Source organism: Loxodonta africana, chromosome 7 (assembly GCF_030014295.1).
Source record: "Loxodonta africana isolate mLoxAfr1 chromosome 7, mLoxAfr1.hap2, whole genome shotgun sequence".
In the NCBI taxonomy this organism is placed as follows: domain Eukaryota; kingdom Metazoa; phylum Chordata; class Mammalia; order Proboscidea; family Elephantidae; genus Loxodonta; species Loxodonta africana.
In genome coordinates, this window is record NC_087348.1 from 23,710,897 (window position 1) to 23,782,985 (window position 72,089).

Sequence of the window (72,089 nt, forward strand, 5' to 3'; positions counted from 1 at the left end):
ACAGCCTTCAGTATGGATTACATCTCAACATAAAGAAAACAAAAATCCTCACAACTGGACCAATAATCAACATCATGATTAACAGAGAAAAGATTGAAGTTTTGAAAGATTTCATTTTACTTGGATCCACAGTCAACATCCATGGAAGTAGCAGTCAAGAAAACAAATGACATATTGGACTGGGAAAATCTGCTGCAAAAGTCCTCTTTAAAGTCTTAAAAAAAAAAAAAAAGTCACCTTGAGGACTAAGGTGTGCCTGACCCAAATCATGGTATTTTCAATCTCCTAATATGCACGTGAAAGCTGGACAATGAGTAAGGAAGACCAGAGAAGAATTGATGCCTTTGAATTATGGTGTTGGCAGAGAATATTGAGTATAGCATGGACTGCCAGAAGAACTAATAAATCTGTTTTGGGAGAAGTACAGCCAGAATGCTCCTTAGAAGCAGGGATGGCAAGACTTCATCTCGCATACTTTGGACATGTTATCAGGAGGGACCAGTCCCTGAAGGAGGACATTGTCTTAGTTAGCTAGTGCTGCTATAACAGAAATACCACAAGTGGATGTCTTTAACAAAGAGAAATTTATTCTCTCACAGTCTAGTATGCTAGGAGTCCAAATTCAGGGCACTAGCTACAAGGGAAAGATTTTTCTCTCTGTGGGCTCTGGAGGAAGGTCCTTGTCATCAATCTTCTGCTGGTCTAAGAGGTTCACAGGAGAGGGGTCACTGGGTCAAAAAGACGTGATCTGAAAAATTTCTGATTGGGCACCCTGGTGATGCAGCAGCCATGCATCCGGCTGACAATCAAAAGGCCAGCATATGCACCCACCAACTTCTTCATTAGGGAAAGATGCAGAATTTCACCTCTACAAAGACTCATGGCCCTGGAAACACCCTGGAGTAGCTCCAGTCCACGGCAAAGATCCTCTGTGAGTCAGAATCCATCCAACAGCAGTGAACTTGGTGTCTTCCCCTGACAGCCACTAGAGGACACTCTTATCCTGAGGGTTTTTTTTTTTTTTTTTTTTTCCAGTGCTTATTCAGGAGTTCTGGATGTTTGATTTTGGGGATTCATTATGCATGTATGGGAGTGGGATGGTTTAGCTGCTCCCAGACACTGACTTAAGTGGTGGGGCTAGACTTTCCTGAGGCAAGGTTGGGAGGCTTTCTCTGTATTTTTCTCATGGGTGCTCCTGCATGGACTCTCCCATGGTGTCCTGCTGCGGGCAGGGAACAAGCCATTTCCCTCTGTGTCACCTGTCAGTCTGAAGTGTCCCCGTCGCCCTCCTGCCCCTGCAGTTCCCCTGGTCCTACCCCCCATCTGTCTCAGACCTCAACAAGATTCAACAGCACTTTCTAGCAGTGCTACAGTCTCATTTTGCACCCTCCCAATGGCATGGCCCATGAACTCCTAGGGACAATTTGTGCCACTTTAAAAATTTGGGCTACAGCTTCCTAAGATTAGCTCCCTTTCTGTGTTCTCTGTTTGGAGTGTAGATCAGCCCTGTCCACAAATGGCTGCAATGATCAAGTGGTCCCAATGACAGTGGGTAGGTTCTCCCAGCTTCTGTGCTGTCCCTGCTCACCTCTCCTGCTCCTGGACTCACTCTGACATTCCAACACATCAGCTGCTGTCCAGAGTTCTGATATCTCAGCTTGTGACTGTTCATATTCATTATTCAGTGGGTTAATTGCTGGAGGAGTAAATGGGACCATCCAACCACTTCACCATCTTGCTCCACCACCTCCTGTAATATATTTTACTGCAAAAAGATGAAGCCAGACAATTCCGCATTTTCTAAATTTTGTAAAGACTTAGATTTTTGTCCTGATTGCAATATAAAACTATTGGACATTTGTAAATATAGAAGTGAAATAAGTTATTTCTCTAGCTTTTTAAAATTCCATTAAATAATCTGGGATTAATGGCTTCTTGTTGTTGTTAGGTGCCATCAAGTGGGTTCCCACTCATAGCAACCCTATGCACAACACAATGAAACACTGACTGGTCGTGCACCATCCTCACAATTGTTGCCGTGTTTGAGCTCATTGTTGCATCCACTATGTCAATCCATCTCCTTGAGGGTCTTCCTCTTTTTCGCTGATCCTCTACTTTACCAAGCATGCTGTCCTTCTCCGGGGACTGATCTCTCCTGATAACATGTCCAAAGTACATGAGACGTAGTCTGCCCATCCTTGCTTCTAAGGAGCATTCTAGTTTTACATCTTCCAAGACCCATTTGTTTGTTCTTTTGGCAGTCCATGTTATATTCAATATTCTGGGCCAACACCACTGTTCAAAGATGTCAATTCTTCTTCAGTCTTCCTTATTCATTATCCAGCTTTCATACGCATATGATGAGATTGAAAATACCAATGGCTTGGGTCAGGCACACCCTAGTCGTCAAGGTGACATCTCTGCTTTTCAACATTTTAAAGAGGTCTTTTGCAAAAAATTTTCCCAGTGCAATGCCTCTTTTGATTTCTTGACTGCCTCTTCCATGGGTGTTGGTTGTTGACACAAGTTAAATGAAATCCTTGACAACTTCAATTATTTCTCCATTTATCATGATGTTGCTTATTGGTCCAGTTGTGGGGATTTTTCTTTTCTTTATGTTAAGGTGTAATCCATACTGAAGGCTGTGGTCGTTGATCTTCATCAGTTAGTGCTTCAAGTCTTCTTCACTTTCAGCAAGCAAGGTTATGTCATCTGCATAATGCAGGTTGTTAATGAGTCTTCTTCCAATCCTGATGCCCCATTCTTCTTCATATAGCCCAACTTCTTGGATTATTTCCTCAGCATAGGGATTGAATAGGTGTAGTGAAAGGATACAACCCTGATACACACCTTTCCTGACTTTAAACCATGCAGTATCCCCTTGTTCTGTTCAAATGACTGCCTCTTCGTCCATGTATAGATCCCTCATGAGCACAATTACTTGTTCCAGAATTCTCATTCTCCACAATGTTATCTATAATTTGGTATGATCCACATAGTTGAATGTGTTTGCATAGTCAATAAAACAGAGGTATACATCTTTCTGGTATTCTGTGCTTTCAGCCTGGATTGATCTGATATCAGCAATGATATCCCTTGTTCCATATCCTCTTTTGAATCCAGCTCGTATTTCTGGTAGTTCCTTGTCAATGTACTGATGCAAATTCTTTTGACTGGTCTTCAGCAAAACTTTACATGAGTGTGATATTAATGATATTGTTAGATAATTTCCATATTGGGTTGAATCACCTTTCTTGGCAATGAGCATAAACATGGACCTCTTCTAGTCAGTTGGTCAGGTAGCTATCTTCCAAATTTCTTGACACAAAAGACTGAGCACTTTCAGTGTTGCATCCATTTGTTGAAACAAATCAATTGGTATTCCGTCAAAGCCTGGAGTCTTGTTTTTCACCAATGCCTAATACCTTCAGTGCATCTTGGACTTCTTCCTTCAGTACCATAGACACCTGACTATATGCCTCTTCCTGAAATGGTCGAAGGTTGACCAATTATCTTTGGTATAATGACTCTCTGTATTCCTTCCATCTTCTTTTGATGCTTCCTACATCATTTCATATTTTCCCTGTAGAATCCTGGTTCGTAGGCTAGCTCTATTTCTAGTTTTTTGAGCAAACATCATACCATTTTCTATAGTGAGTGTACCATTTTGCAGACCCACTAGCAATGGGTTCCATTTTCCCCACAAGGTCGCTAACATTTGTTGCCATTTGTTTTGGTGTTGTTTTAATTTTATTTTTTTATCAATGCCATTTTAGCTGGCTAAGATAGTACCTCATTTCAGTTTTGAGTTGTTTGTCACTAATGTCTAATGATTGTGAATATATTCTCATATGTTTGTTGCCTGTTTGGATGAATTCTTTGATGAACTTTCTGCTCATTTCCTTTGCCTATTTCTTGAACGGGTTGTTTGTCTTTTTCTTGCTGATTTGTCAAAACTTTCTACAGATTTTGGAGATTAGACCCTTATCAGGTAAGTCATTTCCAAAGATTTTTTTTTTTGTCATCTATTGGCTGTCTATATACTCTTTTAATAAAGTCTTTTGGTGACCATAAATTTCTTATTTTTATGAGGTCTCATTTATCTATTTTGTCTTCTCTGCTCATGTATTTGTTGTTATGTTTGTTATTCTATTTTTACAAAAGCTTAGGTACCACATTTATGTCCCTATGTGCACTTCTTTGAAATTTCATGGTCTTAGGCTTATCTTTTTTTTTTTTAGGCTTATCATTTAAGTGTTTGACCCATTTTGAGTTACTTTTTGTGTGTGGTGTGAAGTACGGATCCTATTTCATTTTCTGCAGTTTTATACAGTTTAGCCAATACCATTTATTAAAGAGACTGTTTCTGCCCTACTGAATGAAGTTTGACCCCTTGTTGAAAATCGTTTGCCCATAGACCGCTGGGTTTAATTCTAAGTTCTCAATTCTATTCCACTGTTCTGTGTATCCATCATTGAACATACGCTAGGTTTTCTTTTTTTAATCACAGTGGCTGCACAGTATGTTTTAATATTGAGAAGTGTGAGACCTCTTGCTTTGTTCTTTTTCTTCAGTATTGCTTGTCTATCAGGGGTTTCTTTCTTTCCTTTCCATATGATGTTGATCATTAGTTTTTCCATTTCAGTAAAGAATGTTGTTGGGATTTTTATTGGGTTTGCATTGTATCTGAAGATCACTTTAATAGAACCGACATCTTCACTATATTAAGTCTAACAATCAATGAACACTGGATGTATTTCCATTTATGTAATTTTCTTTTAGTCTCTCGTAGCACTGTTTTATAATTTCCATTTTATAAGATTTTTTTTTTTTTGTCTCTAGTTAGGTTAATTCCTAGGTCTTTTGTCAATTTGGGTGCTATTGTAAATGGCATTGTTTGCTTGATCTTCTATCCTGCAAAGTTGCTAGATTTTTCTATTAGTTCCAATAGTTCTTTTATTTATTTATCTTTTGTGTGTGTGTGTGTGTGTGTGTGTGTGTGGCATACTTAGGACTTTTCTATGTATAGAATCATGTCATCCACAAATACAGTTTTACATCTTTCCAGTTGGGATACCTTTTATTGCTCTTTCTCTTCTTGTTGCTATGGCTAGGACTTCCAGTACAATGTTGAATAAGAGTGGTGATAATGGGCATCCTTGTCTTGTTCCTGTTCTCAAAACGAAGGCTCTCAGCTTTTTTCTGTTGAGTATAATGTTGGCTGTTGGTTTTGCATAAATGTTGTTAATTATATTGAGAAAATGCATCAATTGCTAGGATCATATGGTTCTTTATTTATGTTGTGTATTAAGTTGATTTTTTAAGTTTGAATCACCCAAGTAATCCTGGTATGGATTCACTTGATTACTGTGTATGACTTCTTTGATATGTGGTTGAAGTCGGTTGGCTAGAATTTAGCTGAAAATTTTTTCACTAATGTTCCTAAGTGATATTGGTCCGTATTTTCGTTTTTCATGATGTCTTTGCCTGGTTTAGGTATTGTGGTTATGCTGGATTCATAGAAAAGGTTTGGTAGTGCTCCTTTCTCTTCTATGTTTTTGAACAGATTGAATAGGATTGGTGTCAAGCCTTCTCTGAAAGCATGATGGAATTATCCAGTGTAGCCATCTGGTCCTGGGGTTTTTTCTGTTGGAAGTTTTTTGATGACATCTTCAACATCTTCTTTTGTAGTGGATCTGTGTAAATTTTTTACCTCTGTTTGTGTTAGCTTGGGTAGGCTGTGTGTTTGTAGGAATTTGTCCATTTGATCCAGGTTTTCAAATTTGTAGGAATACCATTTTTCATAGTAATCAGTTATGACCTTCTTTACCTCTGTTGGATAGGATTCATGTGATCAGTTTCATTTCTTAATTTGGTTATTTGCACTCCATATTTTTTTTTTCCTTTATCAATCTAGCCAGTCATTTGTCTATTTTATTGATCCTTTCAAAGGACCAACTTCTGGTTTTGTTGATTCTTTCTATTCTCTTTCCATTTTCTCTTCAGTTTATTTCTGCCCTGATCTTTATTATTCCTTTTTTTTTTTGGTAACTTACAGCTTCTTTTCCTCTTCCTTTTCTATTTGTTCCAGTTGTCCATTTACATTAATGATTTTGGATCTTTCTCTCTTTTTTTTTTTTGTTTGTAATACATGTGCTTATTGCTGTGAATTTCCCTCTGAGTACTGCTTTTGCTATTTAACAAATGTTGATAAGTTGTGATTTCATTTTCACTTGATTCTAGGAGTTTTGTAAATTCACTTAGGATTTCTTCTATGACTCAATAATTTTTAGTAATGTATTATATTTTCTGTGTTTTTTTTCTTTTTGTTGCTTTTTCTGTTGTTGATGTCTAGCTTTTTTTTTTTTTTACCATTATAATCAGAGAAGATGCTTTGTATGATTTCAATCTTTTTAAATTTGTTGAGATTTATTTTGTCCTAGCATAAGGTCTGTTCTGGAAAATGATCCCTGTGTGATGGAGAAAAACATGTATTCTTCTGATTCTGGGTACAGAGTTCTATATATATATCTGTTAAGTCCAATTGATTTATGGCTTTATATAAGTTCTCAGTGTCCTTAGTGATCTTTTTAGATGTTTTATCTATAACTGAAAGTGGTATGTTGAAGTCTCCTAACATTGTCAAGTTGTCTATTTCTCCTTAACTATTAGTTACTATTTGTTTCATGTACTTTGGTGCACTGTTAGGTACATGTATATTTATAATTGTTATGACTATTTGCTAAATTGGCCCTTTTGTTATTATGTAGTGTCCTTCTTTATTCCTTGAAGTAAATTTTGATTTAAAGTCTACTTTGTCTGATATTCGTATGGCCAATCCTGCACTTAATTTTTTATGTGTTGCATGGAATATTTTTTCCATCCTTTTATTTTCAGTCTGTTTGTGTTCTTGTGTCTAAGGTATGTTTCAAGTAGATAGCAGAAGGATAGATTTTTTTTTTCTTTTAAATCTATTTTGCCACTGTTTTCCTTTTGCATGGGATGTTTAAACCATTTACATTTAAGTTTATTACTGAAAAAAATATGTCTACCTCATTCAGTTTGCTCTTTGTTTTTTGTGTTTCATGTTTTCTTTGCTTCTTTATTCTGATTTTTCTGTTTTTGTTTGTATATGGTAGCTTTATTGTGATGAACTTTTTTGCCTTCTTCATTTCTTATGAAGGTTTTTCCTTGATGATTTCTTAGTGGTTACCACATATATTACATTACACAACTTACAATTGTGACAATGTTTAACATATGAACAACTGTTACCATATGAACTTAACAAAACAAATCTATTTCTGATATGCTCCTCCCCCCATTTCTGTTGGTGTGTCTCCATTAGCATCAATATTCAACCTATATTTGATGAGTTTACTTTGTGCTTATTTCTTATAAACTGGATGTTGTATTGTTTGTGGTATTTAATTATGGAATTTATGCCTTGAAAATACCATATACTTTTCCTTAGAGTTGTTCCATTTTTGGTAAAACTTTGTCTTATTTTTTATTAATTTATTTATTCCATGTATAAATACAAATATTTATTTAATGCTCTTGCCCTTCCATTTGGAGTATTCCTTTGATTAAAACTTGCAAAGCTTCTCTGTTGTTGTTGTTAGCTGATGTCCAGTCAATTCTGACTCATAGCAACTCTATGTACAACAGAACGAAACACTGCCCAGTCCTGTGCCCTCCTCACAATTCTTACTATGCTTGAGCACATTTTCATAGCAGCTAAGTCAATTCGTCTCACTGATGGTCTTCCTCTCATTCATTGACCCTCTACCCTACCAAGTACGATGTCCTTGTCTAGGGACTAATCCCTCCTGATAAAATATCCGAAGTACATGAGACGCAGTCTCACTATCTTTGCCTCTAAGGAGCATCCTGGTTGTACTTCTTCCAAGGCAGATTTGTTCGTTCTTTTGGCAGTCCATTGTAGATTCAATATTCATCACCAACACCACAATTCAAAGGTGTCTATTCTTCTTCCCTCTTCCTTATTCATTGTCCAGCTTTCACATGCATATGAGGTGATTGAAAACACCACGGCTTGCCTCAGTTTCACCTTAGCCTTCGAGGTTACGTCTTTGCTTTTCAACACTTTAAAAAGGTCTTTTGCAACAGCTTTACCCAATGCAATGCGTCTTTTGATTTCTTGACTGCTGCTTCCATGGCTGTTGATTGTGGATCCAAGCAAAATGAAATTCTTGACAGCTTTAATCTTTTCTCCATTTATCATGATTTTGCTTATGGGTCCAGTTGTGAAGATTTTTGTTTTCTTTATGTTGGGGTATAATCAATACTGAAGGCTGTGATCTTTCATCTTAATCAGTAAATGCTTCAAGTCTTCTTCACTTTCAGCAAACAAGGTTGTGTCATCTGCATAACACAAGTTATTAATGAGTCTTTCTCCGATCTTGATACCCTATTCTTCATATAGTCCAGTTTCTTGGATTATTTGCTCAGCATACAAATTGAGTAGGTATGATGAAAGGACTCAACCCTAACACACACCTTTCCTGACTTAAACCACACAGTATACACTTGTTCTGTTTGAATAACTGCCTCTCAATCTAGGTACAGGTACTATGTACAGGTTCCTCACGAGTACAGTTAATTTTCCTGTAATTCCCATTCTTCACAATGTTATCCGTAATTTGCTATGGTAGTGGCAAATTCTCAGAGCTTCCGTTTGTTTGGTAACGTCTTGATCTGCCTAATTTTTGAATGAAAACTTTGTTAGGTAAAGATTTCTTGGTTGGCAATTGTTTTCTTTCAGTATTTTATATATGTCACTCCATCTTCTTCTGGCTCTAGTGTTTTTGACTAGAAATCTCATTGATTCTTGTGAAAGACGCTTGGTATGTGTCTTACTTATCTAGTACTGCTATAACAGAAGCACTACAAGTGGATTGCTTAACAAACATAAGTTTATTCTGTCACTGTCTAGGAGGATGAAAGTTTGAATTCAGGGTGTCAGCTCCAGGGGAAGTCTCTCTCTGTTGGCTCAGGGTGGAAGTCCTTTCCTTCAATCTCCCCCTGGCCTAGGAGCTTCTCAGCACAGGAACCCCAGGTCCAAAGGATACACACACCCCTGGCTCTTCATTCTTGGTGGCATGAGTTCCTATAAAGTGGCCGTAGCACTGTGGCTGTCCACTTTTCAGTGGTGCCTGCATATCACACAGAACCATCTGTAAGCCAGGCATGAGATTATTCTTCCTCAGTCAAATGATCATAAGGAAGTCTCCATGAGGCCATAGGTGAAGACCAGGAGATGGAAGGTAATGTGACAGGAGTGGAGACCATGGGTATTTGGGCCACTTCTTATGCAACTTACTTGTGTCCTCAGGTCCTGCTCAGACCTGATCCCGTATATACCACTTCTGTTTAATTCATCTCCAGCTTTATGACTCTGTGGGTCAGACAATACCCAGTTCATGGTGGGCAGCTCAGGCTGCATGGTGACTTAGTATCCCATTTAAGTGTTCAGTCTCTACTAAAGCCCAGTAACAAGACAAAAGTTTTTTTTTTTTTTTTTTTTTTTTTTTTTCTCAAAGGACAGTAGTTATCTGCAGAGGATGGCTTTACTTCAAAATCTTAAGCATCTGTGTTATGATTCATCAATAGGCACCTGTCAAAGACTGCAAATAGTATGTCTATCTGCCACGGACACTTAGAGCACCATTGAGTCAGCTGAATCATATGTCCCAAGTGGCAGGGAAGCTTGCACAGCAGCCTGAATCTATTGCAGAGTTGTCCTTGTTCTGGGTCCCATTCAAAAACTGGGAGCTTTTTGAGTTACTTGATAAATAGGGTGGAGTAGCACACCAAAATGAGGAGTATGTTGCTTTCACAATCCAAAGAGGCATTGTGCCTCTTTTTTAGGTGTGGGAGGGGCCTGATGCAATAACTTATCCTTCACTCTAAAAGGAACATCTCAATATGCCCCACATCACTGGACCCCTAGAAATTTCCCTGAGGTGGAAGGCACTTAAACTTTTGTGAGATTAATTTCTCACCCTCTAGCACACAAATGACTTACCAGTAAGTCCAGAGTCATTGACACTTCTTTTTCATTTGTCTGATCAACATAGTGTCATCAATGTAATGGATCATTGTAATGTCTTATGGAAGGGAAAGTCAGTCAAAGTCCTTGTGAACTAAATTATGACATAGGGCTGGAGACTTGGTGTAGCTCTGGGGTAGGCAACTGAAGGTGTATTGCTGGCCTTGCCAGCTGAAGGCAAACTGTTTGTGGTGGTTCTTTGAAACGGGTATGGAAAAAGAGTAATCCTCAAAAAAAAAAAAAAAAAAGGCATTAGCTGAGATCAATAACTGCATACCAGGTTCCAGGAGATGTACTAATTTGCTTAAGCAATGAAACCACATCTGTAATAGCAGCTACAATTGTAGTCACTACCTGGTTAAATTTTCTATAATCCACTGTCATTGTCAAAGATCCGTCTCTTTTTTTCACAGGCCAAATAGATGAGTTGAACGAGGATGTGGTGGGAATAACCCTTTCTTGGATTGAATTATGTCCCCCCGCCCAAAAAAAAGGTATGCATCAATTTGGCTTGGCCATGATTTCCAGTATTGTGTGGCTGTCCTCCATATTGAGATTGTAATTTTATGTTAAAGAGAATTAAGATGGGATTGTAACACCCTTATTAAGGTCACATCCCCGATCCAATGTAAAGGGAGTTTCCCTGGTGTGTGGCCTGCACCACATTTTATCTTACAAGAGATAAAAGTAAAGGGAAGTAAGCAGAGAGTGTGAGACCTCATAACACCAAGAAAGAAGCACTGGGAGCAGAGTGAATCTTTTGGACCTGGGGTTCCTATGAGGAGAAGCTCCTAGTCCAGGGGAAGATTGATGACAAAGAGCTTCTACCAGAGCTGAAAGAGAAAGCCTTCCCTTGGAACTGACACCCTGAATTTGGACTTTTAGCCTACTAGACTGTGAGAGAATAAATTCCCCTTTGTTAAAGCCACTCACTGGTGGTATTTCTGTGATAGCAGCACTAGATGACTAAGGGAAAATCCTTGCATCCTTCAAGTCTTGATGGTGGCGGTAATCTCTTCAGTCTCTCCTGGAAAGCACTATTGCTTTTGGTTTACTATTTTCCTATGTACGGGCAGTTCTAATGTCTTCCACTTGGCTTTTCCTATCATAATAGCTCTTATTCCATTTGTCAGGGATCCAATGTGGTGTTTCTTCCAGTTGCTGAGTGTATCTATTCCAAATATACATTCCTGAACTGGGGAAATCACTAAAGGATGGGTTCAGGGACCCACTGGACATACTGTAAGATGGACACGAGTTAAGACTCCATTAATAATGACTTCCATATACCCTACACTGACTGGTGGGCCACAGTGACATTTTGGGTCTCCTGGAATTAGCGTCAGTTCAGAGCCAGAATCCAAATTGCTGAACAGTCACTCTTGTAAAAAGCTATAGATCCCTTTGGGAAAAGATGGGAGAATGATCAACCGTATAAATTTTTGGCAGTCTATTGGTGTCCTTCCTCAAGAGGACCTGCCTCCCCTTGATTCAAGGAGTCGTAGGTCTTTAAAGTCACTCAAATCTGGGAATTTATTGAGGGACCATGATTCTCTATTCTGGCAATTCAGGTTAGACTGCTGTTTACTTGATCTAGCATTCATTGGCTTGTACAGATAAAGTAAATATTTACTAGGTTTCCTATCTACTTCACTCCTAAGGACTCCATGGCTAAGTAGCCAATGCTGTAAATCCATATCAGTCAGACAAATCTGATTACTGCTTTGACTCTGCTGTCCATTACAGTAAGAACAGCCACCTTGTCTTTGTAGGTTGAGTGCTGACTGTTGGCCTTGACCACCACAAGGTCCAATTATTTTTTTTTTAGTTAGGCATCTTAATTCAGTTAGAGCAATTTCCACTGAAAAGGCTGTATATAAGGGAAGATGTTAAGTAAATTCCTTAATTACAAATGTGATCATAATTACAGACTGTAACAATGTCATTGATAAACTAAGTCAATGTTAGGTGTGCTCTTAACATGTTAATTCTCATAAAAAGTCTGCAAGGTTCTTTTTTTTTGTCAAATATAAAAAGTGACAATTAAGGATTAAATAATTTTTCAAGTCAAACAAAAACTTAAGTGATGAAGGCCTAACTCAAACCCAGGTCTGGACATAGATCATAGGTAAGAACAAAAAAACCAAACCCATTGCTGTTAAGTCAGTCAGACTCATAGGGACCCTACAGGACAAAGTAGAACTGTCCATAACTTATCGAAGGGGTAGCTGGTGGATTTGATCTGCCCTATTTTGGTTAGCAGCCATAGAACCTAACCACTGCTCTAGCAGAGATTCAGAACATGGGTAGTGAGTTAAAATACTTGTATGTATGTGAAGTAGGAAAGATTATGCAAACTCTTTGTGTCTCTCTGTTTTGTTCATCTATGAAATAACGTGAGAGCATTAACATTTTAAGTCCCAGCAAGCCCCAGAAGGTGAAGTACGAAGTGTGACCCAGGAGGAGATAAGCTACACTTCAAAAGAACTGTGTGAATTTTTTAATACGTACAAACAAAAATCTGGGGAATATATGTGGGAATGGCTGGTGAACCCAAACTGCCAAAGTGTTCTCCATAGAAAATCTTAAGCACTTTCATGGATTTCCATTGTACTTGGAATAATTCAAATTTCTTCCCAGGAATTAAAAACTGTTGTATAACTTGTTCCCTACCTTTATTTCCATGCTCATCTGCTAACACATTTTTTCCCCAGGCAATTGGCTCTTGAGGCTTCTAAGAATGTAAAACTTAATGGTCTTCTTTTGCTTTTTCATCTACCTAAAATAATCTTTAAATAGTTATGCCTTCTAGCTATTTAGGACTCAGTTCAAATGTTACTTCTTCAGAGAGGATTTTCCAGGTTTACCATGTCTTTGTTGTTAGGTGCTATCTAGTTGGTTCAGACTCATGGGAACCTATGTGCCACAGAACAAAACACTGCCTGGTCCTGCACCTTCCTTACAATCCTAATTATGCTTGAGCCATTGTTGCAGCCACTGTGTCAATCATCTCATTGAGGGTCTTCCTCTTTTTCACTAATCCTCTACTTTACCAAGTATGATGTCCTTCTCCAGGGACTCATCTCTCCTGACAACATGTCTAAAGTATGTAAAACACCGTCTCGCCATCCTTGCTTCTAAGGAGAATTCTGGTTGTACTTCTTCCAAGTAGATTTGTTCATTCTTTGGTGGTCCATGGTTTATTCAATATTCTTTGCCAACGCCAAAATTCAAAGGTGTCAATTCTTCTTCGGCCTTCCTTATTCATTGTATAGCTTTCATATGCACATGATGCAATTGAAAATACCATGGCTTGGGTCAGACAAACCTTTGTCTTCAAGGTGACATCTTTGCTTTTCAACACTTTAAAGAGGTCTTTTGCAGATTTGTCCAATGCAATGTGTCTTTTGAATTCTTGACTGCTGCTTCCATGGATGTTGATTGTGGATCCAAGTAAAATGATATCTTTGACAACTTCAATCTTTTCTCTGTTTATCATGATGTGGCTTATTGGTCCCGTTGTGAGGATTTTTGTTTTCATTATGTTGAGGTGTAATCCACACTGAAGGCTGTGGTGTTTGATGTTCATCAGTAGGTGCTTCAAGTCCTCTTCACCTTCAGCAAGTAAGGTTGTGTCATCTGCATAATGCAGGTTGTTAATGAGTCTTCTTCCAATCCTGATACCCCATTCTTCTTCATATAGTCCAGCTTCTTGTATTATTTGCTCAGCATACAGGTTGAATAGGTATGGTGAAAGGACATAACCTTGACCTAAAACTTTCCTGATTTTAAACCACTCAGTATCCCCTTATTCTGTCCAAACAACTACCTCTTATTCTGTGTACAGGTTCCTCATGGGCACAATGAAGTGTTCTGGAATTCCCAGTCTTCTCAATGTTATCCATAATTTGTTATGATCCACACAGTAGGATGCCTTTGCATAGTCAACAAAACACAGGAAAATATCCTTCTGGTATTCTCTCATTTCAGCCAGGATCTATCTGACATCAGCAATGATATCCCTGGTTCCACCTCCTCTTCTGCATTTGGCCTGAATTTCTGGCAGTTCCTTGTCGATATACTGCCACAGCTGCTTTTGAATGATCTTCAGCAAAATTTTGCTTGTGGGTGATATTAAAAATATTGTTTGATAATTTCTGCATTTGGTTGGGTCACCTTTCTTGGGAACAGGCATAAATATGGACCTTTTCCTGTTGGTTGGCCAGGAAGCTCTCTTCCAAATTACTTGGCATTTCCAGGGCAGCATCTGTTTCTTGAAAGATCTCAATTGATATTCCGTCAATTCCTGGAGCCTTGTTTTTCGCCAACGCCTTCCATGCAGCTTGGACTTCTTCCTTCAGTGCCATCGGTTCCTGATCATATGCTACCCCTTGAAATGGTTGAGCATTGACTAATTCTTTCTGGTATAATGACTCTGTGTATACCTTCCAGCTTCTTTTGATGCTTCCTGCATCGTCTAATATTTTCCCCGTAGAATCTTTCGCTATTTTAACTCAAGGCTTGAATTTTATTTTTTGGTTATTTCAGTGTGAGAAAGGACGAGCATGTTCTTCCCTTTTGGTTTTCTATCTCCAGCTCCTTGCATATGTCATTATAATACTTTATTTTGTCTTCTCATGCCACCCTTTGAAATCTTCTGTTCTGTTCTTGTACTTCATCATTTCTTCCTTTTGCTTTAGCTGCTTGACTTTGAAGAGGAAGTTTCAGATTATCCTCTGACATCCATCTTGGTCTTTTCTTCCTTTCCTATCTTTTCAATGACCTCTTACTTTCTTCATGTATGGTGTCCTTAAAGTCATTCCACAACTCACCTGGTCTTCGGTCATTAGCGTTCAACGCTTCAAATCTGTTCTTGAGATGATCTCTAAATTCAGGTGGGATATACTCAAGGTCGTATTTTGGCTCTCATGGACTTGCTGTGATTTTTTTCAACTTCAGCTTGAACTTGCATATAAGCAATTCGTGGTCTGTTCGACAGTCAGTCCCTGACCTTGTTCTGACTGATGATATTGAGCTTTTCCGTTGTCTCTTTCCACAGATGTAGTCAATTTGATTCTTGTGTATTCCATCTGGTGAAGTTCATGTGTATAGTCACCATTTACACTGGCAAAAAAAAAGTATTCAAGTCATTGAACTTGCAAGAGTTATTCATGCTATCTGCATCATCGTTTGTATCACCAAGGCCATATTTTTCAACTACCAATCCTTCTTCTTTGTTTCCAACTTTCACATTCTAATCACAAGTAACTATCCATGCATCCAGATTGCATGTTTGATTAATTTCAGACTGCAGAAGCTGGTAAAAATCTTCAATTTCTTTATCTTTGGCCTTAATGGTTGGTGCATAAATTTGAATAATAGTCGTGTTAACTGGTCTTCCTTGTAGGTATATGAATATTATCCTATCACTGACTGTGTTATATTTCAGGGTAGGTCTTGAAATGTTCTTTTTGATGATGAATGCAACACCATTCCTCCTCAAGCTGTCATTCCCGGCACAGTTTTTAGTAGACTATATGATTGCCCCATTCAAAATGGCCAGGACCAGTCCATTTCTGCTCCCTTTTTTTTTTTTTAATGCCTAGAATATTGATCTTTATGTGATCCATTTCATTTTTGATGATTTCCAATTTTCCTAGATTCATACTTGGTACATTCCAGGTTCTGATTATTAATGGATGTTAGCAGCTACTTCTCATTTTGCGTTGTGTAACATCAGCAAATGTACACCCCAAAAGCTTTAGTCCATCCACGTCATTAAGGTCGACTCCACTTTGAAGAGGCAGCTCTTCCCCAGTCATCTTTTGAGTGACTTCCAGCACGGGGGAGCTCATTGTCTGGGGCTATCTCAGACAATGTTCTACTGCTTTCATAAGCTTTTCACTAGCTAACTCTTCCCAGAAGTAGACTACCCGGTCCTTCTTCTTAGTCTGTCTTAGTCTGGATGTCCCTACGTGTCTGTCAATTTGTTGTACTGTGGGGGCTTGCATGTTGCTGTGATGCTGGAAGCTATGCCATTGGCCTTCAGACACCAGCAGGGTCACCCATGGAGGACAGATTTCAGCCGAGCTTCCAGACTAAGGTTTATCATAGAGACTATATTATTATTTTTATTCCACCAAGCACTACACTGAATCTATGCAAATGAAATGATGCGTAGCCTCCCACCATTTCACAGATCCTCACTCTCTCTCTTCAGAACTCATTGTTTGAGCATTGTTTGCCTTCTGTCTTGTCACTATTCCCTGAACAACACTGTATAAAAAATATTTACAAAACATTTGCATTGTATTAGATGTTATAAGTAATCTATATTTAATTTAAAGTATATGGATGTTTGTGCATAGGTTATATGCAAATATAGTGTCATTTTATATAAGGGACTTGAGCTTCCACAGATTTTGGTATTCCTGGGGGGTCCTGTACCAAATCTCCCCTGGATAACTAAGGAACATAGCATGGTATTAATTAATGGTTATTGCAAACCTGGTTTTTAAAATAGGTATCACAACCGTATGTACACTCATGGCAGTGAAATGTTTAGGCTAAGTAATATAACAGATTATACGTTACAACTGACTAAACTAAATTAGCCCAAGCAAAAATTCCTATTGAAGGAGGACATTACGTTACAACTGACTAAACTAAATTAGCCCAAGCAAAAATTCCTATTGAAGGAGGACATTGCACAATAAAATTACAGAATTACTAACACAGGGATTTGCTATATGCCAATATATATATATTTTTAATATATATGTATCGGAAATCCTCGTGGTGTAGTGGTCAAGAGCTACAGCTGCTAACCAGGTGCTCCTTGCACACTATGAGGCAGTTGTACTCTGTCCTATAGGATCACTATGAGTTGGAATCAACTCAATGACAATAGGTTCAGGTTTTTATTATATATATTACTTGTACAATTTGTGCAGAAAGTTCTGACAACATTACAAGAGATTTTTAACTTGGAAATGATTGTACTGTTTGGAAAGACAAGGTGTCTTAATAATCTAGTGCTGTTATACCAGATATACCAAAATTGTATAGTTTAACAAAGAGAAATTTATTTTTTCACAGTCTAGGAATCTAGAAATCCAAATTCAGAGAGATAGTTTCAGAGGAAGCTTTCTCTCTCTGCTGGCTCTGCAGTAAAGTCCTTGTCATCAATCTTGCCCTGGTCTAGGAGCTTCTCAGTGCAGGGATCAAAGGACATGCTTCCATTCTGGTTCATCATTCTTCGTGGTAGGAGGTCCCCCTATCTCTATCCTAGCTTCTCTCTTTTATCACAAAATACATTGGCTCAAGGTACAACTTAATGTTGTAGAGTGAGTCCTGCCTCTCTAATCCTGCCTCATTTATATCATAGAGTTAGGGTTTACAACACATAGGAAAATCACCAAACCAGTTGTCTTCTAGAAGGTTTCGACTCAAATCACAAAATGGCAGACTATCAAGCAGTATTTAGAATCATAGCCTAGCCAAGCTGATGCACATTTTGGAGGGACACAACTAAACCATAACACAAGTTATGGTTAAAAGTATACATCTGTTGAAATTTAATTAAAAATATGGAAGAAAGGAATTTTCATACATTACCTGATTCTTTAGTGAATTATTTACATAGCAATTTTCTCAGTGCTATTTTGACATCCTTATTTCTTAGACTATATATCATGGGATTAAACACAGGAGTTAGGATAGTGTAGAAAAGAGATAGCACTTTGTCATTTCCCTCTGAGTGTCTAGTATTGGGTCTTAAGTAGGCAATAATACCTGATCCAAAGAATAACATCACAACCATAAGATGAGATGAGCAGGTGGAGAAGGCTTTGGCTTGACTTGTGGCCGATGGTAACTTCAGGATGATGGAGATGATTTTACTGTAGGAGCCCAGTATCAACAGAAAGGGAACCATGACAAATAACACAGAAAGTATGTAGACCAACATCTCATTTACAAAGGTGTCCCCACAAGCCAGCTTGAGTATTTGGGGAATATCACAGAAGAAGTGGTTAATTTGTTTAGATCCACAAAAAGGCAGAGAGAAAATCTGATACGTCTGCCCTATCTGAACTGGGATTCCAGTGGCCCAGGAGCCAGTCACCAACTGGATACAGACCCTGTGGTTCATGACTAGAGGATAGTGCAGAGGGTTACAAATGGCCACAAAGCGGTCATAGGCCATCACTGCCAGGAGCAAACACTCTGTGCTTCCGAACGTGAAGAAAAAGTACATCTGTGTAGCACAGGCAACTAAGGAAATTCTTCTTCTCTGGGTTCCTAGATTCATCAGCATTCTGGGGAAAGTAGTTGATACATAGCAGATTTCCAAGAAGGAAAAATTTGCCAGGAAAAAATACATAGGGCTCTGGAGAGCAGGATCCATTTTTGTTATGAGAAATATGGTGCCATTACTCATCAGGATAATGATATAGATGATTAAAAACAATCCAAAAAGAAACCACTGGAGATGGGGCATGTCAGCAAAGCCCAAGAGAACAAATTCCATCACTTTGGTTAGATTATCTTGTGGTGGTTTTACCTGATGATTCATCTGTGGAAAAGGTAAATTTACATGAGCATTTCCTTTTACCCTTCCTTATCTCTAAATCATATGGAGGTGTCTGGATTGGATTTTATGACCAATGCAATTGTTTGCACTTTAAGAATGATGCTACTTAAGTACATCCCACATCCTCCTGTTATATCACAGTAAACAGCCCCCTTAAATTTATTTTAAGATCATTTCATTATACTTTCAGAGCACAGCCCAGGATAGAACAAGCTATACCTAACTCAACAAGGCACTGGAGCAATTGGTAACTGCTGGAGATGGACCCTCAGCTTTGCCATCTAATCTCACTTTAAATTCATTACACATCTTGACAATCCTACTGTACTTCCCTATGCATTTTCTCAGTGATGCTTCTGAAAAACTATATCATAAAGTGTCTTCTAGCATACATTTTCAACTGCTTGTTTCAAAGTTCCCTTCTCCCATCTGTTCATGATTTTAAGCATATACCCAAACCATTGCCACTGAGTCGATTCCAACTCACAGCGGCCCTATAGGGACAAGTAGGATTACCACATAAGATTTCCAAGGAGTGGTTGGTAGACTTGAACTACCAACATTTTGGTTAGAAGCCAAGCACTTAACTACAGTGCCACCAGGTCACCTATAAGCATATAATATAGTTCATATTAGAGATTTAGAAAGAAAAGTGTGAGAATATTTCATTTTGCAGAGGAAAATACTACAAATGTCTCTTGGTAGGATGTTAAGTATACAGGATAAGATGATATTATTCAGGGAAATTGTTCTGAGAACATTGATTCAGATACTAATAATAAATGTGGTCACCCTGGAAAAACAGGGGTAGCATGGAGGGTATTTGTTTCCCGTGTTTATATGTGGGACAGAAGGAGGAATGATATTGGGTGTTATACCCACGGTGGTCTGCACACCCAACATTATTTTTGTTGTTTCTAAAAAAACAATTTAGATAACTGTTTCTAAACTCACTTTTCTTTAGATATAAAGATATTGAGATTCACTAAGTGTGGATAATTCAACCAATTGCATGTAGATTTTGATTGCAAATCAGTATCTTTTAATGGTCTTGAGTTTGACTCCTTTCTCCACAATTTATTGTCATTGTGATATTAAGCTATTACTTAAAGTTTCTAGGCTTTACTTCTTTGTGAGAATTAAATGAGATAATGTTGGTAAAATGTATCCCCTACTTACCAATTTTAAACTGATTATTTTTTAGTTATGGTTCTATAATTATGATTAAGATAATATATCCTTTAATCCTGTAGCCCTAGAATTTAACAGATTGCCTATTTCAGTATTTGATAAAGTGGTTTTGAATTCCTGTTTTTGGTGATGGTTTTTCCCACTGTTTCCTTTCATCACCCTCAAGACAAGAACTAGTTAGTGAAACTCCTAAGGTGCAACATTTAAGGAGGCTCAGGGCCCTCCTTGCACTTGCACAATTCTGAAAATGAGTGCCTTCTTAAATTTTGCAAAAGGCAAGGTGCCTTTTGTCTCACCCTGCTTTTCATCTCTCCTTCCTAATACGTTTGCACTTTGTCCACTAAGTAGAGAAGAAGTGTGATGCCATGGTTTAAAAAAAAAAAAAAAAAACATTGCTAAGGAGTCAATTTCAACTCATAGCTACACTGTAGGTCAGAGTAGAATTGACCCACAGGATTTCCAAGGCTGTAAATCTTTAGGGAAGCCAACTGCCATGCCTTTATTCTGTGGAGCAGCTGGAGAGTTTGAACTGTTGACCTTTTGATTAGGAGACAATCACTTAACCACTGTGCCACCAAAGCTCTGTGCCATGGTTATAGAACAATATTTCCCAGATAGACGGAAATTGAATTATAGCTCCGACACCTAGCTGTGTGATGACTTCCTGTAAGTTAACTAATCTTTCCATGTCACATTTTGCTCAGCTGTAAAATGACTAGCAACTATATCAACATTTAGTGGTGTTGAGTGAATCAAATCATTTAATATAATTAAAAAACCTTGAAGAAGCCCTGACATTTAACAAACCCTCTTATTATTGTTATCCATTGTTGTCATAGGAAACCCTGTTGGTGTATTGATTAAGGACTACGGCTGCTAACCAAAAGGTCCACAGTTCAAATCCACCAGGCACTCCTTGGAAACTCTATGGGGCAGTTCTGCTCTGACCAATAGGGTACCTATGAGTTGAAATTGACTCGACTGCAACAGGTTTTTATTGTCATCTATTATTGTTACTGTTATTAGCAGTTACTTATTATTAACATCCATTTATCGTAATTATTATTGAAACTAATGTTAATTTACTGTTCCGAACTTTACTCAGTATGCTATGCAACATGAACGATACTCTCTAGCTAATTTATTTTCTTTTCGTATAACAGGACTGTTGTGGGAATGAAGTGAGATCTTAAAAGCAATTATCAAAATGTTACAAACTCCAAGAACGTTCAACTCAAAAGCTGTGATTTCCCCATGAGTTCTCTGCCAATATTTGGGTTTATATCATTATCTCTGCTTTGTGGACGTGTAGAACCTGTAGTGCTCACCACTGCTCAGCACTTAGAATTGCAATTAGGTTAATAGCCTTTGTATACATTTTCTTTTCTTGATACTAAGCGATCTGAATGGTAAAGGCTGTGATTATTCTCCTACTTGAAATCAATGTAGATCCCAGAAAATGGGTGTACACCTAATGTGGTACTCAGGGTTTGTTTTTGAACTAAAATAAAGGAATAGACATTATTAAAATGAAAGCATCACCCTTAAGTGGGAGAGAATTAAGATTCAAAAGAGGACAAAAGAACCAAATCTTTATGTATTATGAACGATGACATTTAATAAAAAAAAAATTTAATTCTTGTTAATTAAATAAATTGTGAGTGCTAAAAGAAACGTTTTTAATTATACAAACTCAACTTTTTGGTGATGAAATTATCCAGGTATAACATTAAATATGTAAGATTTGTCTGTTTTCCTCAAGAGAAGAGGGTAGAAAGAGCAGAAATTTACCCTGTGTGTTCTCCCAAAACTATATTACTCTTCTTTCTTGAAAATGTTTAAGTTGTTATTACATAAAGGGAAATAAAACTTAATGGTGTCATGTTTTTATTTGAAATCTAAGCATCCATTCCCTAGAAAAAAATCCAAATGACTCGGGAATGCATAACAAAACTGAAGGAGTGCTCGTTGTGCAGTGGTTAAGTGCCCAGCTGCTAATCAAGACGTCAATGGTTCAAACCCACCAGCCAGTCTGTGGGAGGAAGATGTGACAGTCTGCTTCTGTAAAGATTTACAGCCTTGGGAACCCTGTGAGGCAGTTCTACTCTATCCTATAGGTGGTTATGAGTCAGAATCCACTTGAAGGCAATGAGTTTGGCTTTGGTTAACAAGATTCTGTTTCGGTTAAATATTAGTCATTGTCAATGCCCCCAATTTACCTAAACCTCAGCTGTGTTTGTATTTTCAATATAAATTAGAAGTATGCATCCTAAAATTAACTTGAAAGACAATATGAACTTAAAACTTTATATTATTTTATGAATTCTTTAATGTAAAAATAGTAATTTCTTTAAAATAAATGTTTCTTGGATTTCTCAATGGTTGTAAATTTATTTCATGGGTTGTTTTACTTTAAATGTCTTATGAAAATATCAGAACTAAAATACATAAATATAATGCTTATTTGCTACAAAATCTTTGCTGGAAATGAAGTTTTCCCATAATATTATTTAGTATTCTTACAAAAACAGCAATGTTTCAAATTTTCAGTGTTTTAAAGTTATTAATATCACTATTTAAAATCATTGTTTAAGGTAAATTACATTCAGTAGAGTCAGAAATATAAATGAGCTGCCTGAATAAAACGGTACCTTCCCTACTCCATATTAAACATTAACTTTAATAATATCATGAACTAAAGTTGAATATTAATATAAAATATTTCATATTTACCTTTCTTATTTTGGATAGTAGGAGGCTTGGTGGTTAAAGTGCTCAGCTGCTTTCCAAAAGATCAGCAGTTGGAACCCACCATCTGCTCTGTGTGAGGAAGCTGTGGTGGTCAGCTTCCTTAAAGATTTAAAGCTTTGGACACCCAATAAGGCAATTCTAGTCTGTGCTGAAGGTTCACTGTGGGTAGTAATCTACTTGCCTGCAGCGGGTTTGGGTTTGGTTTGTTTGTAATAAATTTATTTCTTCCTCACTGAAGAATGTTTATGTATTTGTGTATTTAAATTACTTTGGCTGAAACAACTTCTTTCATCAATGGTATTTAATCTACCTTCAAAACATTCTGTTCATTTTGAACATGGATTGCGCTTTAAAAAAACAAAAAGTTATCTCCATCCCCTGGGATCTCTCCCACTGGACACAGTTAAATTTCTCATTAAACAAATCTCTTTGGCACTTTCTGAGTTGGTTTAATTATTTATTTTCCTAGGTAGCTCTTACCGTGCAGAATACCCTTCCTTTCAATAGAATAAAGCATGCAGAAAGTCGTATTTCATGGACTTGAATAGGGTCCTGATTGCCCTTAACTGAGCAATACCATTGGAGGCCATCCAAAATTCTCACAAACCAATTCTCCCCTTATCTATTATGACTGCTTCATATGGGCCCTGTTTCTATTAAACTGAGCTCCTGTCACATTTACCTGAAGTTATTTGGTTATTCTCTCCTCTGAAATTTGTGTCTTCATCCAAATTCTGGGGCTTGCTTCTATAAAAGTTGTAATAAATGTTCTGACAACAAAGAATATTTTTAGCTACAAATCATATAATAATTTATTTCTTCAAGACTACCCGGACAAACTGAGAACTAAGAACTGGCTGTTTAATATATTAAATCTAGTTCAAAAGTTTTGTTTTTTGGCCCTGAGAATAATCCCCATGGGGGACATTTATTTTATTTGCAGTGCTACACCACCCTTCCCCAATTTCATTTCCCTCTGTGAACCCGTATTTAAGATGTGAATCCTATTAAATTTCATTTAGGAGAAATGAGAATCTGGTAAAATTCCAGCTGATATTAGGGGCAAGACGCCAGGTCACTAGTCTGTCTATTGTTATAAAATACTTCCCCTTCAAGACTTCATATCTGAGTGAGAGATAGTTTAAGAATATTGACTTGAAGCCAAGTTTCCCCTTGTGGAAATATGATTTTACTCCTATTATTCAGTAAATAGTGATTCCTAAGGGTTTATAATTACCTCCATCTTTGAGGTTGGTAGTGGATTTTATATATTTCCACTACTAACGTAAAGGCTGTATGAAGTATCCATCCACCTATCTATCTATCTATCTGTCTGTCTGTCTGTCTGTCTGTCTATCATCTACCTGTCTATCTATCTATCATCTATCTATCCATCATCTGTCTGTCTGTGTGTCTATCTATCTAATCTGTCTATCACCTATCTATCTGTCATCTATCTATCAAATGACATCTGAAAGCACTTTACAAAAGAGAATATCCATAAAAATATTGAAATGAGCCCTACCTCAATAATAATAATACCTCATATACATGTGAAAGCTGGAAAATGAATAAGGAAGACTGAAAAAGAATTGACACCTTTGAATTGTGGTGTTGGCAAAGAATATTGAGTATACCATGGATTGCCAAAGGAATGGACAAATCTGTCTTGGGAAAAGTACAGCCAAAATGCTCCTAAGAAGCGAGGATGGCTGAGACTACGTCTCACATACTTTGGACATGTTATCAGAGAGTATCAGTCCCTGGAAAAAACATCATGCTTGGTAAAGTAGACGGTCACTGAAAAAGAAGACCGTCAATGAGGTGGATTGACACAGTGGCTACACAATGGGCTCAAGCATAACAAAGATCATGAGGGTGGCACAAGACCAGGCACTGTTCCATTCTATTGTATATCGGGTCACTATGAGTTAGAACTGACTCAACGGCACCTAACAAAAATAACACCACCTCAATAATCAGAAATAGTCAAATTGAAATTACAATAATATATTCTACATCAGGAAACCCTGGTAGCATAGTGGTTAAGAGCTATGGCTGCTAACCAAAAAGGTCGTCTGTTTGAATCTACCAGGTGCTCCTTGGAAGCCATATGAGGCAGTTCTACTCTGTTGTGTAGGGTCACTATGAGTTGTAATCAACTCGATGGCAAGGGTTTGGTTTTTTATTGTTTTTTTTTTTTTTTTTAATTCTACGTCAAGCTAATAGATAAAAATGCTTAAGTAAGATAATACTGAGTGGTGATCAGGAAGTGGAACATCACATTGGCACTTCCAAACACTGCTATTACAAGTATTACAAGTATAAATTGATGCATCCACTTTGAAAAATTATTTAAGAGCTAAATAAATGCCTGATAATTTCAAAAATAATCCCCACTCTAATGAAAAAAGAGGAAGACCCTCAGTGAGATGGACTGACACAGTTGCTGCAAAAATGGGCACAAGCATGACATGAGGGTGATGAAGAACTGGACTGTTTTTGTTCTGTTTTGTAAATGCTCACTCTGAGTCAGGCCTGTCTTGAAAACACCTAACAATAACAACTAAGAATTCCTATGTGCACTGCAACAGTATGCATTAATCGAAGTGCAATTTCCCAAATGCCCACCATTGTAGACCGTATTTTTTTAATAATTTTTATTGTGCTGTAAGTGAAAGTTTACAAATCAAGTCAGTCTGTCACATATAAACTTATATACACCTTACTACATAGTCCCATTTACTCTCCCGCTAAAGAGTCAGCCCACTCCCTCCTTCCAGTCTCTCCTTTCCTGACCGTTTTGCCAGTTTCTAACCCTCTCTACATTCCCATCACCCTTCCAGACAGGAGATGCCAACACAGTCTCAAGTGTCCAACTGATACAAGTAGCTCACTCTTCATCAGCATCTCTCTCCAACCCATTGTCCAGTCCCTTCCATGTCTGATGAGTTGTCTTCAGGAATGGTTCCTGTCCTGGGCCAACAGAGGGTTTGGGAACCATGACTGCCGGGATTCTTCTAGTCTCATGTAGACTGTATTTTTTAATGCTCTGAATATTTATACCATTGAATAAAAAATGTAAATAAAATTGAACAAACTGCAAATATATGCAACATGAATGATTTATAAAATACAATATTCACTGATGAAATTAAAACACATGAAATACACACTGCATGACTTCATTTACATGAAGTTTGCAAAGAGGGAATATTGATTTGTACTTTTGGATAGACATATTTACAGTGAAGCTATATAGAAAAGCAAGTGCATAAATACAATAAAAGTCTCACTTGTGATTATTGCTGGCCTGGGAGGAAGATATGATCAGGAAAAGGTTAGCAATTGGCTTCTACAGTGCTGGTAGAATTCTGTGTATCAATCTACTTGGAAGTTACATGGGTGTTGGCTTAAAATTTTTAAAAATTAATTAGCAATACATTTTTTAATTAATATTTTATTTATTGGTGAAAGTTTACACAGTAAGGTGGGTTTCCATTTCACAATTTCTGTACAAATTGTTCAGTGACATTTGTCACAATGTGTCAACATTCTCTTTACTTGTGTTCTGTTTGTTCCATTTTCAGTACTCTCTTCCATTCCCCCTTATCTTCTTTGCTTTTGAGTAATTGTTGACCTTTTGGTCCCATACTGATGGTTTTTACATAGATTGCTGATCTTATGAGTAATATATATTTTGTGTGCTACTTTGCTTTTTTGCTAAAAGGTGATCTCAGGGGATAACCTCTGTTCTAGTTTTAAAGGGTGTCCTGGGGCAATAATCTCAGAGAAAACTCTGTCTTTTCTTCCACATTGTCTGGCCTTTTTTTTTTTTTTTAATAAGAATTTGAGTTCTGCTTCCCATTTTTCTCCCATTCCATCTGGACCATCTATTGCAACACCAGTCAGAACAGTCAGTGGTTATAGCTGGGCATCATCTATTTTTTCTGGTCTCAGGGTAGATGATGTTGTGGCTCGTGAAGACTTCTTTCTTCTCTAAGCTTTTCGTTACCTTCTTACTGTTTTGCTCCTGGTGAGTAGGCACTGGTAGTTGTGCCTACATGGCAGCTCTCAGGCTTTAACACCCCAGATGATACTCACTTCACTAGGCTGCAGATCATGGTTTTTCTGTATTATATTATGCCAATTGACTGAGTTAACTCATGAGACTATGGTCCTAAGCTTTCAAACCCGGAAAACCAATATTGGAAGATACTTGGTTACATCTGTGGAGTATCTGTTTTCAGTGAATATATGTGCCTGCGCCCACGTATTTGTACTTACGTGTACCAATAGATCTATCTGTTCTCACCTATATGAACACCTATACCTATCCATATACCAATAAACCTATATTCATCCATATTTGCTTAAACACTTGTTTTTCCTTTGGTTGTGCTGTGCTCCCTACATCCACATTCAGTGCCCACTTTTCCCATTGCTAAACTAAATAAATAAAATACCAGTCTCAATGATATGCAGTGGACTTTCCCCTCCCCAACATCTCTTCCTGGTAACTACCAATGAACATTGGTCTCTGTATGTATATCTGTTTTTGTCTTCTTAGCATACCGTTTTCCTTACATTCTTGACTTATTTTCTCTTAGCATTATGCCCTTCAGTTTCATTTGTGTTATAACACGTTTCACAGACTCATCATCGTTCTTTATGGCTGCATAGTACTCCATTGTACGTATGTATCACAATCTGATCATCCATTCATCTGTTGATGGGCATTTCACTTCTTTCCATTTATTTGCTATGCAGTTTCCTGTAGTGCTTGTACCATTTTACAGCCCCACCAGCAATGGATAACTATTACAGTCTCCCCACATCCTCTTCACCATTTGTTGTTATCTGTTATTATTGTTTTTTTTATCAGTGCCATTTTATCTGGAGTAATATGGTATCTCATTTTAGTTTTGATTTGCATCTCTTTATTATTTTTTTGCATTATGTTTATTATAACTTATTCTTTTTTTAAATTGTGCTTTTAAGTGAAACTTTACAATTCAAGTCAGTTTCTCATACAAAAAGTTATACACACATTGTTATGTGACCCTAGTTGCTCCCCCTAAAATGTTAACAGCACACTCCTTTTCTCTACCCTGTATTTCCTGTGTCCACTCAACCAGCTCACTAATGCCTATGATACCAATGTTTATGCATCACATTTCATTTTTGACAATGTCCAATTTTCCTATATTCATAATCTGTACCTTCTGCTTTCTGATTATTAATGGATATTTGCAGCTGTTTCTTCTCATTTTAAGTCAGGCCACATGTGCAAATGAAGGTCCCAAAAGTTTTACTCCATTAAAAGACCAACTGTACTTTGAAGAGGCAACTCTTTCCCAGTCATATTTTGTGTGCCTTCCAACGTGAAGGGCTCATCTTCTGGCACTGTATCAGACAATATTCTGCAGCTATTTACAAGGCTTTTCACTGGACTTTTTTTTTTTCCCATAGGTAGATCGTCAGGACCTTCTTCCTAGTCTTAGTTTGGAAGTCTGCTGAAACCTATCCACCACGGGTGACCCTGCTGGAATTTGAAAAATCTGTGACATAACTTTCAGCATCACAGCAACATGCAAGGCACCACAGAAGGCCAGTGGAAATAGCAATAGGAGTATCAATGTAAGCTATTATTCTAGCCTAGACAGTTCCGAGAATTTAATTGGATTTCATTATATTATTATAGTTTCAAAAACGTAATAGCATGCTAAGAAATAAAAATAACATATATCTGTACAACACTTAGAAAAATTTAAACATGAAAATTTTCATAAATGAAATAATTATTCTTAGTACATATTAAAGTATTTTAATAGATGTCTTAGATATATTTGTTTCTGATACCATGTTATCGTCATATTTCAGAATGACCTTATTCTAATTTTAGAAGCTTTTTTAAGGAATAATTTACATAAGATAAAATACATCCTTTACAATCCATTTGATGAGGATTGTAGATGTACTCCCTTGTAAAACTATTTTCACAGTTGAGATACAGAACATTTATATGATTCCCAGAAGTCTCCTTGCACTTTTGCAATCTATTCCATTCATACACTCTTCACTGCAGAAAATCACGGATCATGTTTCTGTAAGAGCTCATTTACAATCAGAATGTACTTAGTCTGGAATCCTTTACTCAGTATGATTTTTAAAATTCATCTATGCCGTTTTGTATATAAATGTAGTTAATTCCACTTTATTGCAGAATGGAATTCCATTGGATACATACACCATGCTTTGTTTATTCATTCATCTGTTGATAGACTTTTGTGTTGTTTTAAAGTTTCTGCTATTATGAATATAGTTGTTACGTATAATCACATAAAATTTTTAATGTGAAATATGTTTTTATGTCTTTTTGGAAAAAAAATTTAGGAGTAGAATGGCTGGGTCATATTGTAGGTATGTTTAGCCTTTTGAGACAGAGTTAAACTGTTTTCCAGAGTGATTATACCATTTTACACTCCAATTGTCCAGATGTGTGAGACTATCAGTAGCCCAACCCCTTTGTCACTACTTGGCATTGTTAGAATTTTTAATAGTTTTTCCTATTCTAACGGATGTGTTGTGGTATCTCGCTCTGATTTTAATTTGCATTCCTCTAATAACTAAATGTGTTGACCATATTTATCTGTGATTATTGGATATTCATGTGTCTTTTTTAATAAAGTGCTTGTCTTAGCCTTCTAATGCTGCTGTAACAGAAATACCACAAGTGGATGGCTTTAACAAACAGAAGTTTATTTTCTCACAGCTAGTCGTCTAGAAGTCAAAATTCAGGTCATCAGCTACAGGGGAAGGCATTCTCTGTCGGCTCTGGAGGAAGGTTTTTGTCATCAATCTTCTCCTGGACTAGGCTTCTCAGTGTAGGAACCCTGGGTCCAAAGGACGCACTCTGCTCCTGGAGCTGCTTTCCTGGTTGTACGAGGGCCTCTCTCCTCTATGTTCAATTCTTTTTTTTATATTTCACAAGATACTGACTTATACTACAACTTAATCTTGTAGATTGAGTCCTACTTCATTAACATAACTGCCAACTATCCCATCTTGTTAACATCATAGAGGTAGGACTTATAACACATAGGAAAATCACATCAAATGACAAAATAGTGGACAATCCCACAATACTGGGAATCATGGCCCAGCCAAATTGATACATATATTTTTGGGGGACACAATTCAATCCATGACAGTGTTTATTCAAATGATTTGCCCACTGTTTTTTGAGTTGCTGGTTTTATTCTTGGATTGTAAAAGTTCTGTTAGTTCAAGTGTGTCGTAACGCCAGTGATTTGGGAAGAAATTTTCTCAATGCTTCTGTAACATCTTTGTTCCACAGGCTGTATATCATGGCGTTAAACATTGGGGTCAAAATGGTGTAGAAAAGAGAGAGAAGTTTGTCTGTTTCTTCATATTGGTTGGATTTGGGTTTTAAATAGGTAATAATAGCTGATCCATAGAATAAAACTATAACTATGAGGTGGGAAGAACAGGTGGAAAAGGCTTTGGTCCGTCCTGTGTTTGATGGCAACCTGAGGATGGTTGAGATAATTCTGGTATAGGACCCAAGTACCAACATAAAAGGAACAGTGACAAATACCACAGCAAATATATAGACTACCATCTCATTGACAAAGATGTCTCCGCAGGCAAGCTTGAGGATTGGGGGATTGTCACAGAAGAAGTGGTTAATTTGGTTAGAACCACAAAAAGACAGAGAGAAAATCTGTCCTGTTTGCCCTACCTCAATGGTAATGGCACTGATCCAGGAGCCAGCCACTAGCTGGATGCAAGTTTTGTGGTTCATGACTATAGGATAGTGCAGAGGGTGACAGATGGCCACATAACGGTCATAGGCCATCACCGCCAGGAGAAGGCATTTTGTGGCTCCAAGCATAAGGGCAAAGCACATTTGTGTAGCACAAGCAAACAAAGAAATATTTCCTTTCTGGGTCCAAAGATCCATGAGCATTCTAGGAAGAGTGACAGACACATAACAGATTTCCAGGAAGGAAAAGTTACTGAGAAAAAAATACATGGGGGTCTGAAGTGCAGGGTCTACTCTTGTTATTAGAATTATGATGCCATTGCCCATCAGAATAATCATATAAACAGCTAAGAATGCTCCAGAAAGAAACCAATGGAATTTGGGAATATCAGAAAATCCTAAAAGAACAAATTCCATCATTGTATTGATATTGGTTTCCATTACTTTTAATTTACTTTCTACCTATGGCTTTGTTCTCCTTGGCTGCATTTTCCTTTTTGATAATTGAATTGTGACATGGGCATTGGCCTTTATAATTTCTCAGTTTCTTTCTGACACTTGCATTCTCTGATCCTGGGTGATCTGTTGTGAAACCAGGAGCAATTAAGTCACCTGCAGAGAAAATCAATTCAATCAACAAAATGTGCATGCAATTGATTTATAATTCTAGATTTGCATTCTAATCATTCCAATAAGATCCACAGCAGTACATTTTTATTAATCTTTCCATACAAGAGGGGAGAATGCAACTGAGACCTTTAATTCAGTTAAATATAGAATCATAATCTGACCTGCCCTTCTTTTAACTGAGAACTTCCTCAAACCAATTCCCTTCTTTCAAAGTTTTCCCTCTTTCCAAAATTGGCCTGTCTTTAAATTTCACATATATCTTTGAAACCTTTCTGTTTGTTTGTTTTTGATCTTCATTTACACATAATACCCAACCCTGCACACCATGTACTCAAACAGGACTCTGCTTTTTTTTTGTTTGTAACTCAGGGAATAAGGTTCCATGTTTGTTTTCCATTTTTATGTGCCTGTTTCATCTCTTTTAATGAATATGTAAATGATTGAGCCCAAGTATTGTATTTCACAACTTTCTCTGTCACTACCTCCTATATATCAATAAACCATAGAGTTTCCAAGGAACAGGTAGCTGATGGATTCAAACTACCCCACCAGGGCTCCAACTGTATTTAATATTTATTAATATATAACCTTAAGACACATAATTCATTTAATCCGACACATTTTATCTTTTGTTCTCTGGTATTCACGTTTCTCTTATTAGGGTTACAACTGAGGCATCACTATCTCAATAAGTCCCTACAACCATGTCTAACCCTCTTCCGATGCATTCCCTCCAGCTATTTCTTTTTCTGATCAAGCCCTAGAGCATTGCCCTAATCATGATTTCTGGTCGCTGGCAATCCTGCTCCGTGGAGGGGAGAGATCAGATCAGTTGAGAGGGAAGTGGTTTATTTGCTGAATTCAGGAACTAATTTTCACACTCTCAGGAGCAGACATACTAGCAGCTGTATGCACATCACTCACAACACTTAAACTTTCAAAATATGCTGATTTTCCTCACCTCTATTTAGTTCAAACTATCCTCTCATTTTTGGAATGAATATAATATCCTTGTTCCACTACAATACCTTGTGTACAGGAATATCAGTGTGGACATTGAAAAGGTGTAAATTCCCTCATTTTACTACCATGCTAAAAGCACTTTCATGGATTCCCATTGTACTTGGAAAAATCCAAATTTATTTCCAGGAATTGAAAACTGCAATATAACTTGGCCTCTGCCTTTATTTCCAACCTCATTGACTAAAACACCCCCCATCCCCCACCCTGGGCAATCAGTTCTTTAGGTTTCTAAGAATGTAAACCTTAAGGGTCTTCTTCCGCTCTTTCATCTGCCCAGGATGTTCCTTACTGAGTTACTTCTTCTAATTAGGACTCAGCTCAAATGTCATTTCTTCAGAGAGGTCTTCTCAGGATTATCCTAGAGATTGTATTGTTGTGTTAGGTGTCTCATAGTAATCCCATGTGACAGAGTGTAAATGCCCCATTAGTTTTTCCTGGCTGTAATGTTTATGGAACAAATGGTCAAGTCCTTTCTCCAGTAGAGCTGCTGAGTGAATTTGAACTGCCAAACTTTCAGTTAGCAATGAAGGACTTAACTGTTGTGCCACCATGGCTCCTTAAGGATTATATCGTTGTTGTTAGGTGCTGCCAAGTCAGTTCTGACCCATAGCAATCCTATGTACAACAGAAAGAAACACTGCCCTGTCCTGCACAAATCCTCATAACTGTAGTTATACTTGAGATCATTGCCCAGCCACTGTGTCAGTCCATCTCATTGAAGGTTTTCCTCTTTCATTGACCCTCTGTTTTACTGAGCATCATGTCCTTCTCCTGGGACTGGTCCCTTCTGATAACATGCCCAAAGTATGTAAGATGAAGTCTCGCCATCCTTGCTTCTAAGGAGCATTCTGGCTGTACTTCTTCCAAGTCAGATTTTTCCTTCTTTTGTCAGCCCATGGTATATCCAATATTCTTCCTCAGCACCAAATTTCAAAGGTGTCAATTTTTCTTCAGTCTTCTTTATTCATTGTCGAGCTTTCACATGCATACTATGTGATTAAAAGCACCATCGCTTGGGTCAGGTGCATCTTAGCCCTTAAAGTGACATCTTTGCTTTTTAACACTTGGAAGGTGTCTTTTGCAGCAGATTTTCCCAATGCAAAGCATCATTTGATTTCTTGACTGCTGCTTCCATGGGTGTTGATTGCAAAGCCAAGATTATAGTACCATTGAATTACATTAGTGCCAGAGTGAATTATTGCTTTATCATATTCTTATTGTTTTATTTTAAAATAAGGTGTTTATATCTCCACTTTTCATTAGAAGCTAAAAATTTGAGACTTGAAGATTTCACATAAATTTTCCAGGTTTTCACAAGCTCTGGATTTCAACTCTACTACCAAGCTATTTCCAGATTCCTAGCTGTGATATGGAAAAATAATGAATTTTCCCAAGCTTGTTAACATTTATTCAGTTAATTATATGCAATGTACTGCAATCTGATTATATCTTCTTTTAAGATTCTTGTTTTATAACCTTGAAAACAGAGTAGTGTCTAATGGAAAGGTTTATAATTTTTAATTAATACATTATTGATTATTTTTCAACTTTTTTGAAACCTAGAATATTTTCTTCTTTCTGTCTGCTGTTCACATGATATCCTAAACCACTCCATCTTAGTACTTTATTTAATGTATTTTATCCAAGACTTTTGTATTTACTTAGTAAACCAATGGAATGAAATGGAGTCACATCTCGAAATAAACACTGGGATTGGAAAAAATGTCCATGAGCTTTAAGCTGGTATAAACCATTTTACAAACCTAAGATATACCGTTTTTACTTACAACAATGCACATCATGTGGAATGATGTACAATGGCTAAGTACATAAGAATGTGAGTAAAACACACAGGTACTTTATAGATTACCGTGAGGACAAAATGCATCTATAGCAGTTAGAGCCAGCAGAAAACCTCAATTAACTATTAGGTTGATCAATGTCTATGAATATTTTTCCAATCAATCTAGCCCATAACACAATGAAACCTGTGAGAGGTGGTATTCAACAGGCCTGCCTTGTTTTCCAGGTCTCGCAAGTTTTCTGCCTTTGGCAGGATACAGTCTTACCATTTTTCTATTGCTCTCTATTAAGAACCCCTACCTCCTAAACACCCTGTGAGTTTTCCTTCTCTGACGGGTTCTGCTTTACCTAGGTTCTGATTTTCAAAGGTTTTACTGTATAATTTCTGGCCTATGAATTCCAACACTATTTCCATGATGAGCCCTCAAATATGCTATTTGACTATATGCATGTCTTTTATTCCCTTGACATTACATCCTATGATTTAGCAAGAATATTTCACAAGGTTATGCCCCTAACATGGTATGCTCCATATGACTGTAAATTATATTAAAAGAAATTTATATTAGAAAATATATTGACCAGGAAGAAGAAGAAGGTGATTAAAGGTGGTAATTGTGGTGAGAATGCAAAAAGCAAACTCTGTAAGTTTCCATTAAGATTCTAGTAGTTCTCAATCTTATTTGTTGATTAAAAATGGATCTTATTTTTAAAAAACACAACCTTCTTACATTTATATATTTTAATCATAATAATATTTGGGCATAGTTCCCTATATTAAGGTAAAATAAAACATTTTTAGGGGAAATAAAAAAAAAGTATAAAATACTTAGTAAAAGTAGTTATCAGATATGTCTGAGTCCTTCCAGATATACAGTATGATTTTACTGGGGTAATGTATGACATAATAGAAAATATTTGAACTAAATATTTTTTTCATGAACTTACAATTTAGAAGAAATAAATGTTTCATATTTTCCCTAATGGAAGGAGTGTCCATCTTACATAAATGATTTCATTAATAAGGGCAATATTTCCTTTGTTATCAGAATAGCAAAATAGATTTAATTTTTTTGCATCTAGTTTCCTTAAGAGGTGATTTTTTGCGTCTAGTTTCCTTAAGAGGTTATTTCTTAAAATGAGTAACTTTTAAAATTAGTTATCATCATCACCAGCAGTAGATGAATTAGGGAGAATTATATGTATTTAAAACACTTGAAACACATTTAATTTAACATTTTAATTCAGAAAGAAATCTACAGCTGCAGTCTCAAGCAGTGAACACATCTTCAGATGAAGATATACTCATTATTTCAGGAGTTTGATATTCTTTACTAAATATCGATCTTCAAATTAAGTAATAGTCCTGAATTGAAACACAATATCAACATATTAATAGTTTATATTTACCCTTTTTGTCTTTGTTGTACTCCTTTCTCTTCAATGGTGTTTGATTTTTTTTTAATATTTAAATTGTTTAAAATGTATTCTATTTTTTAAACAGGAATTCGACTTGCTTTTGAAATAGCAAGTTCTCTTTATGTAGGAAATAGTCACTTATCCCCTGTGGAGGTATCTCTTCTCCTGAGTCATACCTAATTTGCTAACTAATTGCTCCTCTTTGCAATTAAATTTGGTGTGTTTTTCCAAACAGCTTTTTCATGATAGACCAGACTTTCTCTGTAGTCTCTGCATAGAATATTATTTCACACATTCTTTATTTTCAAAATACAGTCAGAGCTCATGGATGTCCTGGGAAAAGAAATATTCCTAACCACCCTATATTACCTGCAAGACAATATTCACATTCCGTATCTATTGCCTACTTAACTTTCTTGCTTTATTTCCAATGATTCCTTTGAATAGACTTTTTAGTAAATCATGTCTCATTAACATCATCTGAACATGTTCTGCTCATTTTCTTATCATTAGTGTGTACTGGTTTTGCTTCGCAGGGGTAGATATTTATGATCTTGGAGTAACTTTATGAAGATGCTGGTGGTGTAGCAGTTAAGAGCTATGGCTGCTAACCAAAAGGTTGGCAGTTCAAATCCACCAGACGCTCCTTGCAAGCTCTATGGGGCAGTTCTACCTGTCCTATGGGGTTGCTATGACTCAGAATCTACTTGATGGCAACAGGTTTGGATTTTTTTTTTTTTTTTTTTTTGAGTAACTTTTAGGAAGGCAAAGTCAATTCTGGTTTGCCTAAAGTAAGATTACTATATTTATATTATGATGCACTCTAGACAAATCGGAGCCCACGAATAGAAAAACTTAGGTTACAAACAGTCATTATAAACAAGGGGATGAGACTAAATATTCTATATAAATATAGGAAAATACAAAACTTCTCCTTCATCGCAACATTTAAGAATTTAACATTTCCCAAATTTCACTCCACTCCGTGGTTTTTTGGGGGGAGAAATACGTTAAGCCTAAATCTTGAATTTTTAGCCCCATATGATCGCTTTGTGGGAGCCCTGGTGGTGCAGTGGCTAAGTCCTACGGCTATGAGTCGGAATTGACTCCACAGAAACGGGCTTGTGTTTTTACGAATCCTTGGTGGTGTAGTGGTTACGTGCTCTGGCTGCTAACCAAAAAGTCAGTAGTTGGAATCCACCAGGTGCTCCGTGGGCAGCTCTGCTCTGTCCTGTGGGGTCACTGTGAGTCAGAATCAGCTTGAAGGCAATAGGTTATGATGACTTTGCTTTTGATTGTTTTGCCTCCATATCAATGTGCTCTTGTTTTTGTACCAGTTTGCTGTTGTTTTTATGTCTGAGACACTGCTTGTCTTCACTGTGTCAGGAGGATCCTTCTGCAGCTTTGGTCTGCAGGATTTTTCCTTAGCCGTGAGGTGGTACTCCCTCTCAATTCTTTCACTAGAATTATATTTGGAGGAGATAGGCATTCCCAACTTGTCTGACTTCCAATCACTGGGACAAAGTATGCCCTCACCCGTACTCCACTTCCAGATATTAAACACTAATTGACAGAACCAGGACTTGTGTTATTTTACTTCAAATAATGTGTTCTTATGTTCACCACGGAAACCCTGGTAGCATAGTGCTTAAGTGCTACAGCTGCTAACCAAAGAGTTGGCAGTTCAAATCCACCAGGCACTCCTTGGAAACTCTATGGGGCAGTTCTACTCTGTCCTATAGGGTAGCTATAAGTCGGAATTGACGCGACGGCATTGGGTTTATGTTCACCACGGGCTTTACGGCTAACAGCCCTGGTGGAACAATAGTTAAGCTCTTGGTTGCTAACTGAAAGGCTGGTAGTTCTAACTAACCTAGTGTCTCTGTAGGAGAAAAACCTGGCAATATGCTTCCGTAAAGATTCCTGCTTAGAAAACCCTATGAGTCAGTTCTTCTCTGTCACATGGGGTCACTGTGTCTTCTTCAACGGCACTTAACAACAACAGTTATTGGATAGCAGGTGCCAATGGGAACCTTGGAACTGACTAAACTATTATGTAATACACCAAGTGTTGGTCAGTAAGACTGTGACTACCAGCCAACACTGATTCCTCTAGAGTCCCATGTTTTTACAGGAAAAGGATACCTAAATGCATCCTTTACAAAGTGAAATCCCATGTTTTTACAGGAAAAGGATACCTAAATGCATCCTTTACAAATTTGAAGAGAATGAGTAGACTATGACACAATCCTGTAGTGAGGAAATAGAAGGCGTACATTTTCTTTTCCCTTTTCCACACCTAATACCACTCCATCAATGGGAGAGATTTTGACAAAGAACTCCTTGCTGAAGCTGGAAAATATTGTTATTATCAACTGAAGCTTTGCTCATTTATAGAAGAAGAAGGTAAACAAGATATATTGCATGTAGTACCTGCAACTGCCTCATATTCCTTTCTGACTTTACTGCTACTTCATATATTGATTCCTGCTTTCAACCTTTGTTGTCAAGTGCTATCAAGTCGGTTCCGACACATAGTGACCCTATGTACAACAGAACGAAACACTGCCCAGTCCTGAGCCATCCTTACAATCATTATGCTTGAGCTCATTGTTGCAGCCACTGTGTCAATCCATCTCATTTAGGGTCTTCCTCTTTTTGCTGGCCCTGTACTTTGGCAAGCATGATGTCCTTCTCCAGGGACTGATCCCTCCTGACAATATGTCCAAAGTATGTAAGATGCAGTTTTGCCATCCTTGCTTCTAAGGAGCCTTCTGGTTGTACTTCTTCCAAGACAGATTTGTTCGTTCTTTTGACAGTCAGCCTTTACTATGATTAAAAATCTATTTTGTATGCTTGCCAAATTAACGGAGAAAAGATGGCGAGACTCACTTATTTTTTAATCTGCACTATTGCCATTCCTGGAAACCCTGGTGGAGTAGTGGTTAAGAGCTATAGCTACTAACCAAAAGGTCGGTAGTTCAAATCCATGGGGTGCTCCTTGGACACCCTGTGGAGGCAGTTCTACTCTGTCCCCTAGAGTCACCATGAGTCGGCATTGACTCAACGGCAACAAGTTTGGTTTTTGAGTTTATTACCATTCCTAATGAGGACAGACTTTGTGAATGATGCTCATTGTCTGTTCATCAACTTTCTCCCACAAGGGAAGTGTATGCACGAGTGTTAAGAGTGTGGAATCTGGAGCCAAGTAAATAGATTTCAACTATATTTCACCACCGACTAGCTGGGTTCTAATGCAAATGACTTAAAATCTCCAAATCAGTTTTTTATTTAAATTGTGGTTAATAAAACGGCACCAATTCCATGAGAATTGAATGGGTTATTCACTAAGGAAGCACTTGAGAGTAGTACCTGACAAGCAATAATCATTTTATAAGTATATTTGTTAGTGTTCCTTACTTTGTTGTTTATACTTTTATTGAATTTAGTGGTCCTATTCATCAACTTGTGTTCATTAAATGCTTAAACTCCTTGTTTTGTGTGTATGATAAAAATATATACAGTCCAGCTGCACTTCTCCCTCGTGTCAGTCAGTTTGTGGTACTCAGGGGGCTTGTGTGTTGTTCTGATCCTGGAAGCTATGCCACCGATATTCAGATACCAGCAGGTTCACCCATGGTGGACAGGTTTCAGCTAAGCTTCCAGACTAAGACAGACTAGGAAGAAGGACCTGCCAGTCTATTTCTGAAAATAGTTAGCCATTGAAAACATGAATAGCAGGAGAACATTGATATAGTGCTGGAAGATGAGCTCCCTAGGTTGGAAGACACTCAAAATAAGACTGGGGAAGAACAGCCTCTGCAAAGTGGAATTGATCTTAATGCCATGGATGGAGTCAAGCTTTCAGCACCTTCATTTGCTGATGTGGCACAACTCAAAATGAGAAGAAACAGCTGCAAATACACATTAATAATCACAACATGCAAGGTACGAAGTATGAATTTAGGAAAACTGGAAATTGTCAAAAATGACATGGAACACATAAACATCAATATCTTAGGCATTAGTGAGCCGAAATGGACTGGTATTGGCCATTTTGAATCAGGCAATCATATGGTCTACTATGCTGAAAATGACAAATTGAAGAGGAATGGCATTGCATTCATTGTCAAAAAGAATATTTCAAGATCTATCCTGAAGTACAACCTTGTCAGTGATAGGATAATATCCCTACACCTACAAGGAAGACCAGTTAATACGACTATTACTCAAATTTATGCACCACCCACTAAGGACAAAGATGAAGACATTGAAGATTTTTACAAACTTCTGCAGTCTGAAATTGACCGAACACACAATCAGGATGCATTGATAATTACTGGTTATTGGAATGAGAAAGTTGGAAACAAAGAAGAAGGGTCAGTAGTTGGAAAATATGGCCTCGGTGATAGAAATGATACCAGAGATCACATAACTGAATTTGGCAAGACCAAAGACTTCTTCATGGCAAATACATTTTTTCGCCAACATAAACGATGACTATACACATTTTTTTTTTTTTTATACACATGGACTTCTCCAGATGGGTTACAACAGGATCAAATTGACTACATCTGTGGAAAGAGATGATGGGAAAGCTCGATATCATCAGTCAGCACAAGGCCAGGGGCCAACTGTGGAACAGACCATCGATTGCTCATATGCAAGTTTCAAGTTGAAACTGAAGAAAATTAGAACAAGTCCACGAGAGCCAAAGTATGACCTTGAGTATATCCCACCTGAACCTGGAGAAAATCTCTAGAATAGATTTAATGTGTTGAACACTAATGACCAAAGACCAGACGAGTTGTGGAATGACATCAAGGACATCATATGTAAAGAAAGCAAGAGGCCACAAAAACCACAGGAGAGAAAAAAAAAAAAAAAAAGACCAAAGGGACGTCAGAAGAGATTCTGGAACTTACACTTGAACATCAAGTAAAACCAAAAAAGCCAAACCCATTGCCGTTGAGTTGATTCTGACTCATAGTGACCCTATAGGACAGAGTAGAACTGCCCCATAGAGTTTCCTAGGAGTGCCTGGTGGATCCCAACTGCCAACCTTTTGGTTACCAGCTATAACACTCAACTACTATCCAACAGGGTATCCTGAACGTTGAGTCGCTAAAGCAAAAGGAAGAAACAATGAAGTGAAGGAGCTGAACAGAAGATTTCAAAAGGCAACTCAAGAAGACAAAGTAAAGTATTAGAATGACATGTGAAAAGTCCCGGAAGTAGAAAAACAAAAGGGAAGAACATGCTTGGCATTTCTCAAGCTAAAAGAAATGAAGAAAAAAATTCAAGCTTTCAGTTGCAATATTGAAGGATTCTATGGGGACAATATTAAACAATGCAGGAAGCATCAAAAGAAGATAGAAGGAATACACAAAGTCACTGTACCAAAAATAATTGGTTGACATCCAAACATTTCAGGAGGTGCCATATGAGCAGGTACCAATGATACTGAAAGAAGAAGTCCAAGCTGCCATGAAGACATTGGCAAAAAATAAGACTCCAGGAATTGACAGAATATCAGTTGAGATGTTTCAACAAACAGGTGCAGCACTGGAAGTGCTCACTCCTCTATGCCAAGAAATTTGGAAGAAAGCTAGCTACCTGGCAGACTGAATGGAAGAGATCCATACTTAAGCCTATTCTCAAGAAAGAGGGTCCAACTGAATATAGATATCATCAAGCAAGATCATTAATATCACACACAAATAAAATTTTGTTGAAGGTTATTCAAAACTGGCTGCAGCAGTATATTGTCAGAAATTCCAGGCAGATTCAGAAAAGATTCAGAAGAGGGCATCAAATCAGGGACATCACTGCTGATGTCAGATGGATCTTGGCTGAAAGCAGAGAATACCAGAAGGATGTTTACCTGTGTTTTATTGACTATGCAAAGGCATTCAACTGTGTGGATCATATCAAATTATGGATAACATTGCAAAGAATGAGAATTCCAGAACATCTAATTGGGCTCCTGAGGAACTTGTGCATAGATCAAGAGGCAGTTGTTCAAACAGAACAAGGGGGATACCGAGTGGTTTAAAGTCAGGAAAGGTGTGAATCAGGGATGTGCCCTTTCGCTGTATCAATTGAATCTGTATGCTGAGCAAAAAGTCTGAGAAACTGGACTATATGAAGAAGAACAGGGTATAGGATTGAAGGAAGACTCATTAACAACCTGCGTTATGCGGATGGCACAACCTTGCTTGCTGAAAATAAAGAGGGCTTGAAGCACTTATGAAGATCAAAGACCACAGCCTCCAGTATTGATTATACCTCGACGCAAAGAAAAAAAAAATCCTCACAAATGTAGCAATAAGCAACATCATGATAAGTGGAGAGAAGATTGAAGTTGTCAAGGATTTCATTTTACTTGGATTCGCAATCCACACCCATAAAAGCAGCAGTCAAGAAATCAAAAAACGTATTGTACAGGGCAAATCTGCTGCAAAAGACCTCTTTAAAGGGTTGAAAAGCAAAGACGTCATCTTGAAGACTAAGATGCCCCTGACTCAAGTAATGGTGTTTTCAATCCCTTCCCACGCATGTGAAAGCTGGATGATGAATAAGACCGAGGAAAAATTGACACCTTTGGATTGTGGTGTTAGAGAAGAATATTGAATATACCGTGGACTTCCGAAAGAATGTACAAATCTGTCTTGGAGGAAGTAATACCAGAACGCTCCTTAGAAGGATGGCGAGATTTCCTCTCACATGCATTGGGCACGTGATCAGGAGTGACTGGTCCCTGGAGGAGGACAGCATGCTTGGTAAAGTAGAGGGTCAGTGAATAAGAGGAAGACTGTGAATGAGATGGATTGACACAGTGGCTGCCACAATGGGCACAAGCATAAAAATGATTGTGAGGGTGGCACAGGACCAGACAATGTTATTCTGTTGTACATAGGTTCCGTAAGAGTCAGAAATGACTAGATGGCATCTAACAACAACAACTATATATATATACCTATATATACACACACACATATGCACACATGCATACAAATATAATCAAATATCATGATAATTACCATTTACAACTGATAATATAAAATATATACATTATATATTACGTATTATATATTATTTATTGTGTATTATGTATTATCTATATATAATATGTTATATATAAATATACATATATGTGTGTGTATGTGTGTATACAGTTGGTCCTCTATATCTGTGGGTTAACCAGCCACAGATTCAAACAACCTTGGATTGAAAATATCCAGAAAAAAAAAACAAGTTCCAAAAAGAAAGCTTGAATTTACTAGTGGCCGAGCACTACACTGAATCCATGAGAACCAAACGATGTGTAAGCATATCCTTATGTAGCCTCCCACCGTTTCACAGATCCTCAGTCCCTCTCCAACACTTGTTGTTTGAGGATGTTCACCTTCTGTCTTGTCATTATTCCCTAAACACTATAGTACTGCATAACAACTATTTACGTAGCATTTACTAGGTTGTGTTAGGTATTATAAGTAATCTAGAGATGATTTAAAGTATATGGAAAGTATAAAATGGATTGAAGCACGCTCAGATTTTGTATCAGTGAGGAACCTGAAAATATTCCGCCATGGATACCAAGGATGACTATATATATAAATAAAATAAAATAGCATCATAAAATCCAGCACACCATGGTACAATATGTTTCCTATTTCATTTGATTCTTGTTTCAAGACTAGGTTTACAATTTTAAGTGATTTAAAAACTCGAAAGGGTCATTGCCACGCCCATCACCCTCTCCAATATTGTTCTGAGGTTCTTAAGTTCTTAAGTGTTCTCTATAAAAAAAAAAAGACAATCAAAAACCTTGCTGTCAAGTTGATTCAGACTCATAACAACTCTGTAGGACACAGTAGAACTGCCCCATAGGGTTTGCAAGGAGTGACTGATACATTCAGTCTGCTGAAATGTTTTCTACAGAAAATCTTAAGCATGTTCGTGAATTTCCATTGTAACTGGAATAATTCAAATTTCTATCCAGGAATTGAAAACTGCTATATAACTTTTCACCTGCCTATATTTCCAACCTCATCTGGTAACACATTTTTTTCCCCAGGCAATCAGTTCTTTATGCTTCTAAGAATGTAAACCTTAGTGGTCTTCCTTTGCTTTTACAACTGCCTAGAATGTTCTTTACATAGTTACTACTTCTAGCTATTTACAACTCAGTTCAAATGTTACTTCCTCAAGGAAGTCTTTTGAGGTTTATCACAGAGATTATATTGCTGTTGTTATTGCATCAAGCACTACCCTGAAGCTGTGTGAATGAAGTGATGTGTAGGCACACCCTGCTGTAGCCTTCTGCCATTTCACAGGTCCTCAGTCTCTCCCCAGCACTCATTGTATGAGCCTTTCTCCACTTGTATCTTGTCATTATTTCCTAAACTATACTGTATAAGACCTATTCACACATTTGCATTGTTTTTGGTATCATAAGTATTCTAGAAATGATTTAAAGTTTACTAGCGTTTGTGCATAGATTACATGAAAATACTATGCCGTTTTATATAAGAGTCTTCAGCATTCACGGATTTTGATATTCGTGGGAGTCCTGGAACCAATCCCCAGTGGATACCAAGGGATCAGTCTATAGTTTTAAATAAGGCATATTGCCAACCTGGTTTTTTAAAATGGGTGTCACAACCGTGCAGACACTCTTGGAAATGAATGATATGTTTTACACTAAGTGAAATACTATACATTAAAAAAAAAAAAAAAAAAGTGACTAAATCAGCACTTGCAAAAAGTCTTATCAAATAATGAAATTATAGAATTACTAATGGAATGATTTTCTATCAGCTGACACATATTACTTACATAACTTGAGCAGGAAGGCCTGACATTACAAGTGATTTTTCATTTGGAAATAATTGGTAAAATATGGAAGACAAGGTGTACATATACTGAAATTGGACTGAAAATATATGAGAAAACAATTCTTATACATTTAACTCATACTTTAATGAAGTTAATTATTTGCATAGCAATTTTCTCAGTGTAATTATAACATCCTTGTTCCTTAGACTATATATCATGGGATTAAATATGGGAGTTAGGATAGTGTAGAAAAGAGAGAGCACTTTGTCAGTTCCCTCTGAGTGTGTGGTGTTGGGCCTTAAGTATGTAATAATGCCTGATCCAAAGAATAACACCACAACCATAAGATGAGACGAGCAGGTAGAGAAGGCTTTGGCTTGGCCTGTGGCTGATGGCAGCTTCAGGATGATGGAGATGAATTTACTGTAGGAGCCAAGTATCAACAGAAATGGAACTATGACAAATAACATAGCAACTATGTAGACCAACATCTCATTTGCAAAGGTATCTTGAGTATTGGGGGAATGTCACAGAAGAAGTGGTTAATTTGGTTAGGTCCACAAAAAGGCAGAGAGAAAATCTGATAAGTCTGCCCTATCATAACTGGAATTCCAGTGATCCAGGACCCAGTCACCAACTGGATGCAGACCTTGTGGTTCATGACTAGAGTGTAGTTCAGAGGGTTACAAATGGCCACATAGCAGTCATAGGCATCACTGCCAGGAGCAAACACTCTGTACCTCCGAACATAAGGATAAAGCACATCTGTGTAGCACAGGCAACTAAGGAAATTCTTCTTCTCTGGGTTCCTAGATTCATCAGCATTCTGGGGAGAGTGGCTGATACATAGCAGATTTCCAAGACGGAAAAATTTGCCAGAAAAAAATACATAGGGCTCTGGAGAGCAGGATCCATTTTTGTTATTAGAAATATGGTGCCATTGCTCATCAGGATAATGATATAGATGATTAAAAATAATCCAAAAAGGAACCACTGGAGTTGGGGCATGTCAGCAAAGCCCAAGAGAACAAAATGCATCAGTTGAGTTAGATTTTCTTCTGGTGGTTTTTCTTGATTCATCTGTGGAAGAGGTAAATTTACATGTGCATTTCCTTTACTGTCCTGTATCTCTTTACGTATGTCCCACAACCTCCTGTTAAATTGCATGAAAGAATTCCCCTCAAATTCATTTTAAGATCATTTCACTATACTTTCAGAGCACAGCCCAGGATAAATCAAGTGGTTAAGAGCTTGGAGGCTAACCAAAAGTTTGACAGTTGGAATACACCAGCCACTCCTTGGAAGTCCTATGGGGCAGTTCTACTCTGTCCTACAGGGTCTCTATGAGCTGGAACTGACTCAACAGCAGCTAACAACAACTTACCTTACTCAATAAAGGTACTGAAGCAGTTGGCAACTGCTGGAGATGGACCCTCAGCTTTGCCATCTAATCTCACTTTAAATTAATTACACATCTTGACAATCCTGTTGTACTTCTCTGTGCATTTTCTCTGTCAAACGTCTCAAACACTGTATCATAAACTATCTTCTAACATGAATTTTCAACTGCCTGTTTCAATGCTTCATTCTCCCATCACCTGATGATTTTAAGCATATAGGTTCCTATTACACAGATCATATTATATAGTTTAGAAGAAAATTGAGAGAATATTTCATTTCACATAATGGAATAAAACAAATATCTTTTTGTAGGATACTAAGTGGGTAAGATAAGAGAATTGTATTTAGATATAACGAATATTTGTGGTCACACTGGAAAAACAAAGGTAGCATGCAGGGTATTTTTTACCTGTGTGTATGTGTGTGGGACAGGAGGAGGAAAGATATTGACCGTTATGTTATACCCACTGTCCTGTGTGCACCCGCTGTTATTTTCATTGTTACTCAAAAAGTTAACTCTTCAGATAACATTTTTTTGGAACTCACTTTTCTTTAGGTATAGATATTGAGACTTACTAAATGTGGATAATTTGACCAATTGCACATAGGTTTTGTGACTGCAAATCAGTATCTTTTTTTTTTTTTTTTTTCCCAATAGTCTTGAGTTTGGCTCCTATCTCCATGGTTTATTACCTGTGTGATATTAAGCAATTATTTAAAATTTCTAAGATTTACTTGTTGGTGAGAATTAAATGAAATAAAATTGGTAAAATTTATCAGCTACCTCCCAATTTTAAACTGTTTACTTATTAGTTATTGTTCTACGATTATGATTGTGGTAACTTGTGCTTTAAGCCTGTAGCCCCAGGATTTAACAAATTGCCCAGTTAAGTAGGTATTTGACAAAGTGGTTTTGAGTTCTTTTGCTGGCAATTATTTTTCTCACCATTCCTTTCATCAGGGTCAGGACAAGGAATAGTTAGTGAATCTCCTAAGGTGTGAAATTTGAGAAGGCATTCAGGGCCATCCTTGAACTTGATGGATCCTGAAAGGAAGTGGCTCCTTAAATTTTGCAAGAGTCATGGTGCCTCTTGCCTCATCCTACTTTTCATTTCTCCATTCTAATGGGTTTTAACTTTGTCCATGAAGCAGTGGAGAAGTATGGTGCCATGGCAAAAAATAGAAACCAAAACCGTTGTCTATGAATCAATTCCAACTCATAGGACATAGTAGAACTGTTCCATAAGGTTTCTGAGGCTGTAAATCTTTAGGAAAGATGACTGCCACAACTTTATATCAAGGAGCAGTAGGTTGGTGTGAACCACTGGCCTTTTGGTTAACAGCCAAGTGCTTAAGCACTGCATAACCAGGACCCCGTGCCCCTGGTTAGAGAATAGTGTTTCTCAGACAGACCGGAACTAAATTGTAGTTCCAACATCATATAGCAGTGTGATGACTTCATGCAAATTAATTAATCTTCCTATGTCTCAGTTTACTCAACTGTAAAATGGCCAGCAACTATATAAACATTTAGTGTTGTTACCTGAATTAAATTGTTTAATATAAGCTAAACACCTTGAAGAAGTTCTGACATTTATAAAAGACTATTATTATTGTTATCTATTATTATTATTGTTATTAATGGTTCTTTGTATCTAGTTTGTGGACATGCAACATCTGTTGTACTCATCACTGGTGAGCACATAGAATTGCAATTAGGGTAAAACCCTTTGCATTTTCTTTTACTGATACTAAGTGATCTGATATGTAAAAACTGTGACTATTTTCCTACTTGAAAGCAATATAGAGCCTAGAAAATGGGTATTTACCTAATATGGTACTCAGGCTTGATTCTAAACTGAATAAAGGAATAGACATTATTAAAATGAAAGCATCACTCTTAAGAGGGAGAGAAGAATTAAGACTCGCCAGAGGACAAAAGAACCAAATCTTTATGTATTCCTTTACAAATGGTAGCATTTAATAAAAAATAATTTGTTAATTGAATACAATGACTTTGAGTGCTAAATGAGATAGCATTTCTAATTGTACAAACTCAGGTCTTTGGTGATGAAATTATCCATGTATAGCATTAAATATGTAAGATTTGTCTATGGTTTTCTCAAGAGAACAAGGTAGAAAGAGCAGAGGTTTACCCTGTGTGTTCTCCCAAAACTATCTATATTACTCTTCTTTCTTGGAAACGTTTAAGGTCTTTAAGGGAAACGAAACTTAATGTTATCATATTTTTATTTGAGATTTAAGCATCCGTCCCCTGGAAAAATTCTAAATGATTAAGGAACGTGTAATCATATTCTGACTGAGTCCTGGTTGCTCACTGGTTAAGTTTTCGGCTGCTAACCAAAAGGCCGATAGTTCAAACTCAACAGCCACTACATGGGAGGAAGATATGGAAGTTCTACTCTATCCTATTTTCCCTTTACTCTATCCTGTATTGCCAGTGGAAGGCAGAAAGTTTGCACTGGTTAATAATTTTTGTGATTCAGATAGATATAAGTCACTGTCAATGTCCCCATTCTATCTAAACCTCAGCTGTTAGTATTTCTTATGTAAATTAGAAACACAAACCCTGAAATTAATCTGAAAACAAATATGAACTTAAAGCTTTACATTATTTTATACATTCTTTAATGTAACAATATGATTTTCTTTAAAATAAATATTTCTTGGATTCCTCGACTATTGTGAATTTATTTCATGGATTGTTTTACTTTAAATGTCTTATTAAAATGCCATCAGAGCTAAAATACATAAATATGATACTTATTTGCTACAAAGCCTTTGATAGAAATGACGTTTTCCTATAATGTTATTTAGCATTCTTAAAATAACATAGCAGGTTTTCTAATTTTCAGTCTTTCAAAGTAATTTAATATCACTATTTAAAATCACGGAAACCCTGGTGGTGTAGTGGTTAAGTGCTACAGCTGCTAACCAAAGGGCTGGCAGTTCGAATCCACCAGGCGCTCTTTGGAAACTCTATGGGGCAGTTCTACTCTGTCCTATAGGGTCGCTATGAGTCGGAATCGACTCGACGGCGCTGGGTTTGGTTTGGTTTATCTAAAATTATTGTTTATGGTAAATCATATTTAATAGAGTCAGAAATACAAAGACACTACTTTAATAAAACAGCACATTTGCTACTGTATATTAAATATTAATTTTAATAATATCATGACCTAAAGTTCAATATTAATATAAAAAGCTCAATATTGATATAAAACATTTCATATTTACCATTCTTATTTTTGATAATAGGAGCCCTGGTGGCTCCGTGGTTAACTTGCTCGGCTGCTATTAGTTAGAACCCACCATCCAGTCGCAGGACAAAGTTATGGTAGTCTACGTCCATAAACATTTACAGCCTTGGAAACCCAATGAAGCAGTTATACTCTGTCCTGAAGGTTCGCTGGGAGTCGTAATTGACTTGACAGCAGTGGATTTGGGTTTTGATTTGTTTGTGATAATCTTGTTTTGTCCTCCCTGAAGAGTGTTTCTTTGGCTGAAACAACTTGTTTAATCAATGGTGTTCAACCCACCTTTAAAACAGTGTACTCAGCTCAAATGTGGAATGCCCTTTAAATACCAAGTAGTTACCTCTACCCCCTGAGATCTCTTCCACCTGATACAGTTAAATTTCTAATTAAACAAATCTCATTGGCATTCTCTGGTTTATTTATTCATTTTCCCAGATAGCTCTCAGTCCATCCAGAATACTGTTCTTCTGCAGCCTCTCAATGGAATAGAGTGTGCAGGAAGTTTTATTTCATAAACTTGAATAGGGTCCTGGATTGCCCTTAACTGAGCAATACCTCCCACCCAAAACTGACCCGAATTCAATTGTCCCCTCCTCTGCTATGACTGCTTCATATGGACCCTCTGTTCCTATTAGATTGAGCTCCGGTCACATTTTCCTCTAGTTATTTTGATTATTTTCTTCTCTGACATCCAAATTCTGGGGCTGGCTTCTGTAAAAATTGTAATAAATGTTCTGACAACAAAGAATATTTTTATCTATTAATCACATAATATATAATTTATTTCTTCAGGACAACCTGGGCAAACTGAGAACTGGCTGTTGGATATATTAAATCCAGTTCAATACTATTTTTTGTCCCAAGATTAATACCAACAGGGAGACTTTTTATTTTCCTTGCAGCATTCCACCATCCATCCTCAATTTCATTGCCTCTGTGAATCCACTTTTAAGGGGTGATTCCTGTTAAATTCACTTAGGAGAAAAGATTCTGACATAAGTCCGGCTGAAATTAGAGGCAAGACTATAGGTCAGTAGTCTGTTATTATAAAATACTTAACCTTTCAAGGCTTCAAATCTGAGTGATGCTTAAGATTGTGTGTCAACTTTGCTGAGACATGATTCTCAGTGGCTTGGCAATTATGGTGTATTTTGGCAGTCATATAATGATATAATCACCTCCATGATGAGATCTGATATGATGTGATCACCTCCATGATGGAATCTGCTGTAGGTAGCCAATCAGTTAAAAGGGAGTTTCCTTGGGCGTGAGGCCTGCATCCAATAAATGTGGATTTTCTGGCGAAGTTCACTGGCTTTTGCTCTGCCCTGGATGCTGCATTTGGCTCATCAGCGTCTATCTTCCAGTTCTTGGTATTTGGACTAGCAGCCTCCCTTCTTACTGGCTGATCTTGGACTTCTCAGTCTTCCATGCTGTGAGCCAGCAATCTGCCCTCTAATCTGTAGATCTTGGGTTCATCAGCCCCTGATGCCTGACGCAGGGACTTGCCAGCTCTACAACTGGGTGAGTAATTTCCTTGAAATGAACCTCTCTTTTCCTCTCTATAATGTGTATATATACATATGTATGTGTATATATACATACATATATACACACACACATATATACATATATGTATGTATGTGTGTATATGCATGCTTCACTGGTTTTATTTCTCTAGAGAACATAGACTAAGGTAGTTTAAGAATATTGGCCTCAACCCAAATTTCCCTTTATGAAAACGGAATGTTATTTCCTATTATTAAGCAGTGATTTCTAAGGGTTTGTAATCACCTACAATCTTTCTCCAGGAACATCATGTGAAAGTGATTAGGGAAGTTAATTGAAAGGTATCAGGAAGTATGACCTTGAAAACATGGAAGGTGTATGAAGAGTGGGTGATGAGAAAGACCTCCCATGGGAATCAGGTGTGGCAGAGCATAGCAATGGGGTGAAATGCCAGCCAGACCTGAGCTACAGTAGGTGCATATTCCAGAAGTAACTAAGATAAAAGGGAATTCTAAAGTTCCAAAATTGCACGTGGAGTACTGGTGCCACAGTGGTTAAGAGCTCAACTGCTAATCTAAAAATTCAGAAATTCGAACCCACCAGTCACTCTTTGGAAACCCTATAAGGCAGTTCTACTCTGTTCTATAGGGCTGTATGAGTTGGAATTTTCTTGATGACAATAAGTTTGCTTTTTTTTTTTTTTGGATATTGTGCATAAATAGCAAAATCTTCTCATGGGATAAATGCAAAATGCAAATATACATAAGAATATATAATATTATAAGAATAGCAAATGAAATAGACAAAATATGGAATTTTAAAGCAAATGTTATTGGGATACTTGAACAGAATTTGAGAAAAAAAGATACAGTTTTTATTAATACTTATTGCCATAGAAGGAAATTTTTTAAAAATTATACAATAAAATAATTCTAAGAGAAAGATTTTTTTAAATATTTTAGAATAAGGAAGATTTGTAAAGTTATGACTAAAATTTAGAATGCAGGACAAAAATATATTGAAAAATAATCAACTATGTAAAAGTAAATATTTCCACATGCTAAAAAAAAGAACTAAAAGCCTAAAAGCCATGCCAAAATATAATAAAGTGGGAAAAATAACTATGTCATATCTCAGATAAAGTACTAATTTCCTCTATAAATATTCTTTTTAATAATTTTTCTTGTGCTTTAAGTGAAAGTTTACAAATCAAGTCAGTCTCTCACATATAAACTTATACACACCTTACTATATACTCCCACTTAATCTCCCCATAATGACTCAGCCCACTCTTTCCTTCCAGTCTCTCCTTTCATGACCTTTTTGACAGTTTCTAACCCTCTCTACCCTCCTATCTCCCCTCCAGACAGGAGATGCCAACATAGTCTCTAGTGTCCACCTGATGCAAGTAGCTCATTCCTCATCAGCATCTCTCTCCAACCCATTGTCCAGGCCAATCCATGTCTGATAAGTTGGCTTCCGGAATGGTCCCTGTCTTGGGTGAACAGAAGGTTTGGGGACCATGACCACCAGGATTCTACTAGTCTTAGTCAGGCCATTGTCTGGTCTTTTTATGAGAATTTGGGGTCTGCATCCCACTGTTCTCCTGCTCCCTCGGGGGTTCTCTGTTGTGCTCCCTGTCAGGGCAATTATCAGTTGTGGTCGGGCACCACCTAGTTCTTCTGGTCGCAGGATGATGTAGTCTCTAGTTTATGTAGCCTTTTCTGTCTCTTGGGCTCATAATTACCTTGTGACCTTGGTGTTCTTCATTCACCTTTGATCCAGGTGGGTTGAGACTCATTGATTCAACTGATTTTTGTATGTTTATCTTGTAACTTGAAACTCTGCTGAGTTCTTCCATTAGTTTCAGTAGTTTTCTTGAGGATTCCTTAGGGTTTTCTGTGTGTAAGATCATGTCATCTGCAAATAGAGATCATTTTACTTCTTCCTTGCCAATCTCGATGCCTTTTATTTCTTTGTCTAGCCTGACTGCTCTGGCTAGGACTTTCCAGCACAATGTTGAATAACAGCGGTGATAAAGGGCATCCTTGTCTGGTTCCCATTGTTAAGGGAAATGCTTTCAGGCTCTCTCCGTTAAGGATGATGTTTGCTGTTGGCTTTGTATAGACGTCCTTTATTATATTGAGGAATTTTCCTTCTATTCCCATTTTGCTGAGAGTTTTTATCATGAATGGGTGTTGGAGTTTGTCAAATGCCTTTTCTGCATCAGTTGATAAGATCACGTGGTTTTTGTCATTTGTTTTATATATATGGTGGATTACATTGATTATTTTTCTAATATTGAACCAATCTTGCATACCTGGTATAAATCCCACTTGGTCATGGTGGATTATTTTTTGAGTATGTTGTTGAATTCTATCGGCTAGAATTTTGTTGAGGATTTTTGCATCTATGTTCCTGAGGGATATAGGTCGGTTATTTTCTTTTTTTGTGTGGTGTCTTTAACTGGTTTTGGTATCAGGGTTATGCTGGCTTCATAGAATGAGTTAGGTAGTATTCCATCATTTTCTATGCTTTGAAATACCTTTGGTAGTAGTGGTGTTAACTCTTCTCTGAAAGTTTGGTAGAACTCTGCAGTAAAGCCATCTGGGCCAGGGCTTTTTTTTTGTTGGGACTTTTTTGATTACCGTTTCAATCTCTTTTTTTGTTATGGGTCTATTTAGTTGTTCTACTTCTGATTGTGTTAGTTCAGGTAGGTAGTGTTTTTCTAGGAATTTACCCATTTCTTCTAGGTTTGCAAATTTGTTAGAGTACAATTTTTCTTAATAATCTGATGCGATTCTTTTAATTTCAGTTGGGTCTGTTGTGATGTGGCCCATCTTGTTTCTTATTCGGGTTATTTGTTTCATTTTCTGTATTTCTTTAGTCAGTCTGACCAATGGTTTATCAATTTTGTTAATTTTTTCAAAGAACCAGCTTTTGGCTTTGTTAATTCTTTCAATTGTTTTTCTGTTCTCTAATTCATTTAGTTCATTTAGTTCAGCTCTAATTTTTATTATTTGTTTTCTTCTGGTGCCTGATGGATTCTTTTGTTGCTCGCTTTCTATTTGTTCAAGTTGTAGGGACAGTTCTCTGATTTGGGCTCTTTCTTCTTTTTGTATGTGTGCATTTATTGATACAAATTGACCTCTGAGCACTGCTTTTGCTGTGTCCCAGAGGTTTTGATAGGAAGTCTTTTCATTCTCGTTGCATTCTATGAATTTCTTTATTCCCTCCTTAATGTCTTCTATAACCCAGTCTTTATTCAGCTGGGTATTGTTCAGTTTCCAAGTATTTGATTTCTTTTCCCTAGTTTTTCTGTTATTAATTTCTAGTTTTATTGCCTTGTGATCTGAGAAGATGCTTTGTAATATTTCGATGTTTTGGATTCTGCAAAGGTTTGTTTTATGACCTAATATGTGGTCTCTTCTAGAGAATGTTCCAGGTGCGCTAGAAAAAAAAATTATACCTTGCAGCAGTTGGGTGGAGAGTTCTGTATAAGTCAATGAGGTCAAGTTGGTTGTTTGTAGCAATTAGGTCTTCCGTGTCTCTATTGAACTTCTTACTGGATGTCCTGTCCTTCTCCGAAAGCATTGTGTTGAAGTCTCCTACTATAATTGTGGAGGTGTCTATCTCCCTTTTCAGTTCTGTTAAAGTTTGTTTTATGTATCTTGCAGCCCTGTCATTGGGTGCATAAATATTTAATATGGTTATATCTTCCTGGTCAATTATCCCTATAATCATTATGTAGTGTCCTTCTTTATCCTTTGTGGTAGATTTAACTTTAAAGCCTATTTTGTCAGAAATTAATATTGCTACTCCTGCTCTTTTTTGCTGATTGTTTGCTTGATATATTTTTTTCCATCCTTTGAGTTTTATTTTATTTGTGTTTCTGAGTCTAAGGCGTGTCTCTTGTAGGCAGCATATAGATGGATCGTGTATCTTTATCCAGTCTGAGACTCTGTGTCTCTTTATTGGTGCGTTTAGTCCATTTACATTCAGCGTAATTATAGATAAGTATGTGTTTAGTGCTGTCATTTTGATGCCTTTTGATGTGTGTTGTTGACAATTTCTTTTTTCCACTTACTTTCTCATGCTGAGACGTTTTTCTTTGTAAATTGTGTGTTCCTCTTTTTCATAGTAGTCGAATTTAAGTTTGCTGAGTCATTATGTTTTTCTTGGTTTTTATTTTGAGTTATGGAGTTGTTATACCTCTTTGTGGTAACCTTAATATTTACCCCTATTTTTCTAAGTAAAAACCTAACTTATATTGTCCTATATCGCCTTGTATCCCTCTCCATATGGCAGTTCTATGCCATCTGTATTTAGTCCCTCTTTTTGATTATTGTGATCTTTTACATATTGACTTCAATGATTCCCTGTTTTGAGTGTTTTTTTTCTTTTCAAAATTAATCTTAATTTGTTTTTGTGATTTCCCTATTTGAGTTGGTATCAGGATGTTCTGTTCTGGGACCTTGTGTTGTGCTGGTATCTGATATTATTGGTTTTCTGAGCAAACAATTTCCTTTAGTATTTCTTGTAGCTTTGGTTTGGTTTTTGCAAATTCTCTAAGCTTGTGTTTATCTGTAAATGTCTTAATTTCTCCTTCATATTTCAGAGAGAGTTTTGCTGGATATATGATCCTTGGCTGGCAGTTTTTCTCCTTCAGTGCTCTATATATGTCATCCCATTGCCTTCTTGCCTGCATGGTTTCTGCTGAGTAGTCTGAACTTATTCTTATTGATTCTCCTTTGTAGGAGACCTTTCTTTTCTCCCTGGCTGCTTTTAAAATTTTCTCTTTATCTTTGGTTTTGGCAAGTTTGATGGTAATATGTCTTGGTGATTTTCTTTTTGGATCAATCTTAAATGGGGTTCGATGAGCATCTTGGATAGATATCCTTTCGTCTTTCATGATGTCAGGAAAGTTTTCTGCCAACAGATCTTCAACTATTCTCTCTGTGTTTTCTGTTATCCCTCCCTGTTCTGGGACTCCAATCACACACAAGTTATTCTTCTTGATAGAGTCCCACATGATTCTTAGGGTTTCTTCATTTTTTTTAATTCTTTTATCTGACTTTTTTTCAGCTATATTGGTGTCAATTCCCTAGTCCTCCAGATTTCCCACTCTGCATTCCAATTCCTTGACTCTGCTCCTCTGACTTCCTATTGCGTTGTCTAATTCTGTAATTTTATTGTTAATCTTTTGGATTTCTGCATGCTGTCTCTCTATGGATTCTTGCAACTTATTAATTTTTCCACTATGTTCTTGAATAATCTTTTTGAGTTCAACTGTTTTATCAGTGTGTTCCTTGGCTTTTTCTGTAGATTACCTTATTTCATTTCTGAGGTCATCCCTGATGTCTTGAAGCATTCTGTAAATTAGTTTTGTATATTCTGTATCTGGCAATTCCAGGATTGTATCTTCATTTGGGAAAGATTTTGAGTCTTTAGTTTGGGGAGGTGTAGAAGCAATCATGGTCTGCTTCTTTATGTGGTTTGATATCGACTGCTGTCTCCGAGCCACCACTAAGATATTGTAGTGATTTATTCTATATTTGCTCACTGAGTCTTATCTTGTTTTGTTTTCTTTCAATATATGTAGATGGGCTACTAGATTGTGCTGTCTTGATTGTTTTAGCCCTTGAGTCACTTATGTCCTATTACAAGCTGGTCTGGGCTGTTACCAGATATATAAGCCTAAGAGTCCATTCACTATTCTTGAGTAGAATCTGATTTTGGGTCATCAAATGTGTGGTGCAGACTGTCACCTATCCACCTTGAGAAGTAGTGGTGATAGTTGTGTGCACCAGATTCTAGTAGCAGCTGGGGTTCACACTCTAGGGAGGGCAGGATGCTGACAGGCTTCCCCCAAGTGCCAGTGAGATAGGTGTGTCTCTATTCCTAAAGCACTTTGGTGGGTGGGCTCTGCAGCTGTATCTTAGGCCCCCAGTGGAAGTACCTCTACAGATTGGTAGGTGTCACTCTCCTTAGACCCCTAAGGCAGGAGGCTAGGTGGTCTGGGGGTAGCTCCAGCCCTCAGTTCCCTGTTGTGGGTCAGTGAGGGCTCTGTTGAATATGCAGAGGTATCAGACCTGGGAAACTTGTCTTTCCAGTAATCCGCTAAAACAATTACAGTCAGATCCCTATCAGAAATACCTTTGCAGTATAATAGCCACCTTGTTCCCTGTAGGAATGAAAGCCCAAGACTGTTGATCACATATATTTGGCTGGAGCTGGTTCTGTGTTTTTAGTCCAATTAGGGAAGGATTTTTGGTCCCTGGGTTTTTTGTGGTTGCTTCTTTCAGGCCAGGAGAATGGGTTAGGAAAAGAGCAAAAAAAAAAAAAAGGAAAGAAAAACCGCAGAGCAGTTACTCTCTTGCTCAGGAAATTCCAATGTTAATGAAGCCGCTTGGGAAGCAGAGGGGAGGGTTTAGATAAACAGGAGAGAGTAGCATCCCAGAATATAGACAAAGTTACTCATCTTGCTTGGGATGACTGTTTTATCTGAGATTCCCGAGGGGGGGGCGCGTCGACTGTGTGCGTTGGCTGGGTAGAGATTGCCCCCGAGGGTCAGGCCCGCGTCCCATGCTTGCACTGTCTCAGAAGCCGCGGTTAGTTCCTCCGCTCCCAATCCAAAGCCCAGCGCCAAGGTTTCCCGGCTGGGATGCCGCACTCCCGGCTCCAAAACCAGTCGCTGCCTCCCGGTGACTTCTCCTCCTGTCAGCCACGTCGCTGCGCTGCCTGAATGCACTGTCTGGGCTTCCCCCGAGGTCAGTCAGGGGGGTGGGACTGCGCCCCGTGTTTGCGCCCTCTCAGGATGCCGTGCTCAGCTCCCCTGCGCCCAGTCCAAAGCCTGGCGCCAAGGTTTCCTGACTGGGACGCTGGCTCCAGGCTCCGAAAACAGTTGCTGCTTCCCTGTGCCTGTTCGTTCTCAGTCTCTGTCACTTAGGTCAATTCTTTAGACCTGTGTTTGATGATCAGATTTCGTCAATTGTCACGTATATGATCGATTCACTTGTTTTTCCAAGTCTTTGTTGCAAGAGGGATCCGAGGTAGCTTCTACCTAGTCAGCCATCTTGGCCCCACCTTAAGTTTCTAATTTTTGGAGGGTCCTATTTATCTCTTTTTTCTTCTTCTATTCTTTTATTTTTTTTATGTTTATTATTCTATTTGTAAATCAAGGAACACTTACTAGGCTGTTTTGATTAGAGTGGCTACATAAAAAAAAAGCTGCATAGTATGTTTTAATATTGAGGGATATGAGGCCTCCTGCTTTGTTCTTTTTCTACAATTGCTTTGTCTATCAGGGGTTTCTTTCCATTGCATATGATGTTGATCACTAGTTTTTCCATTTCTGTAAAGAATGTCGTTGGGTTTTTATTGGGATTGCATTGTATCTGAAGATTGCTTTGATAGAACTGACATTTTCACTATGCTAAGTATAACAATTCATGAGCACTAGACATATTTTCATTTATGTAAGTTTCTTTTAGTCTCTGGTAGTAGTGTTTAATAATTTTCATTTTAGAAATCTTTTATGTTCCTGGTTAGGTTAATTCCTAGGTATTTTGTCAATATAGAGGCTATTGTAAATGGTATTGTGCTTGATTTCTTTTTCGGAGCAGTCTTTGTTAGTGTAGAGGAACACAACTGATTTTTTTGTGTTGCTCTTATACCCTGCAAAGTTGCTAAATTCTTCTATTAGTTCTAGTAGTTTTCTTGCGGAGTCTAGGATTTTCCATGTATAGGATCATGTCATCTGCAAATACAGTTTTACATCTTTCTTTCTGACTTGTTTACCTTTTATTTCTCTTTCTTTTCTTATTGCAATGGCTAGGACTTTGAGTAAGATGCTGAATAAGAGTGGTAACAATGGGCATCTTTGTCTCATTCCTGTTCTCAAAGTGAAGGCTTTCTGCTTTTCTCCATTGAGTATAATGTTGGCTGTTGGTTTTGCATATATACTCTTAATTATATTGGGAAATTTCCCTTTTATACCTATTTTAATAAGAGTTTTTATCAGGAGAGGATGTTGAATTTTATTGAATGCATTTTCTGCATCAATTGATAGGGTCGTATGGTTCTTCCCTTTGTTTTATTTATGTAGTGTATTAAATTGATTTTCTAAGTTTGAATCACCCTGGTAATCCTGGTATGAATCCACTTAACCATGGTAAATGATTTTTTTGTTATGTGGCTGAGGTCTATTGGCTAGAATTTAGTTAAAAATATTTTCATCTATGTTTCTAAGGGAAATTTGTCTGCAATTTTCTTATTTTGTGATATCTTTGCCTGGTTTAGGTGTCATGGTTAGGCTGGCTTCATAGATAAGGATTGCTGGCATTTCTCTTCTGTATTAACAGATCGAGCAGGATTGGTGTCAATCTGATAGAGTTATCCACTGTAGCCATTTGGTACTGGGCTTTTTCCTGTTGGCAGCTTTCTGATGATATCTTCAACCTCTTCTTTTGTAATGGATCTGTGTAAATTTTCTACCTCTGTTTGTGTTATTTTGGGTAGGTAGTATGTTTCTAGGAATTCGTCCATTTCATTCAGGTTTTCAAATTTATTGAAATACAATTCTTCATAAAAAAAAATAAGCAGTTATGATCTTCTGTACCTCTGTTGGATAGGATTCATGTCATCAAATTCATTTCTTAATTTGGTCATTTTGCCTCTTTTGTTTTGTTTTTTCCCTTTTTCAATCAAGCTAGTGGTTTGTGTATTTTATTGATACTTTCAAAGAACCAACTTCTGGTTTTGTTGATTCTTTTTATTGTTTTTCTATTTTCTATTTAGTTTATTTCTGCCCTGATCTTTATTATTCCTTTTTTTTTCTGGTAACTTTTGGCTACTTTTGCTCTTCCTTTTCTATGTGTTCAAGCTGTCTGTTAAAGTTAATGATTTTGGATCATTCTTTTTTTTTTAATATAGGTGTTGTATTGCTATGAATTTTTAAGTACTCCTTTTACTGTGTAGCAAAGATTTACATGTTGTGTTTCTATTTTCACTTGATTCTAGGAGTTTTGTAAATTCACTTACGATTTCTTCTATGACTCAGTTTTTAGTAGTATCTTATTTCCACGATTTTTTGTTTGTTTTTTGTGTTTGATTTGTTTGATTTTACTTCACTGCTTTTTCTGTTGTTGATTTGTAGCGTCACACCATTATGAGCAGAGAATATGCTTTCTATGATTTCAGTCTTTTTTAAATTTTTGAGACTTATTTTATCCTAGCATATGGTCTGTTCTGGAAAATGATTCATGTATGATGGAGAGGAATGGGTATTGTTCTGATGCTGAGTGGAGTGTTCTGTATTATCTGTTAGGTCCAATTGGTTTATGGCTTTACTTAAGTTCTCAATCTCCTTAGTGATCTTCTTTTTAGATATCCTGTCGTAATTGAAAGTGGTGTGTTGAAGTCCCCTAACAGTATTGTGAAGTTGACTATTTCTGTTTCCTATTAGTCAGTATTTGTTGCATGTACTTTGGTGCATTGCAGTTAGGTACGTATATATTTAGAATTCTTATATGTATGTGCTAATTGACCCTCTTATTATCATGTAATGTCCCTCTTTATCTCTTGTAATAGGTTTTCATTTAAAGTCTATTTTATCTGATGTTAGTATGGCCAAACCCCCTGTTAATTTTCTGTTGATTGCATGGAATATTTTTCTCTACCCTTTTATTTTCAGTCTGTTTGTGTCCTATGACTACGGTGTGTTTTGTGTAGACAGCAGAAGGATGGATCATTTTTTTTTTTTAATCTATTCTGCTGCTTTTTTCTTTTTGCATGGGGTATTTAGACCATTTACATTTAAGTTCATTACTGAAAAGGAACATTTACATTTAAGTACATTACTGAAAAGGAAGTGTCTACCTCACTCATTTTGCTGTTCGTTTTTGAATGTTTTGTGTCTTTTTTGATTTTATACTCTAATTTTTCTGTTTTTGTTTGTACATGGTTGCTTTCTTGTGATGAGCCTCTTTGCATTTTTCCTTCTTTTCTTATGAAAGTTTTTCCTTGACTATTTCTTAGTGGTTACCACATATATTACATTGCACAACTTATAATTGCAACAATGAACAACTGTTAATATATAAACTTAAAAAAACAAACCTATTTCTGATATGCTCATCCCTCCCTTATTTATGTTGGGTGTGTCTCCATTAACATCGGTATTCAACCTATTTTTGATAAGTTTTCTTTGTGCTTATTTCTTATAAAATGCATGTTGTATTGTTTGTGGTATTTAATTACTGAATTTATTCCTTGAAAATGCCATATGCTTCACCCTCATAATTGTCCGTGTTGTTGCATATTTGGAAACCTCTGTCTCATATTTTATTAATTTAGTTATTTTGTTCTGTTTTTATAGATAAAAGTATTTATTTAATGTTCTTGTCTTTCCATTTGGAGTACTCCCTTAATTAACACATGAAAAGATTCTCTGTTGTTGTTGTTGTTGTTAGAGGCCAAGGAGTTGATTTTGACTTATACCAACCCTGAGTACCACAGAAAGAAACACAGCCACGTCCTTTCCCGTCCTCACACTGCTTGGTACCCTTGAGCCCTTTGTTGCAGCTACTGTGTCAATCCATCTCATCGAGCATCTTCCTCTCCTTCACTGATCCTGTACCCTACCAAGCATGATGTCCTTCTCCAGGGACTGATCTCTCCTGATAACAAGTCCAAAGTCCTTGCCTGTAAGGAGCATTCTGGTTGTACATCTTCCAAGTCAAATTTGCTTGTACTTTTGGCAGTTTATGATATATTCAATATTCTTTGCCAACATCACGATCGAAAGGAATCAATTTTTATTCAGTCTTCTTTATTTATCCTCCAGCTTTCACATGCATGTGAGTCAATTGAAAACACCATGGCCGGGTCAGGCACACCTTATTCTTCAAGGTGACACTTTTGCTTTTCAAAACTTTTTAAAGGTCTTTTGTGGCAGATTTGCCTGATACAAACGTGTCTTTTGATTTCTTGACTGCTGCTTCCGTGGGTGTTGATTGTGGATTCAAGTAAAATGAAATCCTTGACGCCTTCAATCTTTTCTCTATTTATCATGATATTGGTTCTTGGCCCAGTTGCGAGGATTTTTATTTTCTTTATGTTGACATGTAATCCATACTGAAGGCTGTGGCCTCTCATCTTCATCAGTAAGTGCTTCAAGTCCTCTTCACTTTCAGCAAGCAAGGTTGTGTCATCTACATAATGCAGTTTGTTAATGAATCTTCCTCCAATCCTGATGTCCTATTCTTCTTATAGTACAGTTTCTCAGATTATATGTTCAGCATATAAATTGAATAGGTACAGCTGAAGGATACAACACTGACACACACCTTTCCTGAATTTAAACCACACAATATTCCCTTCTTCTGTCTGAACGACTACCTCTTGATCTATGTACAGATTCATCATGAGCATAATCAAGTGTTCCAGAATTCCCATTCTTCACAATGTTATCCATAATTTGTTATGATCCACACAATCAAATGCCTTTACATAGTCAATAAAACACAGGTAGACATCTTTCTGGAATTCTCTGCTTTCAGCCAGGAACTATCTGACATAAGCAATGATATCCCTGGTTCCACATCCTCTTCCATATCCATTTTGAATTTCTGGCAGTTCCCTGTGTATATATTGTTGCAGCTGCTTTTGAATGATCTTCAGCAAAATTTTGCTTGCATGTGATATTGATGATATCGTTCAATAATTTCCAAATTTGGTTGGATCATCTTACTTGGGAATAGGCATAAGTATGGATCTCTTCTAGTCAGTTGACCAGGTAGCTGTCATCTAAGGTTCTTGGCATAGATGAGTCAGCACTTCCAGGCCTCAACGAGATGGACTGACACAGTGGCTACAACAATGGGCTCAAGCATAACAATGATTGTGAGCAAGTTGCAGGACCTGGCAGTGTTTCCTTCTGTGGTACGTAGGGTGGCTATGAGTTGGAATCAACTCAGCGGCACCTAACAACAACAGCATCTACAAGAAATAAGACTTTCTTTCAAGGTACTAGTGGAATCTTTATGGTTGTTTATGCAGCACTTTACCTTTGCCTCTGAAGCCCTGAGCTCATCTCTTTCTTTTACAAGTTTATCTAGCTAAAGTAGGACCAACCAACTAGCTTCTTTATACTTCTCATTCTGACAAAATTCTAGAAAGCTATCACACATAAAATCACCCAAGCCTCACCTTTCCCCAATACCTCATCTGTTGGTGGTGATACTTTCCATATTTGCATGGCCACCTCACACCATGGATTAGCAGTGCACTCTTTACTACTGGGAGCAGAGTCATCAATATCTTTAAGACTAACCAGACTTGAGAACCCATTTAGAAAACTCATCTTTATAATTTTGTTTCTCTAGAACAATTCCCGGTACCAGATTCTGTCTTAGTTATGTAGTGTTTCTATAACAGAAGTACCACAAGTGGTTGGCTTTAACCAACAAAAGTTTATTCTCTCAGTCTGGGAGGCTGGAAGTCCAAATTCAGGGTGTCAGATCTAGAGGAAGACTGTCTCTTCCTGTCGACTCTGGGTGAAAGTCTTTGTCAATATGTTGTATTTTGTTGTTTTCTTGCCACTTTCAGAATTCAATCCCTGTCTTTGGATTTCAAGAATTTGATTTGGCTTGGTGTGGAGTTGATCATTTGGTGTCTCTTCTGATTGGGTTTCGTGTAGCTTCCTATAGTTGCAGGCTTGATTCTCTGTGCAGGTCTGGGAAATCCTCTCTGATTACCTCTTGGAAAATCATTTTGGATATAATACTTGAAGTAAACTGAACTGTTTCTTGACATACAGTATTATTTTCAACACTTAATTCAACTATCTTACATTTATCATCAAAAATTGAGGATACATATAAAGAGGTATTAATATTTTTAACATTTTCCTCCTTAAGAATCTGATAATATTTTCAATAACGCAAACCTCAACTTTTCCATTATTTGAAATAAAATAAGATTGTTAAGGCGAAGAAGAAAATTGTGCTTTATACAATTCCTGAATCAAAAGAATTGGTTGTGAGGATACAGTAAAGGTAGTTACGATATGTGTTTACAGTTCTTTTATTATTAAGCAACAACTTAAAGTCAAACAATAATACAAGTATTGAGTGCCTAAATATAGACCTCTACTTCTCCATCCTGACTGATATAGTCTCCAAGGAAAGTTTTTTTCCGACACTACCTGAGAGCAAGTGAATCAGAATTCAAGGTTTTTATATCACCCCAGGGATGCTTGTAAAGCATGCGAAGGATTGAAAATCATAGAATATGCAATCTTTAATAAAACCTTATGGAGCACAGCTCTATTCTGTAACACATGAATTTGCCATGAGTCAGACCCTGAACTATGTTAGCTAACATCAACAATTGACTTAGATAACACTCAAAAAAGAGTGAACAATATATCTATGAAAAGTGTTTGGAAACAGGGCATAAATAAACAAAAACTTATTTGGATTATATTGAGTGTGAACCCAGTTTGGTGATGATTAATTAATTTTCTATTTTTCTCCATGATATCTGTTTCTAACATTGTAGATAAGGAAATATGTTAAGGAAATTTCTTAATTACAAATGTGGTAATAATTACAGACTATTACAATGTCATGTGATAAACTAAATCCATGTTAGGTGTGCTCTTTACAACATATTAATTCTCACAAAAACACTTCAAGGATCGTATTTTTTTTTTTTTTCCAAATATAAAAAGTGGCATTGAAGGATGAAATAATTTCCCAAGTCAAACAAAAACTTAAGTGGTGAAGGCCTATCTCAAACCCAAGTCTATGAACAGATTATGGGTAAAAACCTAAAAACCAAACCTGTTGCCCTCAAGTCAGTCCAACTCATAGCAACATTACAGGACAAAGTAGAAACTGTGATACAGGTTATTCAAGAAGCAGCTGGTGGATTCAAACTGTGTTCTTTTTGGTTAGCAGCCATAGGGCCTAAACACTGCTCTAGCAGGGTTTTAGAGCATGGATACAAACAAAAACAAACCTGTTCCCATCAAGTCGATTCTGACTCATAGTGACCCTACAGGACAGAGCAGAACTGTCCCATGGAGTTTCAAAGTAGCTCCTGGTGGATTCAAACTGCCACATTTTGTTCAGCAGCTGTTGCACTTAACCACTAAGCCACCAGTGTTTCCAGAACATGGGTAGTGAGTAAAAATACTAGTATGTGTGTGAAGTACGAAAAATTATGCAGACTGTTTGTGTCTCTGCTTTTTTCATCTATAAAATAACGTCAGAGTGTTAACACTTTATACATATATATGTACAAGTATATGATAAATGTTCATATAGATATTGGTTCCTTAAAGTGTCATCTTTGTTTCTCATCATCTTAAAGAGGTCCTTTGCAGCAGTTATGACTGATGTAATATGTCATTTGATTTCTTGACTGCTGCTTCCATGGGTTTGGATAGTGAATCCAAGTAAAACGAAATCCTTGGCAATTTCAGTCTTCTCTCAGTTTGTCATGATGGTGCTTATTGGTCCAGTTGTGAGGATTTTTGTTTTCTTTATGTTGATGTGCAATCCACACTGAAGGTTTTAGTCTTTGATCTTCATCAGTAATTGCTTCAAGTCCTCTTCACTTTCAGCAAGCAAGGTTGTGCCACCTGCATAATGCAGGTTGTTTATGAGTCTTTCTTCAATCCTGATGCCCCATTCTTCTTCATATAGTACTGTTTTTTGGATTATTTGCTCAGTATACAGATTGAGTAAGTATGATGAAATAATATAACCCTGTTGCACACCTTTCCTGACTTTAAATCACCCAGTATCCCCTTGTTCTCTTTGAACGATAGCATCATGGTCTGTAAACAGGTTTCTCATGAGCACAACTAAGTGCTCTGGAATTCCCATTCTTCATAGTGTTTATGTGTGTGTGTGTGTGTATATATACCAAAGCCAAACACACAGCCATTGAGTTGGTGCCAACTCATAGAGAGCATATGGAGCAAAGTACAACTGCCTCATGGGTTTCTAAGGTTGTAAAACTTTGCAGATTCCCACATCATTCTCCTGCAGAGTAACTGGTGGGTTTGAACTGTTGACCATTTTTTGTTATCTGCAGAGTCCTTTAACCACTGCACTACCAAGGTGCATACATATATAGATACACACACATATGTATACATACATACATGTATAATAAATATCATATATAATTATTATTTATAATTAATAATTAAACTATACGTATATGTATATGCAGTTGGCCCTATGTTTCTGTGAATTCCCCATCCACAGATCCAACCACCTGAGATTAAACACATTTGGAAAAGTAGAACAACAAAAAAAAAGTTCCCAATAGCAAAATTTGGATTCAGCAAGCTCTGAGTGCCATGCTAAATTCATGCAAATAAACTGATGTGTTAAACTGATGTGCAGGCTTTCCCTGACATAGCCTGTCAGAATTTCACAGGTCTTCAGTCTCTCTCTCCAGCACTATTCGTTTGAGCATTGTTTGACTCTTGCCTTGACATTATTCCCTAAACAATACAGTACTGTATAGCAACTATTTGCATTGAATTTATGTTTTATTAAGGATTGTAAGTAATCCAGAAATGGCTTAAGGTATATGGGAAGACGTGCATATATTATATGCAAATATTACACCATTTTATAAAACAGACTTGAGCATCTTCAGATTTTGGTATCAGCAGACATAATGAAAACAATCCCCCTTGGATACCAAGTGACATATATATATAAATAATCAAATACCATCTTAGAATGCAGTAATTGCTACTTAATATGGTTCCCATCTCATCTGATTCTTGTTCAAGGCTTGGTTTACAGCCTTAAGTGATTTAAACACTTGAAAGATTCATTACGGCACTCACCAACCTCTACAGTGCTTTTTTAAGATGCTTGCATTTTTAATTTTTTTTCTTTCCATTAAAATAAAAACAGCAACAAACAAAAAAATCAACCAGCTTGCCTTTGAGTCAGTTCCACCTCATGGTGACCCTGTAGGAAAGAGTAGAACTGTCCCATAGAGTTTCCAAGGAGTGGTTGGTAGATTCTAACAGTCAAAGTGTTCTCTACAGAAGATCTAAAGCACTTTCATGGATTCCCACTGTACTTGGAATAATTCAAATTTCTTACCAGGAATGGAAGGCTGTTATATAATCAGGCCACTACCTTTATTTCCATGCTTATCTGCCTAAAGTGTTCTTTACATAGTTACTCCTTCTAATTATTTAGGACTCGGTTCAAATATTACTTCTTCACAGAGGCTTGTCCAGGTTTATCATAAAGATTATATTATTATTGTTATTGTGCAAAGCACTACACTGAATCCATGCAAATGAAATGATGTGTAGGCATACCCAGCTGTAGCCTCCTACCATGTCACAGATCTTCAGTCTCTCTCTTCAGCACTCATTGTTTGTGTATTATTCACCTCATGTCTTGTCACTATTCCCAAAACAAGACTGCGTAACAAATATTTACACAGCATTTGCACTGTATTAGGTATTATAGATAATCTAGAGGTGATTTAAAGTGTATGGAAGTTTGTGAGTAGGTTATATGCAAATATTGTCCCATTTTATATAAGGGACTTGAGTATCCACAGATTTTGGTATTTTGGGGGGTCCTGTAACCAATTCCCGGTGGATACCTAAGGAACACTGCATAGTTTTAATTAATGCATATTTCAAAACCTGGTTTTTAAAATGGGTATCGCAACTGTAGGGGCACTCATGGAAATGAATAATGTTTTACCCTAAGTGATAGATTATACATTAACAACTGACTAACTTAAATCAGCCTAAGCAAAAATTCTTATTGAGGGATGACATTGCACAATGAAATTATAGAATTACTAATATAATGATTTGCTATATGCTAATACATATGTTACTTATATAATTTGAGTAGAGATTTTTTATAAGAGATTATTAACTTGGAAATGATTGTTTGGGAAGACAAGGTGTCTTAGTAATTTAGTGCTGCTATAACAGAAATACCCCAAGTGTATAGCTTAACAAAAAGAAATTTATTCTCTTACAGTCAAGGAGGCTAGAATTCCAAATTCAGAGGGACAGCTCCAGGGGAAGCTTTTTCTCTCTGTTGGCTCCACGGTAAGGTCCTTTTCATTAATTTTCCCCTGGTCTAGAAGCTTCTTGGAGCAGGGACCCCAGGTCTAAAAAACACTCTTGCCTCCTGGTTCTTCGTTCTTGGTGATAGGAGATCTCCCTGTCTCTATGCTAGTTTCTCTCTTTTATCTCAAAAGAGATTGACATAAGATACAACCTATTGTTGTAGACTGATTTCTGCCTCACTAACATAACTGCCTCTAATCCTGCCTTATTAACATCATAAAGGTAGGATTTACAACACACAGGGAAATCACCAAACCAATTGCCTTCTAGAAGTCTCAGACTCATAAAACAAAATGGTGGACCAGCACTACAATACTGAAAATCATAGCCTAGTCAAGTTGACACACATTTTTTGGGTACAAAATTCAATTCATATCACAAGGTATGGTTAAAAGTATACATCTGTTTCAATTTAATTAAAAATATGAAAGAAAGCAATTTCTATACATTAAACTGATTCTTTAATAGAGTGAGTTATTTACAAAGCAATTTTCTCAGTGCCATTATGACATCCTTGTTCCTTAGACTATATATCATGGGATTAAACATAGGAGTTAGGATAGTGTAGAAAAGAGAAAGCATTTTGTCAGTTCCCTCTGAGTGTCTAGAGTTAGTTCTTAAGTAGGCAATAATGGCTGATCCAAAAAATAACACCACAACCATTAGATGAGATAAGCAGGTGGAGAAGGCTTTGGCTTGACTTGTGGCTGACGGCAACTTCAGGATGATGGAGATGATTTTACTGTAGGAGCCCAGTATCAACAGAAATGGAACCATGCCAAATAACACAGCAAACGTGTAGACCAACATCTCATTTACAAAGGTGTCCCCACAAGCCAGCTTGAGTACTGGGGGGATATCACAAAAATAGTGGTTAATTTGTTCAGATCCACAAAAAGGCAGAGAGAAAATCTGATATGTACGCCCTATCATAACTGGGATTCCAATGGTCCAGGAGCCGGTCACCAGCTGAATGCAAACCCCGCGGTTCATGACTAGAGAATAGTGCAGAGGATTACAAATGGCCACATAGCGGTCATAGGCCATCACTGCCAGGAGCAAGCATTCTGTGCCTCCAAACAGAAGGAAAAAGCACATCTGTGTAGCACATGCAACTAAGGAAATTCTTCTTTTGTGGGTCCCAATATTAATCAGCATTCTGGGGAGAATAGTTGATACATAGCAGATTTCCAAGAAGGAAAAATTTGCCAGGAAAAAATACATAGGGCTCTGGAGAGCAGAAACCATTTTTGTTATTAGAAATATGGTGCCATTGCTCATCAGGATAATGATATAGATGATTAAAAACAATCCAAAAAGGAACCACTGGAGATGGGCCATGTCAGCAAAGCCCAAGAGAACAAATTCAATGATTTCAGTTAGATTATCTTGTGATGATTTTTCTTGATGATTCATCTGTGGAAAAGGGAAATTTACACATGCATTTCCTTAACCTTCCTGTAACTCTTTTTTCTTCTCTAAATTGTATTGAGGTGTCCAGGTTGGATTTTGTGATCACTGCAATGGTTTGCACGTTAAGAATGACACTAGTTTTGTATGTCCCACATCCTCCTGTTAAATCACATTCAACAGTGATTTTAAGGTCATTTATTTTTTTATTTTAAGATCATTTCCTTATACTATCAGAACACACCCCAGGATAGATCAAGCTATACCTGACTCAGCATAGGCACGGGAGCAATTGGCAACTGCTGGAGATGGACTCTCAGCTTTGCTGTCTAATCTCACTTTAAATTAATTACACTTCTTGACAATTCTATTATAGTTCTCTATGCATTTTCTGAATCAAGCTTCTCAAACACTTTATCATAAACTTTCTTCTAACACACATTTTCAACGGCCTCTTTCAACATTTCCTTTTCTCATCCCTTGATGATTTTAAGCATATACCCATACCACTGTCACTGAGTCGATTCTGACTCTCTGGGACCCTATAGGGACAAGTAGAATTACCACATAGAGTTTCCAAGAAGCCACTGGTAGCCTTGAACTAACAACATTTTGGATAGCAGCTGAACACTTAACTACTGTGCCACCAGATCACCCTTCACATTAGATAGTTTAGAAAGAAAAGTGTGAGAGTATTACATTTTGCACAGGGGAATAAAAAAAAATATCGTTTGGAAGGATATTATGTGGGCAAGATAAGAGGATTTTTTTTTCAGGGAAATTGTCCTGGGAACATTGATTCAGATACTAATAATAAAATTGGTCACCCTGTGAAAACAGGGGCGGCATGGAGGGTGTTTGTTATCAATGTTTATATGTGGGACAGTAGGAGGAATGATATTGGCTGTTGTTATACCCATTGTGCTCTGTGCACCCAACATGATTTTTTGTTGTTTCTCAGACAAATTTAGGTAACTATTCTAAACTCACTATTCTTTAGATATAAAGGTATTGAGACTCACTAAATATGGATAATTCGACCTATTGCACATAGGTTTTGTAACTGCAAATAAGTATTTTTTTGTAATGGACTTGAGTTTGACTCAATTGCGATATTAAGCAATTTTTTAAAGTTTCAAAGGTTTACTTCTTTGTGAGAATTAAATAAAATAATATTGGCCAAACATGTTATCTATTTACCAATTTTAAATTGATTACTTTTTAGTTATGGTTCTATGATAATATGTTCTTTAAGCCTGTAGCCCTAGAATTTAACATATTGCCTAGCTATATATTTGATAAAGTAATTTAGAGTTCCGTTGTTGGGACTGTTTTTCCCACCATTCCCTTTCATGGTCAGGACAAGAACTAGCTAGGGAAGCTCCAGAGGTGCAAAATTTAAGGAGACTCAGGACCCTCCTTTCATCTGCACTATTCTGAAAGTGAGTGCCTCCTTAAATTTTGCAAGAGGCAAGGTTCCTCTTGTCTCACCCTGCTTTTCATCTCTCCATCCTAATGGGTTTGTACCTTGCCCACCAAGTGGAGAAGAGGTAGGGTGCCATGGTTAAAAAAAAATATATATATATATATATTGCTGAGGAGACAATTCCAACTCGTAGCTACATTATAGTGCAAAGTAGAACTGCCCCATAGGATTTTCAAGGCTGTAAATCTTTAGGGAAGCCAATTGCCATGTCTTTATTCCATTGAGCAGCTGGAGAGTTTGAACCCTTGACCTTTTGATTATCAGCCAGGTGTTTAAGGACTGTGTCTCCAGGGCCCTGTGCCATTGTTATAGAATAATATTTTCCAGATAGACTGAAACCGAATTATAGTTCCAACATCTAGCTGTATGATGACCTCATGTATGCTTATTAATCTTTCCATGTCACTTTCTGCTCCACTGTAAAATGACTAGCAACTATATCACCATTTAGTGTTGTTAAGTGAATTAAATCATTTAAGTAAAAAAAAACTTGAAGAAGTCCTGACATTTACAATAGTCTATTATTATTGTTTTATTGTTCTCTATTATTTTCATCTATTATTGTTATTGTTGTCAACAGTTGCTTATTATCATCCATTTATTTTAATTGTTATTAAAACTGACACTTTACTCAGTATGCTGTACAACATGAACAATACTCTCTAATATATTTTGCTTTTGTATCACTGGATTATTGTGGGAATGAAGTGAGATCTTAAAAACAATTATCAAAACATTACAAACTCCAAAAATGTTCAACTCAAAAGGTGCAATTATCCATGAGTTCTCTGCCAATATTTGAGTTTATATCATTACCTCTGCTTTGCGGACATGTAACACCTGTAGTACCCATCACTGTTCAGCACTCAGAATTGCAATTAGGGTAATACCATTTGTATGCATTTTCTTTTACTGATACTAAATGATCAGAGACATAAAGGCTGTGACTATTTTCCTACTTGAAATCAGTACAGATCCCAGAAAATGGGTGTATGCCTAACTTGGTACTCAGGGTTTGATTCTGAACTAAAATAAAGGAATGGACATTATTAAAATGAAAGCATCACCCTTAAGAGGGGGAGAAGAATTAAGATTCAAAAGAGGACAAAAGAACCAAATTCTTATGTATTTTTTCTTTACGAATCATGGCATTTAATAAAAAATAATTTAATTCTTGTTAATTAAATAAAATGACTTGTGAGTGCTAAAAGAAGCAACATTTTTAATTGTACAAATTCAACTTTTCGGTGATGAAATTATCCATGTATAATGTTATGTAAGATTTGTCTGGGTTTTTCTCAAAAGAACAGGGTAGAAAGAGCAGAGATTTACCCTGCGTGTTCTCCCAAAACCATTTATATTACTCTTCTTTCTTGAATATGTTTCAGTTCTTATTACTTAAAGGGAAATAAAACTTAATGTTCTCATGTTTTTATTTGAAATCTAAGCACCCATTCCCTGGAAAAATCCAAATGATTAAGGAATGAATAACAATATTGAAAGAGTTCTGGTTGTGCAGTGGTTAAGTGCTCCGCTACTAATCAAAAGGTCCATGGTTTAAGCCCACCAGCCACTCTGTGGGAGGCAGATGTGACAGTGAGTTTCTGTAAGGATTTACAGCCTTGGAAATCCTGTGAGGCAGTTATACTCTACCCTATAGGGTGGCTATGAGTCAGAAGCCACTTGGAGGCAATAAATCTGGCTTTGGTTAACGAGATTCCGATTCAGTTAAACATTAGTCATT

General features: G+C 37.1%; 3 protein-coding genes across 3 annotated transcripts; all 3 read right to left on the bottom strand.

The window, feature by feature from the left end:
- Nucleotides 1–17,606: 17,606 nt before the first annotated feature.
- LOC135231834 (olfactory receptor 10AG1-like) lies at nt 17,607–19,012 on the bottom strand. Its single transcript, XM_064289031.1, has one exon. It carries the CDS (start codon nt 18,648–18,650, stop codon nt 17,709–17,711), a length of 942 nt encoding a protein of 313 aa, XP_064145101.1. The 5' UTR covers nt 18,651–19,012; the 3' UTR covers nt 17,607–17,708.
- A 10,886-nt stretch (nt 19,013–29,898) lies between these two features.
- On the bottom strand, nt 29,899–31,507 carry LOC100674297 (olfactory receptor 10AG1-like). Its single transcript, XM_064289330.1, has one exon. It carries the CDS (start codon nt 30,838–30,840, stop codon nt 29,899–29,901), a length of 942 nt encoding a protein of 313 aa, XP_064145400.1. The 5' UTR covers nt 30,841–31,507.
- A 36,416-nt stretch (nt 31,508–67,923) lies between these two features.
- On the bottom strand, nt 67,924–68,865 carry LOC100657044 (olfactory receptor 10AG1-like). The gene has a single exon (XM_010602694.1). The coding sequence runs from the start codon at nt 68,863–68,865 to the stop codon at nt 67,924–67,926; it is 942 nt and encodes a 313-aa protein (XP_010600996.1).
- Between the last annotated feature and the right edge of the window lie 3,224 nt (nt 68,866–72,089).

Coding starts and splice junctions, on each gene's coding strand:
- LOC135231834 (XM_064289031.1), bottom strand. CDS start 18,650: ATGAATCATCAGGTAAAACCACCACAAGATAATCTAACCAAAGTGATG.
- LOC100674297 (XM_064289330.1), bottom strand. CDS start 30,840: ATGGAAACCAATATCAATACAATGATGGAATTTGTTCTTTTAGGATTT.
- LOC100657044 (XM_010602694.1), bottom strand. CDS start 68,865: ATGAATCATCAAGAAAAATCATCACAAGATAATCTAACTGAAATCATT.